This window comes from Bos grunniens, chromosome 5 (assembly GCF_055505025.1).
Source record: "Bos grunniens cultivar Pamir isolate PY7600 chromosome 5, Bosgru_T2T1.0, whole genome shotgun sequence".
NCBI classification, from domain to species: Eukaryota; Metazoa; Chordata; class Mammalia; order Artiodactyla; family Bovidae; genus Bos; species Bos grunniens.
In genome coordinates, this window is record NC_141169.1 from 102017416 (window position 1) to 102073720 (window position 56305).

Genomic DNA, 56305 nt, shown 5'->3' on the forward strand with positions numbered 1-56305 from the left:
CAGTCCTTCCAATGAACACCCAGCACTGATCTCCTTTAGGATGGACTGCTTGGATCTCCTTGCAGTCCAAGGGACTCTCAAGAGTCTTCTCCAACACCACAATTCAAAAGCATCAATTTTTTGGTGCTCAGCTTTGTTTATAGTCCAACTCTCACATCCATACATGACCACTGGAAAAACCATAGCCTTGACTAGACGGACCTTTGTTGGCAAAGTAATGTCTCTGCTTTTTCATATGCTGTCTAGGTTGGTCATAACTTTCCTTCCAAGGAACAAGCGTCTTTTATTTATTTATTTATTTTCCTGCCACAGTATATTTATTTATTTACTTATTTTTTAATTTTATTTTTAAACTTTACAATATTGTATTGGTTTTGCCAAATATCGAAATGAATCCGCCACAGGTATACATGTGTTCCCCATCCTGAACCCTCCTCTCTCCTCATACCATCCCTCTGGGTCGTCCCAGTGCACCAGCCCCAAGCACCCAGTATCGTGCATCAAACCTGGACTGGCGACTCATCTCATACATGATAGTATACATGTTTCAATGCCATTCTCCCAAATTTTCCCACCCTCTCCCTCTCCCACAGAGTCCATAAGACTGTTCTATACATCAGTGTCTCTTTTGCTATTTCGTATACAGGGTTATTGTTACCATCTTTCTAAATTCCATATATATATGTTAGTATACTGTATTGGTGTCTTTCTTTCTGGCTTACTTCACTCTGTGTAATAGGCTCCAGTTTCATCCATCTCATTAGAACTGATTCAAATGAATTCTTTTTAGTGGCTGAGTAATACTCCATTGTGTATATGTACCACAGCTTTCTTATCCATTCATCTGCTGATGGACATCTAGGTTGCTTCCACGTCCTGGCTATTATAAACAGTGCTGTGATGAACATTGGGGTACACGTGTCTCTTTCCCTTCTGGTTTCCTCAGTGTGTATGCCCAGCAGTGGGATTGCTGGATCATAAGGCAGTTCTATTTCCAGTTTTTTAAGGAATCTCCACACTGTTCTCCATAGTGGCTGTGCTAGTTTGCATTCCCATCAACAGTGTAAGAGGGTTCCCTTTTCTCCACACCCTCTCCAGCATTTATTGCTTGTAGACTTTTGGATCACAGCCATTCTGACTGGCGTGAAATGGTACCTCATAGTAGTTTTGATTTGCATTTCTCTGATAATGAGTGATGTTGAGCATCTTTTCATGTGTTTGTTAGCCATCTGTATGTCTTCTTTGGAGAAATGTCTATTTAGTTCTTTGGCCCATTTTTTGATTGGGTCATTTATTTTTCTGGAATTGAGCTGTAGGAGTTGCTTGTATATTTTTGAGATTAGTTGTCTGTCAGTTGCTTCATAAGCGTCTTTTAATTTCATGGCTGCACTCACCACCTGCAGTGATTTTGGAGCCCAAAAAATAAAGTCAGCCACTGTTTCCATTGTTTCCCCATCTATTTGCCATGAAGTGATGCGACCGGATGCCATGATCTCAGTTTTCTGAATGTTGAGCTTTAAGCCAACTTTTTCACTCTCCTCTTTCAACTTTCAAGAGGCTCTTTAGTCATTCTTCCCTTTCTGCCATAAGGGTGTTGTCATCTGCATATATAGGTAATTACAGAGTGCTGAATAGAGCTTCCTGTGCTATTAAGTAGGTTATTATTAGTAATCTATTCTATGTATAGTCATGTGTATATGTGAATAAAACCACTTTCTAAACAAAGTAAACTAGTTTATTAGATCCCATCAGTAGACCCCATTACTTTGCGTGTGGGAGGAGAGGATGGATGTGGTGCAGTGTGGGGAGCATCCTTGCTAATGAAGAGCTACAGGCCCAGAGCAGGAAGGCAAAAAATAACCTCTAACTTCAACTTGTACCTCTGACAAGATCCTTGAGATCAGTTCTGACAGATGGCTCCCAGAAAGGCCCCTGAGCCCAAGAAGCAGGGAGTGACCCAGGTCATTTGCAACTGGATGGAAAAGGAAGTTATCCCTTGCCCCCACTCCTGAAGAAGAAATTATTCCACTTTTGTTGTTGTTTAGTTTCTAAGTTCTGTCCAGCTCTTTTGCAATCCCATAGACTGTAGTCTGCCAGGCTCCTCTGTCCATGGGATTTCCCAGGTAAGAATATCAGAGTGGGTTGCCATTTCCTTCTCAGAGGATCTTACCGACTGGGGATTGAACCCATGTCCTCTGCATTGGCAGGCGGATTCTTTACTGGGAAGCCCTGCTGCTGCTGATGGTGCTGCCACTGCTGCCGCCACTACTGCTAAGTCACTTCAGTTATGTCCGACTCTGTGTGACCCGATAGACGGCAGCCCACCAGGCTCCGCCGTTCCTGGGATTCTCCAGGCAAGAACACTGGAGTGGGTTGCCATTTCCTTCTCCAATGCATGAAAGTGAAAAGTCAAAGTGAAGTCGCTCAGTCCTGTCCGACTCTCAGCGACCCCATGGACTGCAGCCCACCAGGCTCCTCCATCCATGGGATTTTCCAGGCAAGAGTACTGGAGTGGGGACTTGGAAGCCCTACTCAGTTGCATTTCAGTACCTTTCTCCACCTCCCACATGTACACTTCTCTCCCTCCAGCCCAACACTACTCTGGGAAATGACCAAGAGGAAGACTTCTGAAATGACCAACAAATGAACATCAATTTTAGAATTAAAGTTCATTGTAAAGGGGATTTTTGCTTTTTTTCCCTGCTGTATCCCCCAAACTTGAATAAATTGAAAAGGTCAAATCAATAGAAATGACTTAAATGACTGGCAATCCATGCAGCTAATTATACAACCATTTAAAAATGTATTTGTAAATTTCATGATATGGAGAAATACTTAAGGTTTTTTTTTTTTTTTTAAAGAGGAAAGGAATAACCCTCATGAAGGAAATACACAACCTCGTGGTAACTTTATGGATTTTTGATTAATAGTACTGTGTTTTCTGATTACAAGTTACTTTTATTACCAGAAAGCAACTCATCTTTCAATTTTTTTTAAAAGACACATCCAAACCCAACCCAAATATGCCACCTAGCCTGAACTGAATGCCCCAGTTAATTAAAAACAAACTCAGGATGGATTCTATACACGTATACAACTAATTTGGAGAAGGAAATGGCAACCCACTCCAGTGTTCTTGCCTGGAGAATCCCAGAGACAGGGGAGCCTGGTGGGCTGCCGTCTATGGGGTCGCACAGAGTCGGACACGACTGAAGCGACTTAGCAGCAGCAGCACACAACTAATTTACCCCTAAACGATGAAAACTGAATGCTAACTCCACAAGAGCTGGGGAGCCCAAGGTTAAGTCAATTAACCTCCATCGCCTTTAATTTATTCATCTGTAAGATTGGGATAAGGTACTTCCTCATTAAGGTGAGCTTGGAGGTGAATTCATTCTCGTCTAAAGCACTTCCAACAGTGCCAGGCACCGCGGGGCTACGCAAGTGTTGGCTTCTTTTATTTCATTCAAAACGCTGTTCAAGCTCCGCCGAGTATAACTCAAAATCTAGTCCCCATCCGCCAAGACGGAGGGAGGCAAATGCAACGGAGGAATCCGAGCAGAAGGAAGCCAGCCTGAAGATGATAGGAGCAACCAGCGGGCACTCGAAGGACGAAGGAATTCCTTCTCAAGAGGGTGAGTCCCAGAGTCACTGGTGATCTGAACCGAGTTCTCACTACGGGTAGGGCTTCAACACGCGGCTAAGACGTCAGACCTGAGGGACACCGCAAAGGCTCTCGGCCAAGACGCAAAGACCGAAACGGAGTTGCTCGGGTCAGAATTGGTTACAGTGTTCATCACACAAAATGCCACAGGGGTGACAAGGTTAAGTCGAAGTAACACTTCGAATAAACAAGTCGAATATATCACACTTTAGGGTACTAAACCGTAGACAGGACGTAAAGTGACGTTAACAAAGTCAGGATGACGACCCAGTCATCGCTCTCCACTATCGTCTAAGTGCCGACGTGGGACACCAAGCAACTCGCAGCCTGCACACGGTGAATCAGCGTCCCCCTCAGGCGGTAAACGTTCTGAGCCAGCACAAGACAGACCCGGTCGCGCGCGAGAACTACAACTCCCGCCGCGGCCTGGGGGGCAGGCTCCGCCCCGCACTTCCGCTTCCGCCACCGCCCTCTCGGGCCGCCACCGCTCTCACGTGCCCCCTCCGTCCAACCTACCAGGGAGCGTGACCGCGCGTGACCCCGCGTGACTGGGGGCCGGAGCCGAAGAGGCCAGGAGGTGGGACTCTGGGACCCCCGTTAGTAGAAAGGCAACCCGAAAAGGTGGAACTAAACTTGCAACTCTCGATAGGGATTGGAGTTGTTACGGTAGAGGAGGAGCCTAACGCCCACGACCCTGGCCAATCAGCGTCCGGGATGATCTGAAAGGCCGGAAAGGGGAAAGGGGCCAAATGGTTCTGCGGTCACATGCCGCGGGGTCTAGTGGGAGGAGCAGTTGCCTAGAGGCCGCCCAGAGCTTCCTGTTTCCGGTTCCCAGAGTGGCGCTCAGCTAGTCGCTAGGAGGGACGCTGGCTCCGCCACGAGCTCTGGGACCCGGGTCTGTGGCCGGCCCCTCGCTGGCCCTGTCTCCCAGCGACGGGCAGCTACTGGGCCGGGGATTCTGAGCTTTGCCTGCTCTCTTTGCACGTGACATGTGAGTATGAGGGGCGTGGAGGAGGAGGGGCTGGAGAGTGCTCCCCCCTCGTGGCTGTGACGGGGTCCGGGATCTTTTTAAGTCTCGCTTGACCCGGGTTTTAGCCCAAAACTCCACATAAGGAGGCCGAGGGCAGAAAAACGAAGGTGTGAGGTTGGGGAGTCACAGAATCCCCAAGGGAGTGAGGGAGAAAGGATCTCCAAGACTGGAGAAGGGATTTAAGTGTTTGGAAGGCACGGAAAGGAAGATCGCTAAGTCTGGAGTCCGCTCTAGGTGTTCGCATACCCGTAGACTGGGTTTTGGCCCGCATCGTGGAGGGAGGTCAAGGGGCATCATTTGTAAAGAGTATGGCCCTTAGTAGTTGGAAAGTCGGGAGACTAGACGCAACGCGATTGTCTGGAGCCCTCGAAGAAGTTTGAGGGAGATGAATGTGTGTAAAGAGTCCTCATAGAGGGATTTGTGTTCCTCTTTGTAGGGAGCTTCCGCCCTTGGTCCATAGAGCTGATTTCCTAAGGCTTTCAACGTTGAGCGGTCAGCTAGTTAGGGCTACTCTTCCGGAAGTGTGAGCTACTAGAGACTGGAGATAAGGACCGCCGTATCAAAAATGAGCCAGAGAGAAGAAAGTAGAAATTGCACTGACAAACGGAAAATGTTCATGGCTAGTCTTAAGGACTGGGGAAAGTGAGTGGTACAGGGGCCCAGCGATGTAAAGTTCTTTCCAGTTCCTGGCTCCATCATTGGTCATCCCATTGAAGGAGAGTTTTTTAGCATTAACCTAAATGAATCTATCATTATAGAACAAGAAAATTGAAAGGGATGCTTCAAAATCTTTAAGCCTTGCTGCTTAAACTTGCACCTTGAGAATCTTAATTGTAGCACATTAAAAAGAGACTCCCCAGCCCTTGGATTTCATTCCTTTGTGTGTGCTTGCTTAGATGCTCAGTCTTGTCCGACCCTTTGGGCTGTAGCCTGCCAGGCTCCTCTCTCCATGGGGTTTTCCTGGCAGGAATACTGGAGTGGCTTGCCATTTCCTTCTCCAATTCATCCCATTACTGATACATTGTTGCACTCCTTTTTTTATCAGAAAGTTTTCAGAAAATATCTTTATGCCATGATTCATTCCAGTTGCCTTACTAATAACTTCATACACCTTTTAATACTTGTATAACCTAAAGCAAGTAACTTCAGCTCTATAAGAATCAGTTTCCTCATCTGTGAAGTGGGGGAAATTATACCTGCTTTTCTGGGTTGTGAAGATTAATGAACATAATCTGGATAAAGCTCTTAGCGCATACACCACGGAATCAAAGAGAAGCAGCTCAAATGCAGCCAAACCTTAAGCAAGAAAGAGAAGACTATAAGTTTATTCTTATCCTATCTTTTTGAACCAATGAGCAAATAAAAGATAGCTCAAGTCAACTAATGCTTACTGCAGGGTGTTTAGCTGTTCTTCTTTTCCTAGTTGTGTGAGAGTCTGTTCTAATTTGGGAAAAGAAATCCTCAACTGTCAACAGATAAGGAACTAACTTTGAAGCCAGAGGACACAGCCTTCTGTGCGAGCATCCCTCCAGAAAACTGGTCCTGGAAAAAAGAATATCAATCTAATAAAAGGAGCCTCATTTCATTTTAGTCAGTTGGTCGCATTGTGTGTTGAGCAGTGAGTTAATTTAGGGAAGACAGGAATTGGAGGTCTGGGTTCTTCATTCTGCCTTCTGTTCTGTGAACTGTGAGAGGTCACTTCCCCTTCTTGCTTTGTCAAAAAGAAAGCAAAACTTTGGCAGCCTGCTCTGATCATCCCAAAAAATTAATGTGAAAGAAGATGTACATATAGTGGTTAAGTGTAGACAGTGAGCTCAGAGCCTGACTACCTGGTTCACACTGCTCACTTACTATGTCTAGTTTTCTCATCTGTAGAATAAGAATAATTGTATTTGCTTCATAGGGTTTGGAAAGGCTTAACTGGTTAATGTATGTTAAATTCCTAGCAAAAAGCAAGTGCTCTGTTAAGTATTTTCTGTTGATCCTTTAAATGTGTTTATGGGAGAGAGTCTCAAATTTGGGGGGCTTCTCAGGTGGTACTAGTGGTAGAGAACCTGCCTACCAATGCAGGAGACTTAATAAGAGGCTTGGGTTTGATTGCTGGGTTGGGAAGATCCCCTGGAGAAGGGCATGGCAACGACTCCAGTACTCTTGCCCAGAGACTTCCATGGACAGAGGAGCCTGGTGGGCCACCATCCATAGGGTCACAGAGTTGAACAAGACTGAAGCAACTTAGGACACATGCATGCTCAGACTTTGGGGTTGGCTATACTTACTCTCTGCAGATACCTTAATGTTACTACAATGAATTGATGTTTGGATAACACCAAGTCAGGGAGATGACTTCCCAAGTATTGGTTGCCCTAGTGAATGTGGGAAACAGAACATCAAGTGTAATTTTGTTTTTGTGGTGCCTTGGAGGTATGGTGACCCACTTCAGGATGAAGCTGAACATCTCTTTCCCAGCCACTGGTTGTCAGAAACTTATTGAAATGGATGATGAACAAAAACTTCGTATCTTTTCTGAGAAGCGTATGGACACAGAAGTTGCTGTTGACGCTCTGGGTGAAAAATGGAAGAGTTGTGTGGTCCGAATCAGTGGTGGGACCAGCAAACAAGGTTTCCCCGTGAAGGAGGTGTCTGGACCCATGTCAGAGCCTGCACCTCCTACTGAGTAAGGGGCATTCCTGTTACAGACCAAGGAGGATTGGAGAAAGTGCAAATCTGTACATGGATGCCAGTCTGAGTGTTCTCAATTTGGTCATCGTAAAAGAGAGAGAAGAATATTCCTGGCCTCACTGATACAACTGTGGCTCATCACTTGGGGTTAGCAGAAGAGCTAGCAGAATCCACTGTGGTCTCTCTGTGTGGCCGCCAGTATGCTGTGAGATAGCCCCTAAACAAAGAAGGTGAGAAACCTAGCACCAGAGCACCCAAGATTCAGCATCTTGTTATTCCAGTATTGTGCAACACGAATGTCAGTGTATTGTCAGAAGAAATAGCATACTAAGAAAAATGAAGAACAGGCTCCAGAAGATGCTCAACTTTTGGCCAAGAGAATGAAGTGGGCCAAAGAAAGACTCCAGGAACAGATTGCTAAGAGATGAAAGCTGTCCTTTCTCAGAGCTTCTTACCTCTGAGTCTTGAGTCCAGTCAAAAATCAGATGTTCTATTAAAAAAAAAAAAAATGAGATGGTCTCAGGGTAACAAATAAGTAAGATCAGACATCAAAAAAAAAAAAGTATGTTTAGGATAGTGGAGAAAATTTATTCAGGTACCTATTAAATTCTGCTTATTTTAAGTTTTAAATAGAATCAATGGAATCAGTGGACCAGCATGAAGAAGAATTAGAGGACTTGCCAAAGAATTTATGCTTTTGAACTGTGGTGTTGGAGAAGACTCTTGAGAGTCCCTTGGACTGCAAGGAGATCCAACCAGTCCATTCTGAAGGAGATCAGTCCTGGGTGTTCTTTGGAAGGACTGATGCTAAAGCTGCAACTCCAGTACTTTGGCCACCTCATGGGAAGAGTTGACTCATTGGAAAAGACCCTGATGCTGGGAGGGATTGGGGGCAGGAGGAGAAGGGGACAACAGAGGATGAGATGGCTGGATGGCATCACCGACTCGATGGACATGAGTTTGAGTGAACTCCGGGAGTTGGTGATGGACAGGAAGGCCTGGCGTGCTGCCATTCATGGGGTCTCAAAGAGTCAGACACGACTGAGCAACTGAACTGAAAGAGTATTTAAGCCAAAGTCTATAGACTTGTAGTATGAAAATATTTTATTGTAAGTGAGAAAAAGTTGGAAGAATTGAATCTTTGTATCAGGAAAATTGGTGATACTTTATAAAAGTAACACGCAGCAATGGCCTGAGGGATGATTAATGAATACCAAAGTGAATTCTTACCAAAGTAAATCAGTGTATCCTGGGTATATAAAGGGGCTTCCCAGGTGGCGCTTGTGGTAAAGAACCTGCCTGCTTGTGCAGGAGATATAAGAGACGTGGGTTCGATCCCTGGGTCAGGAAGATTCCCCAGGAGGAGGTTGTGGCAACCCATTCCAGTATTCTTAGTTGGAGAATCCTGTGGACACAGTAGCCTGACGGGCTTCCCTGGTAGCTCAGCTGGTAAAGAATCCACCTGCAATGCAGGAGACCCCCATTCAATTCCTGGGTTGAGAAGATCCCCTGGAGAAGGGAAAGACTACCCACTCCAGTATTCTGGCCTGGAGAATTCCATAGAAAGAGGAGTCTGGCAGGCTATAGTCCGTGGGGTCGCAAAGAGTCGGCCGTGACTGAGCGACTTTCACTACAGTCCGTGCATAGGTGTACAGATGAGATTAGAGAAAAGAAAATGAGTTTGGAAAACAGAGCCACATGTTTCCATGCCTAAAACAGTTCAAGCATCGTATGAATTGGGTGTGTTAATTGTAAAGTGACTTGGTGATTCTCAAGAGTTATCAGCAACTGGAATGTAGGAAGACAGTTATACTTACTAGAAATCAAGAAACTCTTGAATTTCATGGCTTGAAGTGGGTTTAGAATACTTACTCAGACCACTGATCTGGACCTCATGAAGTTTGTTCATCCTATCATTTATAAATGGTTGAATGATTTTTTTTAGAGATGAGACACAACAGATAGATGTCAAATCTTAGGTGCTGTGGTTATGTTAATCTCTTTATCATTTTTGTGATAAGTATGAACAAAGATTGTTAGATGCTTCTGAATATTAAAACAAGGACTTAGGGCCCAAAGTAGTCAGGTCTCTTTCTCTGTTTTACATCTTTCTTAATAACTTAATAACTTTCAACTAGGAAGTTGAAACACTTATCAAGTGTTCATTGTAATTCAAGTATTATCTCAAGGGGAGGATTTAAATAGTATTAATGAACTAGTATTAAACTTTAAATAATGAGACATTTCAACCTAACTTCTCACCAAATGGTGGAGACAAGGATATCTCCATCAGGCTGTCATAAGTAATTCTTTTATGTTCTCTGCTTTCCCTTTTCTCAGCCCTACAGTTATGTTCTGAAGGACTTACCTATGAATTAGACTGAAAGTGACTGATTTATATAGTTTCTTGACACAGGTGATAGATAACTATTAGTATATGTGTGTGTATATATATATATACAGATGTATGGGTTTTCTGACACAGATATTAATGTGTGTGTGTGTATGTGTTTATGTATAGATGTATGGGTTTCCTGACACAGGTGATAGGTAGATACTAATATCTGTGTGTGTGTGTGTGTGTGTGTGTGTAGTTGTATGGGTTTCCTGACACAGGTGATAGGTAGATATTAGTGTGTGTGTGTGTTTGGGTTTCCTGATACAAGTGATAGATAATGTGTGTGTGTATGTATGTGTGTGTGTGTATATGTATAGATGTATGGGTTTCCTGACACAGGTGATAGGTAGATATTATTATTATATATATTATATTTATATGTGTGTATGTGTGTGTATGTGTGTGTAGATGTATGGGTTTCCTGACGCAGGTGCTTTGGCACAGAAATATTGAAAGGTACTATTTGTTGCGGGTGCCAAAGAATCTTACTGTTCAACAAGATCAAAATACTCTTCATTGGTGACACTTAAGTATTTTCTAAGCCATTGATTGATTCTTCTGACAATTTCTAGGACCAAAAATATATTCTTGTTTTATGCACACATTGCAGAAATCTCAACAACTGCCTGTCTACACTAACTCTGCTGTCCACTTTGTTGATTGCACATGAAAGGAGCACAGTAAGGACAGGAAATGAGAGTGGTGTCAGGTGAGGGAGTCACATAGGAAGAGTCTTTTAAAATATGTCCTAAGACTTCCCTAGTTGCTCAGTGATAAAGAATCCACTTGCCAGTGCAGGAGACACAGGTTCTATTTGTGGTCCAGGAAGATTCCCCCATGCCCTGGAGCAACTGATCCCATGTGCCACGACAGCTGAGCCTGTGCTCTAGAGGCCAGGAGGTGCAACTACTGAACCCCACAAGCCCTAGAACATGTGCTCCTCAACAAGAGAAGCCACTGCAATGAGAAGCCTACGCACCACAACTAGAGAATAACCCCTGCTTGCTGCAACTAGAGAGAAGTCCATGCAGCAGTGAAAACCCAGCACAGCCAAAAATAAATGAAATTATTTTTTAAAAGATAATAAAAGTTTTGAAAAGAAAAAGAAACCTGACTTAAGCATCCAATCCTGTATATTAGATAATGGGGAAAAAAACTTGAAATAGAGACAAGAAAATAAAGCCCAGCATCATCATAATGAAGAAAACTGGCTAGTATAAAGTAATAGGTGGTGGGTGGAAGATTAACAGGTTTAAAAAAAAAGTGTTATTCATTTATTACACATTCATGTGCTCTATTTCTTTCCCCGATCCTCTCCCTCTTTCCCCGAAACACACACTCCTTGTCCCAAAAGGATGTCCCCCCTCCACAGCTCCTGGAGGACTGGCCTTCTGCTGCTGCTGCTCTTCTCTGTGGCAGTCAGAGAATCTTGGCAGACAGAAGAGAAAACATGCGACCTGGTGGGAGAAAAGGGTAAAGAATCAGAGAAAGAGTTGGCTCTCCTGAAGAGGCTGACACCGCTATTTAACAAAAGGTAAATGAGAAGAAACTTAAAGGCCTTGAGAAAACAACTTTATTAAAGAATCTCCTCTTACTAACTGTATTAATTTTTTTTATATTACTATTGAATATAGAGGGGATACATGTATCATAACCTCCTCTGAGAGATGGTTCTAATCTGTACTTTAACAATATTGGCCTTATTTGGCCATGCTGTCTCACGTTCCTCTATGATGGAGAGCACGTGCTTAGCCCAGTGTTCAGCAGGGATGTGCAGGTACTTTATGCAGAAGAGTAGCTGTTTGTAAGATTGGACCCAAGAGACCAGCTTGATATTCAGAAGTATAAGATGAACATATTTAGGCCTACTACTACATCATCGTGGCTCAGACGGTAAAGCGTCTGCCTACAATGCGGGAGACCTGGGTTTAATCCCTGGGTCAGGAAGATCCTGGAGAAGGAAATGGCGACCCACTCCAGTATTCTTGCCTGGAAAATACCATGGATGGAGGAGCCTGGTAGGCTACAGTCCATGGGGTCGCAAAGAGTCGGACACGACTGAGTGACTTCAGTATATCATCGTAAGGGCTTCCCAAGATGGTTCAATGGTAAAGAATCTGCCTGCCAAGCAGAAGATGCAGGTTCAGCCCCTGGGTTGGCAAGAACCTCTGGAGAAGGAAATGGCAACCTACTCCAGTATTCCTGCCTGGAGAATCTTATGGACAGAGGAGCCTGAAGAATACAGTCCATGGGGTCACAAAGAGTCGAACACTGAAAATGAAAGTGAAGGGGGCTTTCCTGGTGGCCCAGATGGTCAAGAATCTGCCTGCAATGCAAGAAACCTGAGTTTGATCCCTGGGTTAAACATGACTAAACAACAACAATAACATATCACCATAAGTGTCAATAATCTTCAGATATATAAATCTGAAGATAATCTTTAAGGAACTAGGATATATATCATAAACGTACACCCTTATTCACAGGGAGGTACTAACTAATACTTTAGCGTAGTCTAGAACAATTATTCTAGAAATATCTAGAATACTAGCTGTCTTGGAGGCTGTATTTTCATCAGTCATCATCAACAGTTAGTCTGTCTGGGTCACAGTTAACCTCACAATGCAAAAGATATTATTCACTAGGATGTTTAGCCATGATGTTTGATAAATAAGTTGAACACACTGTTGTTTGAACAGAGGCTGCTCTTTCTAAGGCTGACAGCTCTAACTGTCCTCTTCCTCCTCTCTGCATTTCTGCTTTCAGCTTTGAGAGCACCGTGGGCCAGAGCCCAGACATGTACAGCTATGTGTTCCGGGTGTGCCGAGAAGCTGGCAACCACTCCTCTGGGGCAGGCCTGGTGCAGATCAACAAAAGTAACGGGAAGGAGACGGTAGTTGGGAGATTCAACGAGACTCAGATCTTCAATGGAAGTAAGAGTCTCACTGTTGATCAGCTTACTGAATCCCTCTGATAACCCTGTATGTCTCAGCCCTAACCAGGCTGTATCATATGGGTGTGTGTGGTTCAGCTCACCTGAGATACCTGCAAACCACAGAACACCCAGCTCCACCACCACTCCACAACCAAGGCTCAGGACATTTATATGTTTGTGTTAAAGTGAGATTAAGCTTTTTTGAAAGCCAGTCAGTCTATAAAAGTCTCCCCACCAACTTGAGTTATGTTGATAATATTTCTCAAAAATCATAAAATCATTGCTGGAAAGGACTATGTGAACAACTATGGTTTATTTTGTACCCTTAAGTAGGTAAATAAGTGCAGATTGTTGTTGCTGTAAATAACATAATAAAAAACAAGGTCAAGAGTTTGGGGCTGGAGTCAGAAGACTAGATTTTTGATCCAGCTCATATTTACTTATCCTGTGACTTTGAAAAATCATTTGACTTTTTGTTTTCTCATATGCAAAATTGGAAGCAGAATCCTTACCTTGGTCACCTCGCATGATTATTAATCAAATGATATTTTGCAAAAGAAATTTGAACAAGTAAATACTGAAGAAGGAAAAGTGTCCCCAGTCTTCAAAGTCATCCACTTTGAATTTATCTGTGGTTAAGATCTTAGGCTTTCCCTTGCCACCCAGTAATTGAATGGAGCCTCTTGATGTTAGCAGGTGTTCAGAAAATGTGAGTCATGACTAAGTACGGATCATAATTGTGTTTGCACTATCGGTTGCCTACCTTTAGTGTGGGAAATCAAGATTATTCTTGTATGCATATGTGGTTCTTAGTTGTCCTAACAAGGGAACACAAGCTGTTATAAAGGGGTGGGTTTTAGTTGGTATTTCTGGTATACCAGAGCTCATCCTGCGGGGTTAACTAAAACCAACTTCACTGAACTTGGTTCCATGCTTCCACAGTGCCCAGGTCTGTCTCTGCTTTTCCCCCACCCCAAAGCTCCTTTTCCCTTGTCCATCCTCAGGTAATTGGATCATGCTGATCTATAAAGGGGGTGATGAATATGACAACCACTGTGGCAGGGAGCAGCGGCGGGCAGTGGTGATGATCTCCTGCAATCGACACACCCTAGCGGTGAGGCACCCCGGGGCCTGGGAGCCTAGAGAGGAGATGAAAGGACTGACCTGAGGTGGGACAGAATGTCCAGAGGGAATGAGATAACTGGGGTGGATGAGAGAAAACCAGACATCCAGGGACTTCCCTGGCAGTCCGGTGGTTAAGACTCCCCACTTCCAGTACAGGGGACATGAGTTCGACCCCTGGTTGGGGAACTAAGATCCCACATGCCATTTGGTAGCAGCCAAAAAATTTAAAAAACCAGAAGTTCAGTTTTTCCCTGAGTCATAGGCGTCCATCTTCCATCATACATGGAAAATAAGTTCTTAAACCAGGAGGAAGCAAATGTTTAGGGGGGTTTTGTGGGTTTGTGCTCCTTTTCAGACAAGCGTCAGAAGCAAACACCTTACCACATAAATGTTGTGTCTGTCCTCTTACCGTCAGGACAACTTTAACCCTGTGTCTGAGGAGCGAGGCAAAGTCCAAGATTGTTTCTACCTCTTTGAGATGGACAGCAGCCTGGCGTGTTCCCCAGAGATCTCCCACCTTAGCGTGGGTTCTATCTTACTTGTCACGTGAGTCCTTCTTCCTTTATCAGTCCAAGCCTTTTTTTTTAACTCATCAATCACTTGGAAGTATATGGGTCCAAATAGCGTGTGTGCATTTGTATGCTATATTATAATTGGAGGGGAAAGAAGTCTGTGAATATCCTCTTTAAACTCTGCAAGTTTAAAAAAATGAGACTTAATGTTTTATCCCCAATAAATATATGCATTTGGAGATGGGGTTTTTTCCCTACTGGAAGACTAGACAGTTTTTATTACTCTCCCATTATTAGATTATTAGAACTTTTAAAGAAATTGGACTGTTTATCTAATGGTGACTGTTCTCAACCCTAAATGAGTCACACACTGTCTTGCTTTTTTCTGATCCAAAGGTTTTCTCAGGCAGGCAGCACTCTAACTGGTTTTCTCAGGCTCTACCGGCCCCTTTTTTTTTAACTGACCTCTCCTTTTTTGTTTTTCCATTTTTATGGAACAGAGCTTAGGAAACAGGTAACAATGAGCTTTACTGATTCTCAGTTTTTGAGTATGGATGTCTTTCTCCCTCACAGGCTTGCATCACTGGTCGCAGTCTATATCATCGGGGGGTTCCTGTACCAGCGACTGGTGGTAGGAGCCAAAGGAATGGAGCAGTTTCCTCACTTGGCCTTCTGGCAGGATCTTGGAAACCTGGTAGCAGTAAGTAACAGGGCAGCTGGGAGACAAAGCAGATGACCGACCATCCGTCCTGGTTTGCCCAGACCGAGGGTTTCCTGAGACACAGGACTTTTGGGTGCTAAAACCACCCCAACTTCCAGCAAACCAAGACAACTGGTTGCCCCAATACAGGGTAATAAGCAACATAGCACCTTAATGTCTGACCTTCCAGACTGACTGGAAGAACGGTACTGTTGCTTAGATTTATGAATCTGATCCAGCTATTTGGGGGCCTACATGAGGAGAGCGTGTTTCCCCAAATTCAGTTTAGGCCAATCACTGGAGCTTTGGGGTTTTCTCTTCATTATCCCTGGAGAAAACTAGTTCTTGCCACCTTCTCAGACCATAAACACTGTGCCCACCTGAAAGTTGCTGATTTCACATGATCACTTTTGCTCTTCTCTCTATAGGATGGCTGTGACTTTGTATGCCGCTCTAAACCCCGAAATGTGCCTGCTGCCTATCGTGGTGTGGGGGATGATCAGCTGGGGGAGGAGTCAGAAGAAAGGGATGATCACTTGTTACCAATGTGATTGCACTTTAGATGTCCAGCTTCTTCAGCCCCCAAACCAAAGCGTCCTCCGGCAGATTTCTGAAGCAGTCTCTCATCTCACCCTCAGTCTTACTCTTGCTTTCTGGTTTGCTTTTGGTTTGCATCCACCTGTCAGTAGAAGAAATGCCTTTCTCTTTGTTCCCTGTTTGGTTTTCCCTCCTCAGAGATACAGCTGCAGGACAGAGATAATATAATAGGGCCAATCACAGTAGAGGCTGTTGCACTGTCTTCATACCAGAAAGTACAAGTAGAGGAGTTACTGTGAGCAAAAGGGTGCGGCAGGCTCCCTCTCTTTTTTAAACACATTTTCATAAGTTTTTGAGACACTGGATTTAATTAAAAAAACAAACCAAGAAACATTATTTATAGGTTTGATTGCTTTCATGCTGTTACTCTGCCCTACAGTAGTCTCCATGAGAGTCTGGATGGAACTTGCTGCTGGGAACTGTTCTGCAGTGATTATTTGGTCACAAGGACTGCCATTTGGTCTCAGCCTGGAGAGGTTGTACACTTACTTCTCCCACCTCGGGTCAGGATGGAAACTGTGAAATTTCCCAGGATTACAAGGTACCAAACATTGGCTGGCACTGGAGTGACCTCACAGCTGGAACTGGGCCCTGGGTCGTCATCTTGGTTACTGGTCCATCTGCAGCTAATATACCTAATCCAGAAGTGCCGTCCATTGGAAGGGACACTGAAATGGACCTCCTGTGCCACCAGGGTTCCAGAAGCGCGAAGTCTGTTTACCTTGTAGTGGGATATCCTTGGCGGCTTGCTTCTCCCACTTGCAGTCAAAGCTGGCAGAGCTTTTCTAACTCCTAAAATGTTCCCTCTACCAGTATTTCTAAACATGTTGCACTTTCCTTCACAGGCATTTGGGGTTTTTTTGGTGCCCTCCTATCTCCTGGAAAGGGAATGGAAGCAGAAGTGGGACATGCAGGGCTCTGCCATCTTCGGCCCTGGGTGCAGGCTCCTGCCACACCTGTCCTTGCTTCTGGCTCAGGGATGTGTCTTCTTGCCCAGCCTGTCTCCATGGGGAGAGGGGCTTAAACCTCTGATGCTTCCGCCCTTCCATTTAGGCCATGTGCCCAGAAACCTGACCTGATCTTTGTGTGACAGGGAGCCTGGGCCACTGAAGAGGAACGTGGCTTCCCTGGCCACATGAGGACGGAATCAATAAGCAGGGGGCTTTTTTAGCCTTTAGGAAAGAAAATGAAATTATTTCATCTTTGGACTTTTAGATACTATTGGAATGGTATTTTTTCTTTTCTAAGCAGGGGAAATGATATTATAAAAGCATTTTTCTGTTACTTGTTTGCATCCCTCCCCCATACTCTGTTTTAAAAATGCGAAAAATATATATACATTTTTTTGTACAAAAACTTAAAAGATTAAAAAAAAAATGTCGGCCTAGTCATTTGTGTGGAAGAAGCCAGTAGCTACACTGGAATGATGAATTAAGAGACAACCGAGACCAATTTTCATCCTTTTACTGAGGAGGAAAAAAAATATTTAATATTTTTGTTGTATAAGGAATAGCGCCCAAGGCAGGTCCTTCTACTCCTGACCTCAGCCCCACACGCTCCTGCTTTATAAAGCTATAGGACAGAGCAGAGTTGGAATGGAAAGAAAAGTAGAGTAGAAGACAACAAACTGGAAGGGAGCAGGGGGGTGCAAAAAGAATGACGACAGCCACATACGTACCCAATACTTTTAGTTTCTGCAGCAAATCAGAATGATGGCAACCCAGTCCCTACACTGGCCAGTGAGGATGCAGGAGAAAATACCCAACACTAAGGGAGTGACAACAGAAGTCTGGGCCACAGCTACAGTCGGGAGGAGCCGGAGGGAAGAGGGAGGACCAGGTTTTCCTACTTGTGTCACACAAGCCCCGCCACCACTGCCGAGGCACACCTACAGTCCACCCATTTTCTTGTCTCACCACACTGTACATTCCTCCTCCTCCTCCTGGAGAATTCAGACCCTGGCTAGACACTCCACTCCGGGATAAGGCTGAGCAGTCCTAGTTCTCTAGACTGCCTCTTTCACAAAGATTGGATTAGGGTAGGTGAGAATTGTGAAGATTTAAAAAATAAAACCCAGAGAAACGTCAAAGCTGCCACCATGTAGCACCAGCGACCAGTTCTTGCACGGTTCTTCCCTGTCTCGGTGATCCCCTCCTGCAGAAGACAGCACAGCTCTGTCTTCCTCATGGAGTCTCTGCTGGCACCAGGTTATAACCTGGACGGTGGGGAGTGTCTGCCTTAGGCTGGTTTGTGCAAGAGGGCCACCTTAGGTCTCCTTGAGGACATTTATCTTAGCACAGATCTTGAGGGCAGGACCCAGCTTGATGTTCATGGCACTCATGAGATGTTCCTCTTTAAGTAATAAGAGGGCCTGTCCATCGATCTCCTGGGAACGAAACTCTTCTGCAATCTCTTGGCAGCCTAGGAGGAAACCGTGGGGTATGTATGAGAAGCTACATGGTAGCACCAAAAGTACTTGTCCTAAATCCAGTGATACAGTGGCCCAAGATGTCAAGATATGGAAGCAAAATGAAACCAGAGCAACTAGCTATTTTTTTTTAAAAAGAGCCAAGATAAAAGAACTAAGGTGTTCCACCAACTAAGCTGTTCAACTCAGATAACTTGAGGAAGGGAAAGGAGAGAGCAAAATACAGTGTTTTCTTTGACACTGCCAAGAAAATCAGCGTTCATGCCATCTCTAAGGGCCCAAAATTCAGACAAAATAGCGAGAAGGGTAGGATGGTTTTCCTTTCTGGAGAAAACTATCCCTTGTCAAGTGCGTGCGTGTATACATGCTCAGTCCCATCTGACCCCATGGACCATAGCCCACCAGGCTCCTCTGTCCACGGGATTCTCCAGGCAAGAACAGTGGAGTACGTTGCCATTTCCTTCTCTGGGGGACCTTCATCATACCATACTTGGGCCTCTACATTTCCATCTACAAAGCCCTGTGGGATGGCCTCAAAAAAACCATAGGAAAACAAAGCAATACAGATGACCCAGGTTCTGGCGGACAGGCCCTTGATACCTTGTAGAGAAGCAATGAACTCATAGACTTCCTCTACGCTCCAGCGGCTAGGATTACTGGATAGGAACACAGGGTTGATGCCATGTAATTCTGGGGTGGGTGGAGCTGTGTTGGGATTCCCCAGATCACGTTCTCCATGCCCTGCTCTCACGGATAAAGGCCCAGGAGATGTTGGAGAGAGTGCTTCATCGTAACTGGAATTATCTGAACCCCGGCTAGAGTCCTCTTGACCCTACAGGAAAAACAGTGAGATCATAAGTGTCATGAGGTCTCCCTCTCTCCCCCCATCCTAGGTTTGAGGCACAGAGGAAAAACTAATCCCAGCACAAGTAAAGTACTCTGTACTTCATATGCAAATGCCCAAAGTCACTAGTCTGCTCTCAAGTGCCTTTCAAGTGTGAACTGTGTCCCTCTCTTGGTTCCCTTCTTCTGCCAACAACTCCCCTAGATTTCCCCTCCTCTAACAAGAGGTAAGGATTAACAGAAACAACAGGTAAATCAGATGAGAAGAGACAAAAAGATAAGGATTTCGGAATCTGGAGCGATGTGATCCATGTGAAACCAGAGTTCTGGTCTCACACTTTTTTTTTCCCAGGGGAAAGGAGCTGCTCTGCGGGGGAGAGAAGGAAACAGGCCCAGTTTGCAGCATCGCGCCCCACAATGATGGCTCACTCGGTGGCGCTTGCCCTGGATCTTGGCACGGGCGATGTCCGAGGAGCTGCGGCGGGGTCCGCGCCTGCGAACACGGGCATAGTTGGCTTCCTGAAATTCTTTCATTTTTTTCCTCTTCAGCCGGAATTGGTGGCTACAGCTCACATTATACCTGTGGGTCAGGGAACATACACGAGGTCAGGGGTGCTGCTATGCAAGACCACCTTGCTCTTCTGCTCTACATGTGAACTAGGATTTTAGGGGCCAATTTGGAGAAGAGAATGAAGGTGAAGGAGACGTTAGCTCTGAGTCTCGAGCGGATCCTGGGGAAGGGGTGTCCGAGGGAGGAGGGCGAGACGGGAGCCTACTGTACCTCTTAGCGCAAGTCATGGAGCAGAATCTCTTGGAGCCGCGGAATTGCTCGGCGGGGGCGTACTTCCCACAGTACTCGCACTTCAGGAGGTTTGCCTTCTTATCTAGCTCTGAAAACAAGGCAGCGCTGCAGGGCTGCATGGGTTCCTGCTGCCGCTCAGGCCACCCTCAGGCCCAGCACTGGACTCTAATTACTCTCAGCGTTCCCCTCAAAGACCTACTCAGCCTAACTGAGAACCCCGAAAACAAAGTTCAAAATCCAAAACCATAAAGACCTGTCCCTCAAGACATCACAGTCTTCCTAACCTTAAGCCAGATGATCTCCATTTTAAATGACTAATTTCTTCATAATTCGTAGTCTCAGATTTGACTGCACTTTTCCACAGGAGAGAGGAACTAATTACTAATGCCTGGAAAGATATGAGATTTCTCCCTCCCCACCCCACCTCCCCACACACACAGACACAGAAGTTTTCAAAAGCAGGAGAGGGGAAATGTAAACAAGACTCCTTAACATATATCACAGAATCTAAAATAAGGAGAACTGGAAATTAAGAAACAGCCTATTTCATATTATCCTTTGAAAAATATATCCTTATAGTAAATAATCCAACAGATCAGCTTGATAAAATTCCCCTTAACCCTATGGGAACAACTTCTGTGTGATTCTAGGTATACTGATGTAGATGGACTTCACATAATTCCCACTTGAAAGAGCTAATTGCTATTTTACGCTAAGTCCTCAAACACATCTCCATCAGCCTCGTTCCTAGATGGGTCTCTAAATGAATACTCACCAGCAGATGGACTGTCCCCACCCAAGGGACCACCCGACTGATTCTCATTCAGTCCTGTGGTGAGGCCAGTCTGCAGGGGCTTCTCAGACTCTTTCAATAACTGAGAACAGCCCACCTGTTCCAGAAAAAGGTGAGTTATATTAGCCTAACTCCTTTCTATAGCTTTCCCCACCACTTCTCACCACCATGTCTTTGCCTCGATCTCAGAGTTAATGGCGAAGTCACGCAGACAGAACCATTTTCAATATAGCAATCTAGAGTCTCTAACTGGCTTTTTTCAGATTAGCTGCTGGAGAAGGGGCTCCTACCCCAGCTCCCTATCTTGTCCTTTTCCTTCCTAAACTGCAGGGAACACACTTGGAAGCAAGAGACCTGTGTTCTAAGTCCTGCTTCTGCAACTCATGGTATCCAGAAAAGTCTCTCAACTTCTCCACCACAATTTTCTTCACTATGGAACAACCTAATTAGAGACTTCCCTGGTGGTCTAGTGGTTGAGACTCCAAGCTCCCAATGCAGGGGGCCCAGGTTAGTACCTGGTCAGGGAACCAGGATCCCAAATGCTGTACAATGCCCAAATGCTATACAAAGGGGCCCAAAAACAAACAAATAAAAAACAACCATGACAGCCTTAAAGGTCACTTTTTTCCTTTGCTTCTCCTCTCCCCACTATTTTCAGTTCCTGGTCTACATAGTCTTTCTTCTTCTTTTCCCTTCCTTCTTCATAGCTAATCCTACAAACAACAGAACTGAACCGTTCTCTAATAATTAAATAGTTCTGAGCCTTCTGAGTCTCTGGAGTTTGAAAAGACAGCCCAACAGACCAAGTCCCCATGTGAAAGCCCCACCTTCTGGCCCTGCCCTCACCGGGAAAGGCTCTGCTCCTTCCTGGATAACGAAGCCTTCAATGATGTGAGTGAGGATCTGGGGCTTCACAATGGCCTGGGGGGGCTTGGAGTCACCCATCTGTCTGGACACCATGGCCAGCGAAGGAGGGGGCGCTGATGGGGCAGGAGCCAAAGCTACAATGTCACTGCTCAGGGTGTTAGTGTTCGCGCTGGTCACTGGCTCAGCTTTCTCTAGAAAATAAACACGAGATTAAGGAACAGGGAGGGGATGACCTAAATGATCCAATGATGAGCCAAGCCAGCCTGATCGTCCACAGTAGCACATCTTCCTCTTTGATCAATCATCCTGGCTTCCCTGTGTCCAGCTCTCCACCAAGTTCAGGCCCACATTCTAATGAATCAGACTAAACTCTTAACTCACTCATAGCTTTCCTCTCATTTCTGTGCACTCGGCAGTCCTGCAGAAGTCCATTCCTCACCTCCAAGACCACCCTTCTCCTCCATGGCCTTTGGGCTCTCTACCACTGGCGATGTCTTCGCGGGAATCATTGAACTCAGTGTGGAGACATCATCTCGCTCCTCCTCAGACTCAGCCTTGCGCTTTACAGCCAGTGTCTGGGGTTTGCCCTATAAAGTGAAGAACAGGAAGGAAAACAAGATTTATGAGCAAAGGATAATGATGAAACGCAATTACTCCCATACTGTCCAAGAAAATTTTCTTAGTTCTAGATTCCCCAGTGTGTGTATGTCCCATGGTACAGTAAAATTTCTGGTCATTCCCAACAAGTGTAATTTCTACATCAAGACAAAAGAACATACAACATTATTTAGTCCTGACCTAGACCTGGAGACCCGGGTTCATCACAGCCCAACTGAGAATTGCTGTTTCTTTAAAGATTGATTTTGGTGGTTAAAGCTGTATCTTAATATAACTTAGTATAGATCCAAAAATACAGAATTTCATGTAGGAGTACGACATTCAGGTATTATATACGTTGATGTCTCTTATGAAAGACTGAATACATGCCAGGATCTTAACCTTCCATTAAAACTCTCTCTTACAAAAGAAGCACTAATATCCTAACCTCCTCAACCCTTTATTCCCTTCCGAAATTAAGCTCAGGTCCCCTTGAGGATGACATGTGCTCACAATCACGGGGCAACACTCACCGGCAGGTGCACAGACTGCATGTAGAAGGCGGCAGGGACCTGCGCGACCACCGGTGAGGAGGTGGTCGCCCCTCCCTTCACCACATGCGCCGTCCCCTGCACAGGGGCCAGGGTCATCCCTGAGGCCAACGTGGGTGGGCACTCCTGCAGCGCACCGGGGGCCTGGGATGAAGGCGGCGAGGAGGCCAAGTGGGCCTGGCCTGGCGGCACTGTGCCTGGCATCCCCCGGGAAGTGGGGACTGCAGCTGCCAGCTGGGCCAGCCCCAAAGCCTGGGCCTGGGCTGTACCCGGCTGCCGGGTGCCCACCACCTGCACAGGGATGTGGGGTGGGGGCTGCTGGGCGGCAGACATCTTGGCAGCCCCTAGCTGAGGGGGCTTGAGGGGGGCTGCCGGCGGTTTGGACTGGATGGGAATAGGGGGCTTGGGGGCGGGGTCCGGCGGCAGGGACAGCGGTGAAGACTGCAGCATGGGCTGGACGACCAGGGTCTGGGCTGGCTGCTGGGATGGGGACGGCGGGACCGGCTGGGTCGGGGGACCCGGCGGAGGCTGCGGGGCAGTGAGGGTGGTGGCCTGCTGTTGCTGCTGCTGCTGCTGCTGCTGCTGGGCCAGCTGGAGGTGCGTGGCTGTGTGCAGAAGCTGGGACTGGCGGTGCGGGAACTGCTGCTGGTGGTGGATGGCGATCTGCTGCTGGATCACCACCTGCTTCTGCTGGAGGTGGATCTGCTGCTGCTGCTGAATCAGGGAGTGGGGCTGGATCTGCGTGTAGGTGGCTGCGGGAACGAGCCCCCAGAGACACAAAAGGAAGGGAGAGCAGACATGAGCAACATCATCAAAGGCGCCAGTCAAAGCAGCTTTCCAAGGTGAACCTAGTTGTAGACTCAAACTACGAATGGAAAGCGAGCTGGAGGGGCCTGACAGGCCACCTGGTTTACACTCTTTCCTCTGAGTCGGACGTTACCAACCATCTCCAGCCTTAAAGATGTCAGGGAAAGACCACCTTTGCTCAAGCATGTAACAGTCCTCACTAATTTCCTGCATTTATCTAACTCTTTTTTCTCTTTTTTTGCTTTATTTAAATCCTATTACTTGGCACTCAGCAAGGACAATGGCGGGCCCAATCTAATCTTCATGGTTAGATTCTTCTCCTCAAGCGCCAAGTCCACATTTCATTTGTTTTTACATCCCTAGAACCCAGCCCAGGTCCTGATACACAAGAAACACTTAACAGTCACTGAAAGAATAAATATCCACAGAGGTAAAGCTACCAACATCTTCCCATGATTGCCTCGGGTCTCCACGATTCATCAGTTTAGGTCACCACCCATGAGAAGTTTTAAGAGTCAGCCGCTGTGGGCTCGGACTTGACCCAGTTCCCTCCACTGTAAACTGGAGATGGGATCTCCCCTGCTTCACACCCTACCAGAGTGCCCAGAAACTATATGTGACATGAAAGCACTTTGATATTACAAGTGCCATAGTTTGTAAAGTGCCATACTAGGTGTTAGGAAAACAAATGATAAGTAACTCTTAAATTTGGGGAGTACATTACTCAAATATACAACACTTAAAGTACTAGAAACAAGGAAGCAAAAATAAACACTACCAGATAGGGTATCCACATCTAACTCTATCCACAGCCTGAAAGCAAGCACTACCCTGGGTTATTACTATTATTTATTCTTTTTAATCCTTACCATCCTTACCATCAATACAGATGATCACCAGTTGGACTGTATTAAAGCAGGGCTCTATCTGCTCACCCTAAGTACTCGAAGGCACACAGTCTTTGCTCTACACTGCCAACTGACCAACAGTAAATGTGTGAGGAAGAGAACTCATCCCTTACGATAAATTGCAAGCTCCATGGGCAGAAGAGTCTGTTTTTCAATGATGTATTCCAGTACCCTCCCTAGAACACAGCAAGCTATTCAAAAAGAACTGAGTGGGAACTTCCCCAGTGGTCTAGTAGTTAAGATTCCACCTTCCAATGCAGGGAACAGGGGTCTGATCGATCCCACATGCTTGGGACAATTAAGACTGTGCACCACAACTACAGAGAAGCCTGTGCACAGCAATGAAGAACCAAATGCTACAATGAAGACTGAAGCACTTAGTTGCGTGCTACAACTAAGACTCAGAACAACCAAATTTTAAAAAAAGAAAGAAAAGACCCTAGTGAATGAAAGGGTAGAGGGAGTAAATTGAAGAAGTCAGGACCTAAGAAGGAGAGAACAAGGCAACTTGTAAACTGACTGCTGCCCGGCAGAAACAGACAAGATCCCTCTCTGCTACCTGTCATCCTGTCTCCTGGACTAATACAAACAAGGCTGATGTGATTCTTTCCTTTCACTATTTCAGGACCAAAACGAGCAAGAAGGGCAAAGACACGGACCCTGAAGACTTCAAGCTAGCCCCGAGGGAATAAGAACATTATGGGAAGAGACAGAGTACCTGAGCTAATGAGGGTCTGGCTGGGAGCAGGAGTGGCGGTCCGGGTGAGGTTCATGCCCACGTTCTGCTGACCAGTTCCGTCTGCTTCTGCTTTCTTGGCTGCTGCGCTTTCTGCTTCTGTCTGGCTGCCCTGACTCACAGTCACTGCCTGGGCTGCAGGCAAGGGCTGCACCACTCCAGTGCCCTTCCTGGGGCAGCTCCCACCACCACCCATTCCTGAGGAAGGTAACTGCCCCAAGCCCCCAGGAGCCTGGCCGCCTCCTCCAGGACCCATGGACCCTGGGATGCTAGTCCCACTGCCTCCACCAGCTTGACTGAGGTTGAGGGACTGGCCTGAGGCCCCAGAGGAAGCCTGAGCCACCGCAAGGGCCTGGCTAGAGGCCTGGGAGAGGCTGGAGACAGGGGAGGCCCCAGGAGGGATGGCCTTCTGGGCAGAGCCTTGCATTTGGGGTCCTTGGGCAGAGGCCTGCTGGTTCCTGACGGCCAAGTTCTGCACCTGAAAGACAGGAAGCAAAAGGCAGATTGAGAAACTTGGGGAGCAAGGGCACTAAAGTGAAAGACTACCATGACTGAGTCAGAAGCAGTGACGACAGCTACAGATATTCCACGGCCCCCTCAGCTGTACCCTCACCTGTACACACAGAGAAGGTCTTCCCAGAGAGGGGCTCTCAAGTCATATCTGATTCTCAGTCTCCTTCATTCTCTACAAAATCTGTCATCAAGTTCAGTTATTTTATTCCTTCAAGATGTCTCAGACTTTCCCTTTCTTCCCCATTCATTCAACATCTACCAACTACTGCACTGGATACTGGGAATGCAGAGATCAAAGACACAAGCCCCTGCTTTTAATGAGTACTTTCTACTCGAGAAGACAAGAAAACCAAGTTACACCATGCACAGATATGCACCCAGTGCTAGGGGAGTGCAGAGGAGGAAGAGTAGTAACTCAGACAAAGCGCATGAGGGAAGACATGCTAACACAGGCGATGTCTGAGCTGAGAACCAACAGGGTTTGAAGACACAGGTAACAACAATGCAAGACCACTGAGCCAAGAAAGAGCACCGTGTTTTTGGAAATGATAAATATTTCATTATGTTTGGGGAAGGCTGCAGGGAGTGGCAAGAAATGAAGCTATGCAGGTAGGCTGAGGCTAGAAAGAGGCCAGATCTTGAAGGGCTTGGAATGTTAAAATGAGAAATTCCCAGCACCGAGCACAGTGCCTGACAGACCGCAAGTGGTCCAGTGTATCAACGGAGAGAAGGGATGACAAGCTCTTAATGAATCACAGGAAGCCACTGAAGAATACTCATCAGAAAGACCACGATCAACTCTATTGTCAAAACCATTCTTTGAGCACAGCCACTCTGGAAAACAGTTTGGCATTTTGTCCTAAAGTTGAAATATTCACACATGCTCTAACCCAGGAGTCCCACAAGAGAAGGGCTCACTGTAGACAATGGGAGGCATGTGTAAGAATGGTCACAGCAGCACGAGTCATCCTAACAAAAGCCTAAAAACCAACCAAATGGCCACCATCAGAAGAGAGGATGAATGAACTCTAGTATATTCACACAGTGGAATATTACATGGAAATCAAAACAAAGTACAATGACATGCAACAATACAGATGGATTTTGACAATAAGTCATTTAATGAAGGTATTCCCCAAAGGATTATATACAAGGTAAGTACCTTATAGATTTAAATACAAATTTATATTTTTATATATATATATATCCACATGGTATCTGGAACTTGCTTCTAAATAATCCACAGATGAAGGGAAAGGGCCTGGAGAAATTGACCACATGTCAATAAATGCTGAAGTTGGATGATTAAGCACATACAGATTCGTATTTCTTTGTTTTTATAAATGTTTGAAATGTTCCATATTAAAAAGAACATTTTAGAAATATAGTAAAGGCAGTAAAGCTATATACAAAAAGGGTTACAGGGAAGGATGAATCAGAATGAACGTCACCATGGATGAGTAGGGGCAGGCAGTGGAGCTCCATCTGGAGCTGGGGCTGGCTTATTACATGATTAAAACTTACAGAGTAAATGTTTTAAAAAGTGGACCATGAATGAACCATTGATGAGAGGATGCCACGAGTCAAGGATTATTATGATTCATCAAATTCTGTAGGCCAGAGGTACAATTAAAAATGTTAGGGAAGTTTGTGAGAGAATGGATATATGTATGTGAATGGCTGAGTCCCTCTGCTGCTCACCTGAAATTATCACAACAAATGTTAATAAGCTGTACTCCGATACAAAATATAAAGTTTTTTTTTAAAAAGTAACAATGTATATCTTATTAAAAAAACTTATCCTGATAGTAATATGGGAGAGGATTAGAGACGGAAGCAAATAAGGCTGAAATTGAGGCCAGTTAGGAAACTAGTAGAGTAATTCAGGTGAAAAATAAAAAGAACCCGAATTCAGACAATAGTAAAGTAGAGAAATAACAGCTTTCGAGAGAGATTTACAAAAATCATCAGGACTGGGTACTGGGCCACGTACATATTACCTGGCAATTACGAAGATTCTTCTCATCAGCTTCCTTCCCGTCATGGCTATTTAAAACTTTCCTCCTCTCCCTGCCTCTGAACCACTTCCTCTTTCCCCTCTCACTGTTCACTCCCACAGAGATGATACCACCACCTCTGGTCCCACCGCCAAACCTGGCCCTGTACCTCCGTCAGCCCCCATCATTCTCCCCTCACCCCGGCCACCTTCTCTCCTTCCTCCTATCAAAGGCTCACTAGGCTCAGGATCTCATTCCCTCCTCCTCAATTCTTTCCTGTCCCTTCACTCACCTCTCCTCTGCTGGCTCCCTCCCACCGGCAAGCCTGAACCCCCTCCCCAAGCCCAGCTTCACCCTCCTCTCCTGTTCCTACATTCAAGGCTGAGGAATGTCGCCTGTGTGATCACAAAGAGAGCCAAACTCTTAAACACTCACTGTGTCCAGGCACTGTTCAAACACTCAGACACATCAACTCACTGAGTCCTCACAACATACCCTGGGACAAGTATTTTATAACGGCTATTTAATAGACAAAGAAATTGTGGCAAGAAGATGTTGGGCCATTTGCAGGGGTCACAGTAAGTCAGAGTTGGAACTGACCCTAACGAAGATTTACACTTTCAACCACTACTCTGTCCATCCACAGACCAACACACAAACATCTGATGAACAGATGTTTAAGTGAAAGAACTGCTATGGAAGCAGGTTCTACCTCATCCTGACGCCACCACTACTGCTGTAGTCTAAACCAAAGGCTGTATCTGTAACTGACCCCAACAGTTTCTCAGCAGGTTCCCTCATTTCTCTTCCTTCTCCAGGCACAGGCTCCGAAATCAGTCTTTCTCAAGTAGTTTCCTGACTCTCTTAATCTGCTGCTCAAGTCAGCAGTGCCACTCCTACCTACAAAGTCACGTGGCTTTCAGATTTGTCCTTAACAATGCCCTTTCCTGCCACAAGCTTATTGTCTCCACTTTATTCACTCATCTCCAACTCACAGTCACATATCTGAGTAGTCAGGCTTTGACACATGCTATTCTCTCTCTCTAGTGTTCATGCTACTCCAAATCAAATGCCACCCATCCTTTCAGAATCTGCTCAAGTTTACTGAAATGGAGAGCTCAGTGTTTACTTGCTGACTGATAAAAACTAAAAGAATGAAATAAGTACCATAAGACCCCAGTTTGTATGCCATGCAAAAGAAGCTAAAACACTGCTCTCTCTCTCTATATATTTTTGTTTGAGATAAGGCACAGAAAACACACTGGTGAGGAAGATTATACTGGAAACACCTTTGAGTGAAACAGACTGCTAAAGGTTGAAAGCTATAGTAACTCATAGAGAAGAAATCAAGTGTTCTGCCAGCAACTCAGCTTGATGTCTGTCTTACCAGAATTCCCTCCACCACCCCTTATCTTCCAGAGAGTACTGCAAGGACAAGGAACTAGGACTTTCTGAATAAAACAGCTATGGAGAGCTAAAAGGAGGGCAGGGACACCGGTCCTATATTAAGAATAAAGCTTCCCTGGATAAGGGGAGTTTGGAGGGAAAATGGATACACATATATGTATGGCTGAGTCCCTCTGCCGTCCACCTGAAATTACCACACCATTATCAGCTATACTCTAATATAAAATAAAAAGTTTTTTTAAAAAAAAGGAGGTGGCTTCCCATATCCCCAGGGCTGTTTTCAGTTAAGCCTACTTCCCTTCCTAATTCAAATAACTAAAAAGGTGTAAGGGATTCAAGTTCTACAGAAATTGAGGGTGGGGTAGGGGGAAGAATTCTGAAAAGTTGTAATGGGGTGGAAGGGTGATCCCTGGTCCAAGGCCACTCCATTCGCCCTCCCCAGGGCCCGTCCGCAGGTCAAGTGGTCACCACTGACCTGATCAGCATCTGTGTGGACTCCAGGAGACTGAGCAGATGGCGCCTCCTGCTGGACTGCAGCCACTGCCCCGTTAGGCATCAGGATGAGTTGGGAGGCTAGAGGCACATTCCGGCCCAGGGTCCGGTTTACCTGCAATAGGTTTCCCAGCTGTGGCTGGCAAGGAGAGGATGAAGAGCAGAGGAAACAGAACAAGAGAAAGGGGAGAGAGACAGAAGAAACGGAAGGGAAGGACCACAAGACAAAATAAACAGAAGATACGAAACCGCTAGGCCCTGCCCCTTTCCACACCAACCCAGGAGACCCTCATCCTCCACGTGTGATGAATCGTCCGAAGAAAACCTGGAACGTGTATAAACTATACACTGACAACAAAGAATCAAACATCAAAAAGGCTGAGACAATGAGTCGGGAACAAGGGTTTATATATACTAAGCAGACAGGCCAAGAGGTAACACTTAGGATTTGTGCAAGTGAGCCATGGCTTTAAAGATTAGACTATATCTGGTGCAAATTTCTTTAAAACTGAGGTGAAATCTTCTAACTTAGGATCTCAATTGTTTGTAAGCTACCTGTGAACACTGAGCGTCACATCTAGAGGTAAGTCAGGCATAGGAAGCAGATCCACTTGTCCTAAAACATCTGGGTAACCATGATGACACGGACTTCCCTTGTGGGTCAGCTGGTAAAGAATCCGCCTGCAGTGCGGGAGACCTGGGTTTGATCCCTGGGTTGGAAGATCCCCTGGAGAAGGGAAAGGCTACCCACTCCAGTATTCTGGCCTGGAGAATTCCATGGACTGTATAGCCCATGGGATCACTAAAAGTTGGATACGACTGAGCAACTTTCACTTTCAACCATGATGACATAAAAGAGCTTTCACTCTGGGAAATTCCCTGATGGTCCAGTGGTTAAGACTTGAGCCTGGGTTCAATCCCTAGTTGGGGAACTAACATCCCAAAAGGTGCACAGTGCAGCCAGAAAAAAAAAGGCTTTCACTCAACAAGTCAGAGAACAATTATGTCCCTGGGACAATGGTGGCTGTGGCTTACCCGTAGATACATCTGGGCCTGGGACTGGTTGAGGGGTGGGGAGGTGGTGTTCCCCAGTAGCACAGACTGGGTCAAAGTGGTAGCACTGGGAGAGCTCACACTCTGGGACCGGCTGATGAGCTGGGCAGCCGATGTGGTGGCCAGATTGATCTGTGTGGTACAGAAGGGAACCAGGACTAAGGATGGGGGAAGAGACACAAGGAAATACACATGACTGACAAACTCAGAGTGACACCAGCAAAAGCAGAGTATCTCACTTTCACAGAGTCAGGAGGAAATGAACACCTTACCATCCACACCTGTTATCCTGGCCTCTAAAGGCTATCAGCAAAGTACAGAAACCAGGCCCTAATCACCAGTGTAAGAGCTGAGGAGCAAAGGACGAAATGGAATAGATTCTACTTCTCAGTCAAGAATCCAACGATTAGCCCTTGGGACCCTTTGATTCCTCCTGCCCAGGATTTTCTTCCTCCTTAAGACACCTCTACAGATCCATACTGGTTACTCTCCCTTTTACTGATATTCTCTACGCACGATCAGTAAATACCATCAATGGTGAAATAAACACTCTCAGATCAGTGGCACAAAGTATTGGGTTGGCCAAAAAGTGCACTCAGGTTTCCTGAAATATCTTACAGAAAAATCTGAATGTTGGCAAACCCAAGAATTTAACTGAAAGACACAGACCCAGGGAGGAAAGCCCCTCGGTGGGGACAGGCAGTACTCACGGAGGCCTGGGTGGTGGTGGTCTGCTGCTGTGCAGTGCTGGTGTTTGGGGAGCTGGCCTGCCGACTGGCAGCAATTGTAGCCTGTTAGAGGGCAAAGACGACAAGAGAGAACAGAGACAACAAAGGCAAAGGCTCTGAATCTTCCAGGAACAAATCACAGGCACAAAATATAACTGAGATTTCAGGTAAGAGCAGTGAGCCTCTACTGTGGAGCAAGGACAAGTATGTTCACTATGTCAATCACCCTCATATTACTGCATATGCTAACCCCACGACTCCCACATAACCCGCCCTGAGCAGTTGGCAGCCCTTGCTCTTTCTCCTGCTTTCTTTTAGTTGGAAGAACCTTTGGTCAGGTCACATCAGAAGTCACTGCTAAGTCCAGCCCAGAGCTGCCTGATCAATACAAATGTAAGGTGAGCCACCTATATCATTTTCTAATATGAACATTTTTCAAAGAGTAAAAAGAAACAGAAATAAACTTTAAAAATTTACTTTATTTAAGCTGATCTGTCTCATTTTAACACATACCAACATAAACGAACTTCTGAGCTTTTTCGAACTAAAAAGTCTCTGAGATCCAAAATCTTCTCCCATATCTCCATCTGGACTAGCTGCATTTGTTGGTTTTTTTTTTTTTTTTTTAAGGAGACAGATTTTCTAAAATATTTGGCTGGGTCCCGTCTTAGTTGCGGTACTCATAGTCCTCATTGCGTCCCGTGGGATCTTTCATTGCAGCCCAGACTCTCTCGTGGTGGCGTGTGGTATCAGTGAACTACAGCATGGGCTTAGCTGCTGCAAGGTGTATGATATCTTACTTCCCTGACCAGGGGTTGAACCCTCGTCTCTTGCACTACAAGGCAGATTCTCAACCACTAGACCACCAGGGAAGTCCTAGAGACTAGCTATATTTTAAGTGCTCAACAGCTGCCTGTGGCTAACGGCTACTACACTGGACAGTGCAGGGCTAGCACACAGCCGTGCTACCTCTAAAAGACAGTTCTCCCACGGTTCTTACTGTGAGCCCACACGCCGAGGTCCACTCATCCTCCTGCAAAAGGACAGGAGGCACGGGACACTGTTCCCAGCCTGGCTCAGTGGCGGGTGTGGTGTGTTCCGACCCACCTGTACTGCCTTTCCCCTCCCTCCTGGGCCAGCTGGCTGCTGACCTCTCACCTGCTGGACGGCAGCCAGGCTATGCAGCTGGGCATTGCTGAGCTGCTGCTGGAGCATGAACTGGTGGAAATACTGAGCCGCGTTGGGCTGACGCTGCAGTGCCTGCAGAGCCTAGGGAGAAACAGAAGGGAATCATTCCACTTGGGATGAACCACTCCTAACACCTATACTGTGGAAATCACTGGGATCCTGGGAAAGGGACACATGGGGAGGAGAGAAACAAAGGAAAAGATAGGTATCTGGTTAGCCTGTCAACATCTGATATGTCCATTTTTATATTAGAACCAGTGAGTTCATGTAGTCCTTAAAAAGTAGGGACACAATTAATTGAAAAATACAGCAGTATAATCTCACATGAACTTGTATTTCCCAAAATGGAATCTGGAAATATCTGATATAACAACGAATTAGGACTAAACTGGCTGAAAATAAATGGAATGTTGATTAATGTAAAGAGAAGAAAATAAAAGACCATATTCTAGGGACACAGTAAAGGTGATAGAGCCCTGCCTGTGTGCGTGCTCAGTCGTGTCCAACTCTTTTCGACCCCATGAATTACACCCTGCCAGGCTCCCCTGTCCATGGAATTCTCCAGGCAAGAATACTGGAGTGGGCTGCTATTGCCTTCTCCAGGGGATCAACCCAGGGATCAAACCCGCGCCTCTTGCATCTCCTGCACTGGAAGGCTGATTCTTTACCACTGAGCCACCTAGGAAGCCCGACAGGGCTCTAAAGGGTTGAAAATGATGAAAAATAAAATAAACAGTGACTATGAAAGTCTGTATCAGGTAAAATTTTCAAGTAACTGGAATTTTTAAACATCTACAGTATAATGCTAACAGGTGTTTATAAAGACAGTATCAGTAATTCAGTTTTGGCGTTAACTTCAAAGCCAAAACTACATTCCTTTTTTTTCTTTCCAGGAGCCGAAATAGTTGAGGTTCTTAACTTCCACTACCCAGGGTGATTTTCAAGAAAGACCCAAAAATAAAAACCTGACAATCCTTGAAGAGAAATGGTTAGTGAGATCTAGCAACATGAACTAAATGATATAAAAACCTTAAAGACTGATATCTCGTTCTGCCTGCTTGCTCAAACTGTTGTAAACCCCAAAGGTTCTCAGACCTGCAAGTGACCTTTGTCATCACCTGATCGTACTTGCCCAGTCTGCTGGAAAGAAACCAAGGGTGATTATCTTCCTGCATCCTTGCCCAGCCCAAGCCAATGCTCACAGCCCCTCAGTGCTGAGCCTCACCTGCACAGCCTGCCGTTCATACAGTGACATTTGAGCGATCTGGGGCCGAGAGCTGCCCCCAGAGCCAGAACTCCCATTGGTGGAGTTGGAGTTCTGTTCACTCTCAGTCTCCATGATAGAGGTCCAGGGTCCCCACGGCTGGCGCTCTGACTCCAGACCTAGATGGAAGAAGCAACGGGTTAAAATGTACACCTGATCTCCAGTGACTATTTCATGTTATTATTTATTCAAGTTACCTAAGAACCTTCCTTTTCTTCCAGAAGCCATGATTGCTCTGTTTTAATAATGACCAAATCTTCAATACACTTATAACCATATCTTCCCCACCATCTTTTGAAACTAAGCGATGTCTCAAAAAACACAACTTTAACCTATTTCCTCCTGGCTGTCATTAAATAGAAAATGGCCTGAATGTAAGATGGTTCCTTATAAGAGTAAGGCTATTTTATATCCCCATCACACCTTTGAACAGTTTAAAATCATCCCATTTAAACATGCAACACCACTATCAGCCTCACCTTAACAATGGCACCATGTACCGAGAAGTCACTGGGCGCCTCCTCTCACTGGGCTAGGCCTTCACCGCCATTATTTATCAGTGCTTTACGGTAAATATAATTATCTTCACTTTACAATTGTGGAAATGAGGTTGTCAGAGGTTAAGCAAGTAGTCCTAGTTAAGTATCAAATCTTTACGCTAGGACACAGGTCTTCAAACCAAAAACAATCTGTGGTTAAGGCCGTGTCACTCACTTCGAGTACCCATTGTCTTCATTTTATGGAGGAGGGGCTTATGGTACAGAAAGGACCAAAGCAACATAAAAAGTCATAAAACTGGGAGGTAGAAGAGCTAGACTATAGCCCATCTCACCCAAAGAGCTGCCTGGCTGGAGCTGGGGCTACTAGTAACACCTTGGCCATGGTACTTTATCTTCTTCCACCTCAGTTCCCCTGGATGCAGAGAATTCCCAAGTAAATATAACACATCATTGTAACAAACGACTTACAGGTATTAAACATAGTAAAGACAGCAATCAAAGCTTCAAGAAAGTAAGATTCAATGTTTTCGCCCACTAAAGTAACCAGAATTTATCCTCTGGGGTCTACTCTAAAATTTGCAAAGAACACATGAAAACATTGCTAAGAACACAGCAAAGAAACAGATGAGAAGGAAGAAGAAACATGCCATCAAAGCAGCGTTAAATGACAATAAGTTTCTTTGGTTCTTTCTTTTCTTTGTCCCCTTCTTTTGCTATTTTTTCTCTACTTTTGAGGCATGGAGGAGCCATTGGAAATATCAGGTCAGCACAGCACAATTTGGTTTAGGAATGTAAACAACAAATTAGAATATCTGCTAAGGTGTGCCGATAGTTTCACTCAGGTGAATCCATTTTAATGATACCATCCAAAACAAAGAAACTAAATAAAATCAAACTGCTTGGCCTTGGAAATTAGAGTTGGGGAGATTTCTTATGGGTCCATTCCCAGTTATAATCTGATTGCATCCTTATCCTCCAAGAATTCAGTTGTCCAGTAAGAGCAAATGTCATTGCAAACATGGATATAACCCATGAAGTATACAGGAGAAATCACACTGGCTTCAAGTCTAGCCTATCTTCACCCCACATCTTTTGCCAAAATATCAAAGCACTAAACAGATACAGACCCATGAATCCTCATTATCAGCATGCGGAGGAAAAAAAGTGGGTAAGCATTAGAGGCAGCACGGCATAGTTGTATAGAAGATGGGACCTAGTTCACTGGACTCAGAGGGAGGAGACCCCCTTTACTAGCTAGAGGAGACATGAATTCCCTTCGTAGATGAAAAGGCTAATAAACTATATGATCCCCATCTCCCCCCAAAATGGAAGTCTTAATAATTTTTCAGGTTGTGAAACAGAAAAGAGGTGGAAAGAGACCAGTTTAAAGTCTTAAACAAAACCAGGAGAAACTGTCATCAAAACCAGGATTCCTGGATCCCAGGCACATAAGTCTATTCATTTGTGCTCAGCTTCGGGGCTGTAAAATCAAATACAGAAAATGAAGACAACAGAAAGTCTGGGAGGCACAGTCAATTTAAATTTTCAGAATTTAACTGGAAGAGAAAGCATGAAAAGCTGAACCATAGAGGTCCCCTGAATCACGAAACTGGGGTCATCCTGAAATATAGTATTTGGGGGTTGTGGGGCTGGGCTGGAGTAGATCTTTGGCAAGGAGCTAGAGGAAGATAATGAAGTGGACCAGGTTCCGGGCCTCCTGAGCCAAGAGTTGGAGAAAATCAATTTCCCCAAGCATGAAACTCTTGCCTCCCAGGAAAGATGGGGCATAGATAGGAAGGGGGGAAGGAGAAGGGGGTGGGTTCGGGGGAGACTGTGCCACAGAAATCGAAGCCATCTGAAGAATAGGAGTAGACGCCCCCAGGGGTCCTTGTATCTAGAACCTTGATGAGAACGAGTTCCCAAGAGGAGTCAACCCCACCGGGAGAAGGGGGGCTCACGGAGCGGTGGTGCCAGGAGTGAACCGACCCCAAGTGAGCGGAGAAGTGTGCTTACTGGTAGCGGGGAGACAGGCAGGAGGGAGACAGAAATCGAGGAACTGGGAGGCTGAGGAACCCAGGGGACCAGAAAAAAGCAGGGAGAGAAGTAGACGGCACGCTTGGATGGGAAAGCCAAAGTCAGAGGAGGGAAAATGAATGAGACAAGGAGCGGTCAGGAGCAACTAGGGTGACGGACGGACAGCAGTGAGCACAGCTCACAGTGTGAAAATGAATAGAGGAGCGAGAGGCTCGGGCAGCAGAGCGAAGGACCGCAGGGCGAGCGCCAGAGGTAGGCAGGGAAAGACGCCGGGGGAGGTACCTGGGGCGTTCCACAGCCCGCGGCGGCTGCAGAAACATCCCCGCGCGGCCAAGCCCCCGGAGGTCCTGCCCCTGCCCCGCCGCGGCCGCCCGCTTACCTCCGCGCCTGGCTCCGCACCCGGGCGCTCCCGGGATAGGGGGTGGGGGGCGTCCACCTCACGTGCCGGGGTCCCCGGGCGCCGGGCCGGGTGGGGGGCGCGCTCGGCCTCCGCGGCGGGCTCCCCTCGCCTCCTCCCCTTCCTGGAGGGGCGGGGGCGCCGAGGGCGGGGTGGGAGGCGCCCGGCGCGGCCGCGGCTCCCCGCCCCTCCCGCCGCTCCGGGTGCGGGCCGGCCGCGGCTCCGCCAGGCCTCCGGGGCTCGCTCCTGGGCCTGTCACTTCCTGCCGGGCGGAGAGGGTGGGGGCGGCAGGCCGGGGGCTGCGGGCCCGGCTGGAGGAGGGGGCTGGCGGGGAGGTGCTTCCGGGGCAGCCGGACCCCTCCCCCGTCCCTCCCCCTCCCCTCCGTGGCCTCCCCCCTCCCTCCCGCGCGTCCCTCGTTTCCTGCCGGCGCCCGTTGCCATGACGACGCCGCTGCCGGGCCTCCGCGCTCTAGGCCTCGGGGTTTTTTTTCCCCCTCTCTCGCTCTTTCTCCTCTTTTTTTCCCTTCTTTCTCTCCGAGCGCTGCTCGTCGGTGGGAGGGAAGAAACCGAGAAAGTGGTGGCCTCTAGCGGGGGAAACTCACCTCTCAGAAAAGGAGAGGGAGATGGGAGAAGGGAGGGAAGTGACGTGAAGAAGAGGGAAAAAGAAGGTATTTTCTGGAGCTTCTGGGAATAAGGGATAGAAAGAAAGGATCAAAGGGACCAACAGGCTGAGCGGGAGAAAGCCAAGCAAGGACCCTAGAGAAACGGTAGACGGGGGAAGGAAATAAAGCCGAGGAAAGGAGAGAAAAGGACAGGAAAAAAAAAAATTGAGGCAAAGGGGAGAGAATGTTGATGGTTTAATTCCGCACCCCTCACCTCCACTCGGAGAAGGCGGGAAAAGCTGTACGGCAAACAGTGAACCCGTTAGGAGTTGACATTCCTTCAAAAGCTTCCGCCTAATATAACTTGCTTTGAATAACGTGTTTAAGTCTGTTATTTCAGGGTTTGGTGTTCGTCTCTATTCTTAGATTTAAATGTGTATGTGAAAGAACGACAAAAACAAGGGAGAAGGCAGGAGTATAAAGAGAGTAGAACAATGGGGCTGTTTGGGAAGGCTAAACATTTGATGAAGCTGTGGCTTTTGTCACTTTTTTAAAAATCAGTTTTTAATTCTCTTAGCCTTTGAACACTCAACACATATTTCTAGAGCACCTACTAAGTGCAGTCCGGTTTTGGAGGCTTAAATTACATCAGAGCACAGAACAAAGATAACTCATTAACCTGTACGGATCGAGCCAGGGCTGCCTTGCGGATACATAACGAAATTTATGCTTTTTCTGATGTTATCATAGTTGAGTAGCTATTTTTTTAACCTTCTATCTTTTCCTAATCACCGTTCTAGTCAGTTATTTTTCTGTCAACTAGCTCTTCATTCTCTCCTTTAAAAGCCAAGACGTGATTTATTTTTGTAAAGAAAATAGAAGTATTCTCTTTGTTTATAAATTAGATCTATTTAGATTTGCATTGAGAAGTGTGTTTGCGGGGGGGGGGGGGGCGGTGCTTAATTTGTGGTAGCCAGATTTATGTCAGAGAGAAATCTCAGCCAAGCTTCTAGAAACCAGTCAGACAAGTATGTGAGGGAAGAAAAAGGAGGGCAGCCAAAGGACTGGAAAAGCAAAGACATGAGGTGTGAGGAGGTGAAAGGCTATGTTGTCAGGATGGGTAACAGCTTTGGCTGAGGATGAATCGAAAAGATTCTGGCAAAGAACTGGTGGTAGAAACTAGGTAAAGCGTTAGTCATTTAATTCAAACCTAGATTTTTGGCATGCCTGAGAAGTTTAAAGGTCTCTTGCGGAGGCTTAGAATGAATAGATTGAGCCTAAGCTGAATTTCCTGGCACCAATGAAAAAGTTCTATCTATAGACAGTTTTTAGATTCTAAGACATTCAGGTCGAGAAACGTTATTCATGTTTCCATGGCAGTTTTATCACTGTGAAGTGTTTAAAGAAGGCCTGTAATATATCCCAAGGAGACGAATGCAGATGCCAGAGTGCATGCACTCATTTTTCCAATAACCTGTGGGATTTCGTACTTAGAGGGTACCTGGCTATTCCAAAGCCATTAGATCCCCTGGAGGAGGGCATGGCAATCCACTCCAGTAGTTCTTGCCAGGAGATTCCCATGGACAGAGGAGCCTGGCAGGCTACAGTCCGTGGGGTCGCACAGAGTTGAACATGACTGAAGCGACTTAGCACGCACACACAGAAGTAGAACAGAAGCACTACCTTTGCATATAATTTTATTCCATCCCTAAACATTTTTTTTCTTTTTCCTGGACCCCTCTGTATAAGTTATACATTTAAAAGTTATACGTTTAGATGATGTTAGGGAATAAGGTAGTGATGTTACATAATTTTGTTGAATCTCTGGTATAAGTCTAGGCTACAAATACTCGTCACAGAGCCTGCCATATTGATTATCGGCCTTTAGTTTAATTTTCATATGTTAAACACTTGTATCCCGAATGTCACAGTAATTATTTTCAAGTTCATTTCTCTCTCCAAGACAGACCAGACTTCCAGGGTCATAAGCCTAGCCAATTTTCCAAAGACAAATTCCGCTTAAAAAAAGAGATGTATTAACAGCAAAGTGAAGTATTAGAGAAACCTCCACCCATAAAATCCTCATCAAAGACTCAATCAGCTTGGGAACTGCTACTGAAATGCTTACCTCAACCTCAACAGAGCAAAACACTGTGATCCCTAGAAAATCCTCAACAGACTCCTTTCTTTCCTTTTGTTTTTTTGAATTTGTGCTAAACTGTCTCATTTTCATTTAATGATTATGCTGAAATTAGCCTTTTCTTTTTCAAACCAAATAGTCTTCTGAATAGAGGCCAAATAATTTCTTTACTCTGCATAACACTGAAGGCCATTAACCTAAATAGGTGAAAAGGAAATGCATTCTACCTGGTGTGTAGAAATTGAAGCCCTCCCCCTGCAAAACTTGTCTGAATAAAGAAAGATCAGGATTTGAAGGAAATCAACCATTTGGCAGCAACTAAAACAAATAGAAAGGAATATAATTTTGCATAGCCACTGAATTTTTCAGGCTTCTCTTCTAAACCTAGCAATGTGCAATAAATTGTGAAGCAAGAGAGGTGTTAGTGTCAAGTATTTACAAATAACCAAGTAAGTAAGCTTGTGTGATCACATTTTTATGCAAATGTGGATGGGAAAGAAGTAGGGGAAAAAACATAACCTTTACTTTTTTTTTAGTGCTTTGATTTATTTTTTTAATGTAAATGTATTTAATTGGAGGCTCCTTAATAGGCTAATTACTTTACAATATTATAGTGGTTTTGCCATACATTGACATGAATCCACCACAGGTGTTCATGTGTTCCCCATCCTGAACCCCCCTCCCACCTCCCTCCCATAACCTTTACTTTAACCGATTTTATTCCACCATGATTCTATATGCCACTTCAAGGTCTAGTTGGGAGAAAATGAAGATTAAAAAGATTTATAGACTCCTATATTTGCTTAAAACTCAACATTCAAATAACTAAACATCTGGTCCCATCACTTCATGGCAAATAGATGGGGGTAAAAGTGGAAGCAGTAACAGATTTAATTTCTTGGGCTCCAAAATCACTGCAGATGGTGACTGCAGCTATGAAATTAAAAGACACTTGCTCCTTAGAAGGAAAGCTATGACAAACCTAGACAGCATATTAAAAAGCAAGGACATCACTTTACTCACAAAGTATAGTCAAAAGTATGTTTTTTCCAGTAGTCATGTATGGTTGTGAGGGTTAGACCATAAGGAAGGCTGAGTGCCAAAGAATTGCTTTCAAATTGTGGTGCTGGAGAAGACTCTTTAGAGCCGCTTGGATTGCAAGGAGATCAAACTGTTTAAGGGGAAGCACACTGACTGAAACCGCCCACCCTGGCCAGGGTCTCTAGTAACCATTCGCATGAGTTGTTTTACGACAGGAGGTCCTGATAAGGAATATGGAACAAATAAGCCACCACCAACCGGAAGAGTTCGGGAAAGGTCAAAAGGAGACCTTTTGATTCACTTCCGAGAATCCTTCTCGCTAGCATCCATCTTGGCTAAGCCATGCGTGCGCCACCAGGAAGGACTCTGAGTCAGAATGATTGGCCAAAGACAACCCGGAAACTAATCCCATCACCATAAAACCCAAGACTTCGAGCCATGTGGTAGAGCAGTTCTCTTGGGTTCACTTACCCTGCTGCTCTCCTCCCGGGTGCCTTCTTCCAATAAAGTCTCTTGCTTTGTCAGCACATGTCTCCTCGGACAATTCTTTTCCCAGTGTTAGACAAAAGCCCGCTCTTGGGGCCCTGGGGGGGGTGGGGGGGGGTGTGGGGAGCCTTCCTACAACAAAACCAGTCAATCTTAAAGGAAATCAACCCTGAATATTCATTGGAAGGATTGATGCTGAAGCTGAAGCTCCAGTACTTTGGCCACCTCATATGAAGAGCCGACTCACTGGAAAAGACCCTGATGCTGGGAAAGATTGAAGGCAAAAGGAGAAGAGGGCAGCAGAAAATGAGATGGTTGGATGGCATCACTGACTCAATCGACATGAATCTGAGAAAACTCTGGGAGAGAGTGAAGGACAGGGAAGCCTGGTGTGCTGCAATCCATGGGTCACAAAGAGTCTGACACAATTTAGCAACTGAACAACAAAGTATTTCTAAAGCACGCACCCGCACTCACACAGAGACTTACTCAAGCCCCTCGATTTTAAGTGGTAAATCGGGGGCTACTCTCTAGTCGTGGTGCGCAACCCTTTCCTTGCAGTGGCTTGTCGTTGCAGAGCACAGGCTGGAGGTACACAGTCTCAGTAGTTGTGACACACAGACTTAGTTACCCCAGAGCAAATGGGATCATCCCAGGCCAGAGATTGAACTGGTGTCCCTTGCATTGCAAGGCAGATTCTTAACCACTAGACCACCAGGGAAGCCCCCAAATGAACTTTTATTTGCAGCCTCCTGCATTATTTTATTGATTGACAGTGTCTAATCACCTGACCTTAACATAGGAAGATTATCCTACGTTATCTGGAGGAGCCCATTGTAATTATGAGTTCTTTAAAATGATAAGTGGGAGGCAGAAGAGACAGATTTAGAGATGTGATGGGAGAAAGATGCATCCTGCCATTGGTGGCTTTGAAGATGGAAGGGGCCCATGTGCTGAGCAATACAGGAAGCCTCTAGAAGCTGAAAAAAAAATCCAAACAAACAAGGGGATGGATTCTTCCCTAGAGCATCCTGAAAAGCCTCCTGATAACACCTTGGTTTTCACCTAGTGAGATGCATGTCCCACTTCTGATCTACAGAACTGTAATATAATAAATTTGTGTTGTTTGCAACCACTAAGCTTGTGACAAATTGTTGTTACAGCAGCAATGGAACGTGAACACATAAGCTAATTGGTATTTCAAAAAGCAGAAGCTAATCTACGTTTCCTGCTGCCTAAAAGTCCAGCTAGTTGCCAACTTCTTTACTCTTTGTTTGCTAACAACTAGAAATTTTATCGTATCACATGCTTGAGCTAATCAATGAGAAAGTGCTCAGGAATTATTTAGAGTGGCAGCTTTTCAGTTCTGTGAAAATGCCATTCAAGTATATTTTCAAAAAAGTAGAATCATAACTCTCATACAAAAATAAAATGAACATCTGTCAAAGATTGTATATAACTTGTTAATTAATGAAAGAATCAGTAAGATACTAAAATCAGTTCAAAATGCATTTGAGGGACTTCCCTGGCAGTCCATTGGTTAAGACTGCCTTCCAACACAGCAGATGTGGGTTCATTCCCTGGTCAGGGGACTAACCAAAAAAAACAAAACATAAAACAGATGCAATATTGTAACAAATTCAGTAAAGACTTTTAAAATGGTCCACATCAAAAAATTTTTTCTCTTGAAAAGTGAATTTGAGAAATTGGATCTTTAAAGGTAATTTGATAAAGGAATGTTAGAGAAGATTGCTGAGTTGGATATAAAATTGGTTAATGTCGTATCTGACCATAAACCATATTTAAAGATTATCTTTTTCACTACTGGACAGGAACTATTTGAGGTTTGAGTTCATCTCTGCCTCTTCAGGGTTGTAAAGTAATTCAATCAACAGGAAATCATTGCAAGGCACAAGTTCAGCATCAAACTGAAAGAACACCTAGGAACCTCTTCCTGTTATTTCTAGTCTTTGGATCATTTTTTGTTTGTTTGGTTTTTGACAACTGGGAAAGTGAAAGTGACATTGCTCAGTCGTGTCCAACTCTTTGCAACCCCACGGACTGTAGCCTACCAGGCTCCTCCATCCATGGGATTTTCCAGGCAAGAGTCCTGGAGTGGGTTGCCATTTCCTTCTCCAGGGGATCTTCCCGACCCAGGGATCGAACCCGGGTCTCCTGCATTGTAGACAGACGCTTTACCGTCTGAGCTACTAGGGAATAGCTCGTTTATACAGACGTAAATCCGAATAAAGAAAAAAAAAAGGTGCAATCTGTTTGTAGGACATATAATCTTAAAAATGCATTTCAGTATACATTAGATGCAGACAAATACTGTTTAATTCCATTTATACAAGACACCTAGCATAGTCAAATTCATAGAATCAGAAAGAACATTGGTATGGGAATTTGCTATATGACTCGGGGAACTCAAACTAGGGCTCTGTAACAACCTAGAGGGGTGGGATGGGGAGGGAGAGAGGTTCAAGAAGTCGGGGACATATGTATACCTATGGCTAATTCATTTTGATGTACATATGGCAGAAACCAACACAATATTGTAAAGTAATTATCCTTGGCAGAAACCAACACAATATTGTAAAGTAATTATCCTTCAATTAAATTTTTAAAAAAAGTGGTAGATGCCAGGGGGAGACGGATGATGGTGAGAGTTACACAACTGTGTGAATGTACTTAGTGCCACTGAAGTGTACAGTTGTGCACAGTATGCTTTATATCATGTGACTTTTCCACAATTAAAACAAAAATTAAAAAGAATGAAAGAAAAAGAAACTGTTAGAGTTGGCAAAGTCAGGGAGAATAGGTCTCCTCACCTAAGCTCCCTGCCGGAGTTTTCCTCCCTGCATTCTAGAGATGGGGATGGCAGAGCACCCAACAAGTGCAGCAAGCCTGTTCCTCTCTCAGACTTCCTCAGCTCAGGAAGCAGCAATCCCTGATGTCTAGCAAAGACACCTTGGAATTGACTTCAGCTCTTCTCTTTAGTTCATAGCCTACATCTAATACCTCTAATATATTTGGTATTCTTCAAAAATAGTTTGAGGACCTACCTTAAGACAGTAACTTTTTTCTCTCATGTGTGTCTATTAGTAGACAAAACAGACAAGAATCCTTATCTTCATGGAGTTTGCTTTCTGGTGAGGGAGAAAAACGAGAAATTAAATATAAAATATATGGAATGTTAATGATGACAAATACAATAGAGGAAAAATCTTAAATGGAAAGAGATTGGGAGAACTTGGAGGTGGGGATAGCATCTAAATACAGTTGACTGGGAAGACCTCACAGGGAAGGCAGTACTTAAAAACAGAGATGGGACTTCCTTGGTGTTCCAGCGGGAACACGCTCAGTGCAGGGGGTCTGAGTTTGATCCCTAGTCAGGGAACTAGATCCCACATGCAGCAACTAAGAGTTCGCATGCCCATAACTAAAATGCATGCCCAAATCCAACAACTAAGACCTAGTGCAGCTAAATAAATAAACTCTGGGAGTTGGGGGTGGACAGGGAGGCCTGGCATGCTTCAGTCCATGGGGTTGCAAAGAGTCAGACATGACTGAGCGACTGGACTGAACTGGACTGAACTGAAAAAAAAAAAAAGAGAGAAAGAGAGATGAAGGAAGGAAGAGAGGCAGCCATGTGCATATTTGTTCCAATCAGAGGCATCATGTGCCAGTGTGTTAAAGAATGAGGCAGACACGATACTGCAAAATATGACACCTTGTATGCATACGTTCTCAGTCGTGTCCAACTCTTTGCCACCCCAACTGCCGGGCTCCTCTGTCCATGGAATTTTCCAGGTAAGAATACTGGAGTGGGTTGCCATTTCCTACTCCAGGGGATCTCCCCAATTAGGGATCGAACCCTTGTCTCTTAAATCTCCTGCATTGGCAGGCAGATTCTTTACCATTGGCTCCAGACACCTTGGCATATTGAATATTTTAAGCTGAAGGCTTCTGAGAAAACAGCAGAAACAAGGTCAGAGTGACCTTCTCCCTGCCCTTCTCCCTTGAAACAAGTTATAAACTCTTACCTGAGAGGTCCTCTCCCTATACCTGGAGGAAAGGGGCATCCTTACCTCTGAAATCAGGGAGGCCAGAAACAGCCTAACATACAGGTCTTGTTGAGTTTCCCGCTGTTGACAACATTCCTCTCATACTCTTTGACCTGTCAGATTTCTTTCAGATCTCCTTGACTGTTCATTCTTCATCAAACCTAGCATAAAAGTGCTTGAGTTTAACCATTTCTACAGGTCTCCATTTCCTTATGAAGGCTCCCTGGTCACATCAAAATTATATTCAATAAATGTGTATGCTTTGGAGTAGGAAATGGCAACCCACTCCAGTATTCTTGCCTGGAGAATCCTCATGGAAAGAGGAGCCTGGTAGGCTACAGTCTATGGGGTCCCAAAGAGTCGTATACGACTGAGCGACTGACACTTTCTTCTGTTAACCTATCTTTGTCAGTTTAATTTTCAGACCCAGCCAGGAAGCTTTTTCCTCTGATACAGGAATAGCAAGCACAATGTGTCTGGACCAGAATGAGGCAGGAGGAAAGGAATGGGAGATGGGGTTGGAGGTGTAAAGAAGCGTGAGCATGCCAGGGGAGGAGGTAGGGAGGGAGAGAGGAAACAAGTAATGATTGTAAAACCTGTTCTGCTTTTACTCCCGCTGAGAAATGTTGGAAGGATTTAGTAGAGGAGTAATATGATCTGACTTACTGTTTTTTTTTTTTTGGCCATGCTTTGAGGCTTGTGGGTTCTTAGTTCCCTAATCAGAGATTGAACCTGGGCCTCTGGCAGTGAGAGAGGGAAGTCCTAACCATTGGAACATCAGGGAATTCCCTGGTTTATGTTTTTAACAGGATGGCTCTGGCTGCCAGGATAAGAACAGGCTTGAGATACAAGGATGAGGATCAGTGAGGAGGAATTTGCAGTAGACTTGAGTAACAAGAGTAAAAATGATGAAAAGTGCTCCCGTATCAGATATATTTTAAAGCTAGGGCCAGTAGGATTTACTGATGTAATGGATGTGGGATGTGAGAAAAAAAAAGAAACAAAGGTACCTCCAAGGTTTGGGGCCTAAAAATAGACCTTGGAGGTTATTCTATAACAGCCTGCATGGAGCTGCCATATTCTAATTTAATGATTGCATTTTATTCCCTTGTGTCGCTACATTGAATATCTTTGTCATTCTATAATATAGATACATTGATAGACATTTTTGCTATTTGTAATAATTTCCTTAAACATGTATCAGTACACATAGATAAAGTATAACTGTAAAATGAATTTCTTTCTTCTTTTAATATATATTTATTTATTTGGCTGATCTTGCAGCATGTGGAATCTTCCATCTTAGTTGCTGCATGCGAGATTTTTTTTTTTTAGTTGCGGCATGTGGAATCTTTAATTGTGGCAAACTCTTGGTTGCGGCCTGTGGGATCTAGTTCCCTGACCAGGGATCGAACCCAGGCCCCTGGCATTGGGAGTGTGGAGTCAGCCATTGGACCACCAGGAAAGTCCCTAAGATGAATTTCTTTCTTTCTTTTTTAAGATTAAATTCTTAAAGTGCAGTTGTTAGGTCAAACTGTATGCATATTTTATATTTTAGTAACTATTGCAAAATTGCTATCCATGGAGGTTGCACTCATATTTTGCTAAGTGGATAGATTAATTCTGAAAGCCAGAAGTAGAAATAACCTTAGGTCTCCTAACAGAGATGAGTAAGTGCAAGGATGGCATGTAAAATGTCATCTCTTATTCATGGTAAAGTAGAAAAATGATTTTTTTTAAAAAGCCCTTAGTTTTAGATGACTTCTTATCTAAGCCTTGCAGTTTTATAGTTCTTTTCCTATCTTTTTAATTTTTTTCTCTTTCTCTCTGCCTTTCTAACCCTCCATACACACACCCACCAATCCCACTCACTTCCACACACACACACACAGAAAACACATCTCCTGTGGACCCTAGTTAACTAAAGTTAAGCTATACTTCCCATAGAAAGATAATTACTATCAACAGAATACACACTTTTGATAGTGTTGCTTTTTTCTCTTTATTGGCTGCACCACACACCTCATGGGATCTTAGTTCCCTGACCAGGGATTGAACCTGGGCCACAGTTACCAAGTCATAACCAACTGGACTGCCAGGGAATTTCCTGTAGTGGCATATTCTAATAATCTTCAGATGTCTCACTTATAAACCCTGAATTCATATACCTGAATCTAAAATTCTTTACACAAATATAACACCCTTTAAAGAATTAGTAAATATTTCCTGTGATTTAATTATTTACTTTAAGGCATTGTGCTATATGTTATTGATGTATTAAAATGAATAAGAATATTCATTCATTTTCAAATAACAATATAATTAGGAAATAAAGTCAGGTATACATATTAAGTCGGTGGTTAAGGGCATGAACTATGAGATCTGGATTTGGATCCTGATTCTGCTACTTACCAGTTCTGTCACTTACATGGTCCTGGGCATGTAATACAACCACTGGAAGTCTCGTTCTCCTTATCTGTAGAATGAGGGGGCCTACCAACCTTGTTGTGAAAATTGGGTAATGCATAGTATTCATTTAGCCCATTGATTGTCCTTGGTAAGTACTCAAAAAAGATTGATTGTTATTTTATTATTAATTATCAGCTAGAGTTGATTACATTGCTGACAAAGGTCCATACAGTCCAAGCTAAGGTTTTTCTTGTAGTCATGTAGCTATATGCGAGTTGGACCATAAAGAAGGCTGATCACCAAAGAATTGCTGTTTTCGAATTGTGGTGCTGGAGAAGACTCTTGAGAGTCCCTTGGACTGCAAAGAGGTCGAGTCAGTCAATCCTTAAGGAAATCAATCCTAAACATTCATTGGAAAAACTGAAGCTGAAGCTCCAATACTTTGGATACCTGATGCAAAGAGCTTACTCATTAGAAAGGACCCTGATGCTTGGAAAGATTGAGGGGAGGAGGAGAATGGGTTGACAGAGAATGAGATGGTTGGATGGATCACTGATTCAATGGACATGAGTTTGAGCAAACTCCAGGAGATGGTAAAGGACAGGGAACCCTGCCATGCTGCAGTTCATGGCATCACCAAGAGTTGGACATGACTGAACAACTGAACAATCAACTAGAGTGTAAGGCAGGATTCCCAAGTGGTACTAGTGGTAAAGAATCTGCCTACCAGTGCAGGAGACACAAGAGATATGGGTTCAATCCCTGGATCGGGAAGATCCTCTGAAGTAGGAAATGGCAACCAACTCCAGTATTCTTGCCTGGAAAATTCCACGCATAGAGGAGCCTAACAGGCTATAATCCATGGAGTCACTAAGAGTTGGACACAACTGAGCACAGACACACACAGAGTGTAAGGCAGTCTCTATAAAAAGACTATGCATACTCAAAGATATGAAATTCCCATCTGGTCTCCAAAAGAGCTGCCCTTCCTACAAAAAAAGAGAAAAATAATATTTGAGATAAAGTTTTGTCAGAATATGAAGGAATCAGAGGGAATATCTCATAGAGTTTTATCTCAATCAAACTGGCATTTTATCTCAATCAAACTAACCTTGACAAGCATTTATATTAACTAACTATGCCAGACGATTTTTACTTATTACCCATTTAATTTTCACATTGATCCTGAGAGATCATGATTACAGGATTATAAAAAATTAATAATCAGAAACCACAAATAAATACAGCTGGGAGACAAGGATGGGGAGACCTCACACCCTGCGGTCACAGCAGAGCCCGACAGGAAGAAGAAAGATTCTTTCTTTCTTTCCTGGCAAGGACTTGGCCAATGAAAACCCATGGACTCTGTTTATTATAGCCCTCCCAACTTTCTTCTCTCTGTAAAAGTGTTCTCCTTTCCTTGATGTGCAAGGACCTGCACTTGGCTCATCATGATTGCAGACCCCGAACTGCAATTCTGGGCTAATCCAGAATAAATCCATCTTTGCTGGAAAAATATCTGACAGTCTATTGGTTTCTGGTCAGAAGTGTCTTATCTAGATTTGGAGGTTGCTTTAATGAGCCTGCACTCCAGCTCTGTCTCTGGTCTGGCTTCTTGGAAGTCCTTAGAGAGAGCCGGATAGAACCACTGCAAAGAAGCAGTGCATAATTGATTTACTGGCTGTCCTCTGCCTCAGCAACCACAGCCCAAATCATGTCATTGGTTTCTTGGGTTGTAAACCTCTAAGGTTCCTTGTGCCAAAAGGTGAACTGTAGGGTGAACTCAGGAAATATCCCCAATGTTTATTCTTTAGCTGTAAATGAGTATAATATCGCCTTTGTGTTCCCATGATATTTTAAGTATAAAACAAAATAATCAATTGGAAAGGGCTGTAAAACAAAAGCAACAAGTTCTAGGAGAGTAAATTGAAATTTATTGAAAGATTCATTTGTGAGTTAACCCAGTTCCCTAGAAGTCAGACACTTTGCAGGAGAAAATAATCAATATATGTGTGGCCCAAATAATGTTTTCAACACTGTACTAGGCAATATAAGAGATACGGAAGAACTATAAAGCATTGCCCTGGGACTTCCCTGATGGTCCAGGGATTAAGAATCCACCTGCCAATGCAGGGGACACATGTTCGATCCCTGGTCTGGGAAGATCCCACGTGCCAAAGAGCAACTAAGACCATGCGCCACAACTACTGAGCACACACTTTAGACTAGTGCTCTGTAACAAGAGAAGCCACTGCAATGAGAAGCCCAGGCACCATAATGAGAAGTAGCCCCAGTTCACCACAACAAAAACCTGCTGCTGCTGCTGCTGCTAAGTCGCTTCAGTCGTGTCCGACTCTGTGTGACCCCATAGACGGCAGTCCCTAGTAGAGATAAAAATTAGTTCATTAACCAAAATTTTACCAAAAAAATTGCCCCTGTTCTCAAAAAGCTTATAATATGGTATGGTCAAAGGAAATTACTCCTGTGAATTGCAGCAGCCAACAAACAGGTACAAATTTTTCTTTATGGAATGTACTAAAACCAAATGATACGTTATATCTGGGCAGTGAATGGAAGAAAAGAGGGAAACTAATACTGGGCTAAGCGATTTTACATGTGATGTCTTGGTTGTTCCTTCCAGGCATTCACTGAATTGAGGACTGTTTTCTCCATTTTTATAGATGAGGTTACCAATGCTGATATGCTGAATGATTTGTTCGTGGTAACATAAATATTAGTTTGAACACAGACTCTCATACCAAATTCTAAATCTCGTATGTTTTTAGCATATGAGGCAGCCTTGAAGACGTGTCACAAGGGTTCCAGATCAGTTCTTCTTTGGGGCAATTGATAGGCTTGTACTTCCCCATCCATTGGAAGTTGGATACTTGTGACTTGCTCTGGCCAATGCAATGTGAGTGGATGCAATGTGCATCCTTTCTGGGCAGGAGCCTCAAGAGCCAGTGCACACCGCTAATCTCATGCTCTCCTCTCCTCTGCTACAATGTATACCAATAAATCAATAAATAGAGCAGCTGTTCAGTCACCTTGGGTCCTGGAATAAAGAGCACCTGGAGCCGAGGCCCTATCCACCCTTCCATGGGCATGTAAAATGAGGAGTCAATGCTTTTACCTTTTTTTTTAAATAGTTTTGTATCTTTTAAAAATATGTTTATTTATGCTGGGTCTTTATTGCTGCTCAAGCTTTTATCTAATTGCAGAGAATGGGGGCTACTCTAGTTGTGCACAGGCTTCTCATTGTGGTGGCTTCTCTTGTGGAGCTCAGGCCCTAGAGCCTTCAGGCTTCAGTAGTTGCAGCGCGTGGACTCAGTAGTTGTAGCTCCCGGGCTCAATAGTTATGGCGCCCGGGCTTAGTTGCTCTGTGTGGCATGTGGAATCCTCCCAGACCAGGGATCAAACCTGTGTCTCTTGCTTCGGCAGACTCATTCTTTACCACTGAGTAGCCAGGGAAGCCCTGCTTCTACTTCAATCATTCAGCTTTGAAGTTATCTTGACAACTTTACCTAATCAATCCTGACTCAATAGCACTAGGAATAAGGTGATTTTCTCATTAAATTCCTAAAATATGTAACTTTAGCTTCAGGACCAGTCAGCAGGTGATGACGAAATTTATTGGAGACTGAAAGTCTGGGAAAATATATTATTTTATCTGTAATAACTTAAAGCCAGATAATGGGTTTGATGATATTATAGTTCTAGAAGACATTGGAAAATAGAACGTCAGTAGTGTATATCGGTTATTGCATTTGACGGAATTTGAATAGGATCTACGAGAGATGATCATAGCAAAGAACTGGCCATTTTTGTCAATCAGGAGTGAAAAGGGAAAAAGTGCAGAAAGTGGGTTATGGGATTGGAAGAGGCAATTGTGTGGAAAAGCTTTTGAATAATAAAAGCTGATTCAGTCTTAGCTTTATGGCAAAGGTCAAATCAAGTTATGGTAGTCCCATTAGTTGTCAAAACTTCAGGATGGATTAATGTATTGCACAGTAAATTCTTACATTAGAAATACTAAAGGATTAAGCCATTAGACAAAATTTACTAAAGCATTAGGGGGGAAAATGGCTTAGGGTGTAACTTCCTACCAAAGCTTAGAGTCCTGAAGCATCCACAATTAAGAGGTAAGTTTTTTATTTTTTTTTGGCCACACTGCAGTATGTGGGAATGGTCTTGATCCCTGTTTCCTGTACAATGTCATGAACCTCATTCCATAGTTCATCAGGCACTCTATCTATCAGATCTAGGCCCTTAAATCTATTTCTCACTTCCACTGTATAATCATAAGGGATTTGATTTAGATCATACCTGAATAGTCTAGTGGTTTTCCCTACTTTCTTCAATTTAAGTCTGAATTTGGCAATAAGGAGTTCATGGTCTGAGCCACAGTCAGCTCCTGGTCTTGTTTTTGCTGCCTGTATAGAGCTTCTCCATCTTTGGCTGCAAAGAATATAATCAATCTGATTTCGGTGTTGACCATCTGGTGATGTCCATGTGTAGAGTCTTCTCTTGTGTTGTTGGAAGAGGGTGTTTGTTATGACCAGTGCATTTTCTTGGCAAAACTGTATTAGTCTTTGCCCTGCTTCATTCCGTATTCCAAGGCCAAATTTGCCTGTTACTCCAGGTGTTTCTTGACTTCCTACTTTTGCATTCCAGTCCCCTATAATGAAAAGGACATCTTTTTTGGCTGTTAGTTCTAAAAGGTCTTGTAGGTCTTCATAGAACCGTTCAACTTCACCTTCTTCAGCGTTACTGGTTGGGGCATAGACTTGGATTACTGTGATATTGAATGGTTTGCCTTGGAAACAGACAGAGATCATTCTCTCATTTTTGAGATTGCATCCAAGTACTGCATTTTGGACTCTTTTGTTGACCATGATGGCCACTCCATTTCCTCTGAGGGATTCCTGCACGCAGTAGTAGATATAATGGTCATCTGAGTTAAATTCACCCATTCCAGTCCATTTCAGTTCGCTGATTCCTAGAATGTCAACATTCACTCTTGCCATCTCTTGTTTGACCACTTTCAATTTGCCTTGATTCATGGACCTGACATTCCAGGTTCCTATGCAATATTGCTCTTTACAGCATCGGACCTTGCTTCTATCACCAGTCACATCCACAGCTGGGTACTGTTTTTGCTTTGGCCCCATCCCTTCATTCTTTGTGGAGTTATTTCTCCACTGGTCTCCAGTAGCATATTGGGCACCTACTGACCTGGGGAGTTTCTCTTTCAGTATCCTATCATTTTGCCTTTTCATACTGTTCATGGGGTTCTCAAGGCAAGAATACTGAAGTGGTTTGCGGTTTGCTTCTCCAGTGGACCACATTCTGTCAGATCTCTCCACCATGACCCCTGAATGCAGAGTTCCAAAGAACAGCAAGAAGAGATAAGAAAGCCTTCTTCAGCAATCAATGCAAAGAAATAGAGGAAAACAACAGAATGAGAAAGACTAGGGATCTCTTCAAGAAAATCAGATACAAAAGGAACATTTAATGCAAAGATGGGCTTGATAAAGGACAAAAATGGTATGGACCTAACAGAAGCAGAAGATATTAAGAAGAGATGGCAAGAATACACAGAAGAACTGTACAAAAAAGATCTTCACGACCCAGATAATCACGATGGTATGATCACTGACCTAGAGCCAGACATCCTGGAATGTGAAGTCAAGTGGGCCTTAGAAAGCATCACTACAAACAAAGCTAGTGGAGGTGATGGAATTCCAGTTGAGCTATTCCAAATCCTGAAAGATGATGCTGTGAAAGTGCTGCACTCAATATGCCAGCAAATTTGGAAAACTCAGCAGTGGCCACAGGACTGGAAAAGGTCAGTTTTCATTCGAATCCCTAAGAAAGGCAATGCCAAAGAATGCTCAAACTACCGCACAATTGCACTCATCTCACACGCTAGTAAAGTAACGCTCAAAATTCTCCAAGCCAGGCTTCAGCAATATGTGAACTGTGAACTTCCTGATGTTCAAGCTGGTTTTAGAAAAGGCAGAGGAACCAGAGATCAAATTGCCAACATCCGCTGGATCATGGAAAAAGCAAGAGAGTTCCAGAAAAGCATCTATTTCTGCTTTATTGACTATGCCAAAGCCTTTGACTGTGTGGATCACAATAAACTGTGAAAAATTCTTCAAGAGATGGAAATACCAGACCACCTGATCTGCCTCTTGAGAAATGTGTATGCAGGTCAGGAAGCAACAGTTAGAACTGGACATGGAACAATAGACTGGTTCCAAATAGGAAAAGGAGTTCATCAAGGCTGTATATTGTCACCCTGTTTATTTAACTGCTATGCAGAGTACATCATGAGAAAGGCTGGACTGGAAGAAACACAAGCTGGAATCAAGATTGCCGGGAGAAATATCAATAACCTCAGATATGCAGATGACACCACGCTTATGGCAGAAAGTAAAGAGGAACTAAAGAGCCTCTTGATGAAAGTGAAAGTGGAGAGTGGAAAAGTTGGCTTAAAGCTCAACATTCAGAAAACGAAGATCATGGCATCCAGTCCCATCACTTCATGGCAAATAGATGGGGAAACAGTGGAAACAGTGTCAGACTTTATTTTTCTGGGCTCCAAAATCACTACAGATGGTGACTGCAGCCATGAAATTAAAAGACGCTTACTCCTTGGAAGGAAAGTTATGACCAACCTAGATAGCATATTGAAAAGCAGAGACATTACTTTGCCAACAAAGGTTCATCTAGTCAAGGCTATGGTTTTTCCAGTGGTCATGTATGGCTGTGAGAGTTGGACTGTGAAGAAGGCTGAGCACCAAAGAATTGATGCTTTTGAACTGTGGTGTTGGAGAAGACTCTTGAGAGTCCCTTGGACTGCAGGGAGATCCAACCAGTCCATTCTGAAGGAGATCAGCCCTGGGATTTCTTTGGAAGGAATGATGCTAAAGCTGAAACTGCAGTACTTTGGCCACCTGATACGAAGAGTTGACTCATTGGAAAAGACTCTGATGCTGGGAGGGATTGGGGGCAAGAGGAGAAGGGGACGACAGAGGATGAGATGGCTGGATGGCATCACTGACTCGATGGACGTGAGTCTGAGTGAACTCCGGGAGTTGGTGATGGACAGGGAGGCCTGGCGTGCTGCGATTCATGGTGTCGCAAAGAGTCGGACACGACTGAGCGACTGATCTGATCTGTGCAGTATGTGAGATCATAGTTTCCTGACCAGAGATTCAACCTGTGCCCCCTGCATAGGGAGCATGGAGTCTTAATCACTGGACCACCAGGGAAGTCCCAAGAGGTAAGTCTTAGAAAAAAGAAATACAGATATGACTATTGACATATAGAGCTAACAAGAATAAAAAGACAAGAAGGGGGGTGGGAGGGACGTTCCAGAGGGAGGGGATATGTGTGTGTGTGTGTGTGTGTGTGTATATATATATATATATATACACATACATACTTATAGCTGATTCATGTGGTTGTACAGCAAAAACTAACATAACTTATAAAGCAACTATACCACAAAAAAAGAAAAAAAATTTTTTTAATTTTTAAGATTAGGAAGCCACCTAAATTTTGAAACCATGACCATGAATTAAGAAACTTGGGAGTAAGTCAACTATATCCCAATAGAAAATAAAAATTCAATTAAAAAAAAAGAAATCTGTGAGTATTTGGGATTGGATAATGACTCCTGGACTTCAGCTTCTGCAGGTGATGTAAACCTGCTCAGTGGTCCGATGCTCTCTTCAGATGAGGCCGAAGAGGAAATTAGCATAGAAGGATCTCCCAGAGGGTGGAGCCACAGTCTCAGAGAACATGAACTGGTGCGTCCTTCCTGGGGAACAAAACTGAGACCTAATTAAAGAAATTCCTCATCCCCAGGGTAAGAGACCCTCTCTGAACATTTGTCCAGAATTTCTCCAGAGAAACAGTTTTTCTGTTTTTGTTTTTTGGTTTTTTAAAGGAGCCAAGGTATCTTGTCCTTTGTTTCAAATCATCTCCACCTTCCACACACTGCAGAAAGCCCGTTGTTAGGGAGACACATTAGCACATTAGATTTTCTGTGATACTACAGCCTGTTCAGTTTCCACAGCCCTCAGGTCTCCTATTCAGCTAGTCTTGGATATAATAAAGAATTCTGTTCTTTGTGTCTGTTTCCTCATTTTTTTAGTTACTAGATGATTCTAAAGACATTTTTAATTCTAAATAAACTATAATTCTATCTTCTGCCAATGGTCAGCAGTTCATGAACTTTATCCAGGATTCAGAAAACAGTCTAAATCACATCTCCTAAAAACTAAAAAATAGTACAGAGCTGCTGCTAAGTCGCTTCAGTCGTGTCCGACTCTGTGCGACCCCATAGACTCAAGACCACTAATATGGGAGGATTGCACTGATGAGGGGCTTTGTCACAGGATACATTCTTGCATATTCAAGATGATGACCATGTACTGAGAAATTCTATGAGTAATTCCTATTCAAAAATTTGGAAAGGTTGGATCTTCCCTGGTTGTCCTGTGGCTAAAACTCCGAGCTCCCAATGCAGGAGGCCTGGGTTCAATCCCTGGTCAGGGAACTAGATCTTACATGCTGAAAGTAACAGTTTGTATACCGCAATTAAAGATCTCGGATGCCACAGTGAAAATTCTGCATGCCACAACTAAGACCTGGCACAACCAAATAAATATTTTTAAGTGGCATTGACTTTCATCTTCATAAAAAAACCTTACTAAAATAACCCTCATCTCCTATTCCTTTTTGCCTGTATATTTACCATCCCACCATTGACAACCCTAGAAGCCTAAATCCCTTTTCCTTTGTTTTGTCATTTCTCTTAAATTAGGCTTGACTGCTTCTTTGGGTTTTCCTTTTTTTTTTCCATTCAAACAATGATGTGAACACGAAATAAGCCTTTTCTCCTGTTAATCTATCTTTTGCCAATTTATTCCCAGGCCCCAGTCACTGAATCTAAGAGGGTAGAGGAAAAGATTTTCCTGTTACAGTTTAGCATCCTGATAG

General features: G+C 44.4%; 2 protein-coding genes and 1 pseudogene across 11 annotated transcripts; 2 read left to right on the forward strand and 1 right to left on the reverse strand.

Moving 5' to 3' along the window:
* The first annotated feature begins 3723 nt into the window (after positions 1-3723).
* On the forward strand, positions 3724-15976 carry M6PR (mannose-6-phosphate receptor, cation dependent). 2 transcript variants are annotated; one of them, XM_086402051.1, is made up of 7 exons: positions 3724-4241; positions 11126-11305; positions 12538-12704; positions 13711-13820; positions 14247-14377; positions 14917-15043; positions 15472-15976. In XM_086402051.1, exons 2-7 carry the CDS (start codon positions 11127-11129, stop codon positions 15592-15594), a joined length of 837 nt encoding a protein of 278 aa, XP_086258177.1. In that variant the 5' UTR covers positions 3724-4241; position 11126; the 3' UTR covers positions 15595-15976. The 2 variants fall into 2 exon arrangements, with proteins under 2 accessions (XP_086258177.1, XP_086258176.1); XM_086402050.1 differs by lacking the exon at positions 3724-4241 and adding an exon at positions 4491-4655.
* Positions 6892-7710, forward strand: LOC147372781 (small ribosomal subunit protein eS6 pseudogene; annotated as a pseudogene).
* Positions 15977-17092: 1116 nt separating the features above from the next.
* On the reverse strand, positions 17093-36688 carry PHC1 (polyhomeotic homolog 1). Of its 9 annotated transcripts, XM_086402045.1 has the most exons (16): positions 34447-34521; positions 34094-34176; positions 33576-33733; positions 32321-32431; positions 31145-31225; positions 30417-30566; positions 29365-29496; positions 24955-25450; positions 22504-23273; positions 21813-21960; positions 21353-21564; positions 20489-20603; positions 19693-19801; positions 19341-19491; positions 18669-18900; positions 17093-18061 (listed from the first exon to the last, which is right to left on the reverse strand). In XM_086402045.1, the coding sequence occupies exons 3-16, from the start codon at positions 33687-33689 to the stop codon at positions 17907-17909; spliced, it is 2976 nt and encodes a 991-aa protein (XP_086258171.1). In that variant the 5' UTR covers positions 33690-33733; positions 34094-34176; positions 34447-34521; the 3' UTR covers positions 17093-17906. The 9 variants fall into 9 exon arrangements, with proteins under 9 accessions (XP_086258171.1, XP_086258170.1, XP_086258166.1 ...); XM_086402044.1 differs by lacking the exons at positions 34094-34176; positions 34447-34521 and adding an exon at positions 36528-36679; XM_086402040.1 differs by lacking the exons at positions 34094-34176; positions 34447-34521 and adding an exon at positions 36528-36679 and having other exon boundaries at positions 29365-29520.
* Positions 36689-56305: the final 19617 nt, after the last annotated feature.

Coding starts and splice junctions, on each gene's coding strand:
- PHC1 (XM_086402040.1), bottom strand. CDS start 33,689: ATGGAGACTGAGAGTGAACAGAACTCCAACTCCACCAATGGGAGTTCT. Junction 30,567..31,144: donor CCACCACCACCCAGGCCTCC/GTGAGTACTGCC, acceptor TGTACCACACAG/ATCAATCTGGCCACCACATC. Junction 21,565..21,812: donor GGAGAAGGGTGGTCTTGGAG/GTGAGGAATGGA, acceptor TTTATTTTCTAG/AGAAAGCTGAGCCAGTGACC.
- M6PR (XM_086402050.1), top strand. Junction 12,705..13,710: donor GACTCAGATCTTCAATGGAA/GTAAGAGTCTCA, acceptor GTCCATCCTCAG/GTAATTGGATCATGCTGATC. Junction 13,821..14,246: donor GCAATCGACACACCCTAGCG/GTGAGGCACCCC, acceptor TCTTACCGTCAG/GACAACTTTAACCCTGTGTC.